Source organism: Camelina sativa, chromosome 8, assembly GCF_030686135.1.
Source record: "Camelina sativa cultivar CO46 ecotype springtype chromosome 8, ASM3068613v1".
NCBI classification, from domain to species: domain Eukaryota; kingdom Viridiplantae; phylum Streptophyta; class Magnoliopsida; order Brassicales; family Brassicaceae; genus Camelina; species Camelina sativa.
Window position 1 is genome coordinate 12093087 of NC_141887.1, and position 70862 is coordinate 12163948.

The 70862-nt window shown below is 35.1% G+C and overlaps 8 protein-coding genes, 1 long non-coding RNA gene and 1 other non-coding gene across 11 annotated transcripts; 6 read left to right on the forward strand and 4 right to left on the reverse strand.

Annotated features, from left to right (window-relative positions):
* The first annotated feature begins 1601 nt into the window (after nt 1-1601).
* On the forward strand, nt 1602-3047 carry LOC147939984 (uncharacterized). The gene has a single exon (XM_087460961.1). The coding sequence runs from the start codon at nt 1602-1604 to the stop codon at nt 3045-3047; it is 1446 nt and encodes a 481-aa protein (XP_087317087.1).
* A 1661-nt stretch (nt 3048-4708) lies between these two features.
* Nucleotides 4709-7271, forward strand: LOC147939985 (uncharacterized). The gene is made up of 5 exons (XM_087461102.1): nt 4709-5428; nt 6146-6389; nt 6570-6738; nt 6845-7132; nt 7238-7271. The coding sequence occupies exons 1-5, from the start codon at nt 4709-4711 to the stop codon at nt 7269-7271; spliced, it is 1455 nt and encodes a 484-aa protein (XP_087317228.1).
* A 2404-nt stretch (nt 7272-9675) lies between these two features.
* Nucleotides 9676-14260, reverse strand: LOC104707109 (membrane-associated protein VIPP1, chloroplastic). Its single transcript, XM_010423389.3, has 11 exons — nt 13984-14260; nt 13465-13574; nt 13232-13342; nt 13040-13104; nt 12877-12958; nt 11982-12056; nt 11505-11575; nt 11329-11411; nt 10652-10716; nt 10313-10387; nt 9676-9940 (listed from the first exon to the last, which is right to left on the reverse strand). The coding sequence occupies exons 1-11, from the start codon at nt 14108-14110 to the stop codon at nt 9824-9826; spliced, it is 981 nt and encodes a 326-aa protein (XP_010421691.1). The 5' UTR covers nt 14111-14260; the 3' UTR covers nt 9676-9823.
* A 919-nt stretch (nt 14261-15179) lies between these two features.
* Nucleotides 15180-16762, forward strand: LOC104707110 (rubisco accumulation factor 1.1, chloroplastic). Its single transcript, XM_010423390.3, has one exon. The coding sequence runs from the start codon at nt 15337-15339 to the stop codon at nt 16642-16644; it is 1308 nt and encodes a 435-aa protein (XP_010421692.1). The 5' UTR covers nt 15180-15336; the 3' UTR covers nt 16645-16762.
* Nucleotides 16763-21461: 4699 nt separating this feature from the next.
* Nucleotides 21462-24047, reverse strand: LOC104707112 (putative protein FAR1-RELATED SEQUENCE 10). Its single transcript, XM_087463243.1, is given in 4 exon segments — nt 21462-21684; nt 21686-22246; nt 22335-22778; nt 22859-24047. Coding segments are annotated over 4 exon segments (2082 nt in total). The 5' UTR covers nt 23912-24047; the 3' UTR covers nt 21462-21660.
* Nucleotides 24048-27831: 3784 nt separating this feature from the next.
* On the forward strand, nt 27832-30889 carry LOC104709501 (AT-hook motif nuclear-localized protein 14). 2 transcript variants are annotated; one of them, XM_087462711.1, is made up of 6 exons: nt 27832-28432; nt 28824-28876; nt 29047-29175; nt 29465-29617; nt 30049-30337; nt 30511-30889. In XM_087462711.1, the coding sequence occupies exons 1-6, from the start codon at nt 28000-28002 to the stop codon at nt 30552-30554; spliced, it is 1101 nt and encodes a 366-aa protein (XP_087318837.1). In that variant the 5' UTR covers nt 27832-27999; the 3' UTR covers nt 30555-30889. The 2 variants fall into 2 exon arrangements, 1 of the variants encoding a protein (XP_087318837.1); XR_015564310.1 differs by having other exon boundaries at nt 27890-28432; nt 29445-29617.
* A 3672-nt stretch (nt 30890-34561) lies between these two features.
* Nucleotides 34562-35208, forward strand: LOC104707113 (uncharacterized). The gene has a single exon (XM_010423396.3). The coding sequence runs from the start codon at nt 34652-34654 to the stop codon at nt 35078-35080; it is 429 nt and encodes a 142-aa protein (XP_010421698.2). The 5' UTR covers nt 34562-34651; the 3' UTR covers nt 35081-35208.
* A 2679-nt stretch (nt 35209-37887) lies between these two features.
* LOC147939986 (small nucleolar RNA R71) lies at nt 37888-37994 on the reverse strand. The gene has a single exon (XR_015564906.1). It is a non-coding gene; the product is annotated as a small nucleolar RNA R71 (small nucleolar RNA).
* Nucleotides 37995-43613: 5619 nt separating this feature from the next.
* Nucleotides 43614-44482, forward strand: LOC104707114 (uncharacterized). The gene is made up of 5 exons (XR_754554.2): nt 43614-43722; nt 43833-43902; nt 43989-44079; nt 44253-44304; nt 44400-44482. It is a non-coding gene; the product is annotated as an uncharacterized LOC104707114 (long non-coding RNA).
* A 3698-nt stretch (nt 44483-48180) lies between these two features.
* Nucleotides 48181-50739, reverse strand: LOC104707115 (GRF1-interacting factor 1). The gene is made up of 4 exons (XM_010423397.3): nt 50218-50739; nt 49040-49116; nt 48860-48944; nt 48181-48778 (listed from the first exon to the last, which is right to left on the reverse strand). Exons 1-4 carry the CDS (start codon nt 50296-50298, stop codon nt 48398-48400), a joined length of 624 nt encoding a protein of 207 aa, XP_010421699.1. The 5' UTR covers nt 50299-50739; the 3' UTR covers nt 48181-48397.
* Between the last annotated feature and the right edge of the window lie 20123 nt (nt 50740-70862).

The window sequence follows — 70862 nt, forward strand, 5'->3', positions numbered from 1 at the left end:
TTTAAATTTATTTGATATGGTTAGATAAGTGAATTTAAATATAATACATATATTTATAGTTTATTGTGAATTTTTAAGTTTGTAAATGTGTCTTGAAAATCCCTCTTTCAAGAGAATTTGTTAAAAATATCTTTTTGGATACCCCTTTTCAAAAATACCCTCTTTTTGAACATTTTCATTTTTACCCTCTTTTACATAATTTCAATGTGTTAAATTAATTTAAAATTTTTTTTTTTTAGGTTTGGGTTCTCATTCTACATTTAAGATATAGTTTTGAGGGATTAGGGTTTAGTATTTGGAGTTTAGGGTTTAGAATTTAGTGATTTTATTCATAGAAAAGGGGTGTTTTTGAAAATGACTAACATGAAAGGGTATTTTTAAAAAATGACATAGGAAAAGGGATAGTTTTAAAAATCCTCCTTTTTTAATTATTAAATTATATATATCATATAATATAAGTAATTAAGTGTAATTATAAACCAATAAAAGCAACACTTTCAAAAATTTGGGTTCATTTTTTATTTCAAAATTTAAAATATGTTAAACGGAAGATATACTTTCATACTGTCAAATTAGTATATATAATTTCTGTAACATTTTTATAATAGAAATTTATTATTATTAAATATATGTGTTTGTGCCCCATACAAAGTAGTCTTCTGCATCCGCCACTGCACACACATGCGTGTATGGACATGTATTTTTGGCTTTTGAGAACTCCATAGGAACGTAATACGGGGAACAGAGTTCCAGCATTTGGAAACTAAAGCCCTATCATACTACCATGGATCTATAGGGTTAAGCTTTTAAGACCTTTAATATTTTTGATTACACCAAGACTAATTATTCTTTAATATCATCTAAATGTGTAGGTTTTGTAGTGTTCCCTTTTGTAGCAAAATACAATTGTTCCATATATGGCAAAAGAGTGTAGACTCTTCACATGTCGTTATGATTCCCTTTCTCCCTTCTTGTGTGTCTCTCAGGGTGCATTCATTTAATTATTATTTATTTCTTACATGGAGAATAATATAACTATAATTAATTAGCTCATAGTATTTTTTATGTTTGATTAAAAACATGTAGTTACATTTTCCCAGCCAAAACAAAAGTTCTGGTACAACACAAACGTACACATGTATGCGTAGCGTACCCCTAATAAATGAGAATTATTATTATTATTATTATTATTATTATTATTATTATTATTATTTTGAATGATACCAAATTATAGATATGATAAGTTTTGAATACCTTATCAAGACAAGTTTTTTTTGGAAAGAAAGACAGAAAAAGGGAAAAGGTTGATTTTCTAGATTCTCTTTTTTGGGTTCAAAACCTTCTATCTCTACTAGTGTCTTTCACTAGGTTTAGATTAGAACATTAGACCAGAAAACTCTTTCTCTGAAGTTAATTTCAACTGCTTTACTCTCCGTCGAGGTACTTTTAGATCAAATCCACAAAAGCTTTTAGGGTTTGTGCATCGTGTTCATAGTGATAAACTTGTAGGCTGGTTTTCTCTAGTTATCGATTCATTTTTACGGTGGTTTATCCTCTAAAGCGTAAGGTTCAGTGAGTCTTTCTCTTAGTATCACAAAAGCATGTCGTCAGCCATGGATAAAGCTCTTATGGCGATGTCTTTGGAAGAGGAAGAAGAGGATATCCCTTTCCAGATGCCCGATCTACCCGAATACATGTCGATGGAAAGAAATGCTCTGAGTTTAGTTGGGAGAATGCTTAATCCAGTTTGTCAACCAATGAAGAATCTAATCCGAGATATGCCTCGGAAGTGGCAAAAACAGGGAAGGGTGAGTGGGGTCGCTCTCTCCAATGAGAAATTCCAATTTATCTTTGATTCTGAACATGATCTTCTGGAAGTTCTAGCTAAGGGATCACACACATACAATGATTGGTCGCTTGCCGTTGACAGGTGGTATGCGGATCCTCCGATATTGGTTCAGATTTGGAACTTACCGATCAACAACTATACTGCAAAAGCTATCACAGCTCTCGGTGAGCACATGGGTGAAGTCAAAGAAGTAGCTTTTGATCCAGATAAAGCGCAGATTCAAGCTTTTGTCAGAGTCAAAGTGCTTTTTGATGTGGCAAGACCAATACGAAGATCAAAAGTCATCAATCTACGTAATGGAGAAACCACAACGATAAGGTTCCAATATGAAAAGATCCAGAAAACGTGCTATGAGTGTCAGAGACTCACACATGAAAACACCATCTGTCTGGTGTTGTTAAAGAAACAGGATGCAGTGGTTGAGGCAAAAAGAACAGAAGGTCCCAATCCTAAACCGTGTAAAGTGTCGTTTCTCAAAGAAAGTGATCCTTTGTTCGGAGTTCCGAGAGAGGATCAGGTGGGTATTGATCCAAACACGGGTCGACAAAAGATTGCTCAAGATGTGCTTGAAGGAATGCGCCAATACCTGGTGGTAAACAATAATGAAGACTGGCAAGTTAAAACAGAAAGGATCAAGAAATCAGTCAGTGAAGTGCAGAAAGATCCGACAACAAGCAAGTCAATCCTAAGGTTGGAAGAAGCTCCGATTGTGCATCAGAACGTTAACAAAGATAAAGGTCTGGTATTTGACTACTCCAAGGAAATGTCACCAGTGGTTGTGAGGTCTACAGAGAATCCAGATCCAAAACTGATGGCTTCAGCAATAAAGGCACACCCAAACAGAAATTGGTTGGAGAATGATTATCAGAGTATCTCCTTTGAAGAATCGGGGTCTTTCCTGGCTTTGTCCCAACCTTTCCAAGACAGTGCAACGAGATACAGAACTGGCTTCTATGAGGCTGGTTCTTCTGGCACTAGTTCAAAAAGGGGCAAACAGAGGAATCGACCTCCAAAGAGTCGGAGAAAACCAAAACCAAAATATATAGGACCTAATGTTGAGGGACAAGATATGCAAATGGTTTCGGTAAAGGGGAACAAAGAGAAGAGAAAAGCAGAGTATGGGGTTAACAGTGCTGCAAAGTCTACTAAACTGAACCCTAAAGAGGTGGTCCCAAAGGAGGGACCGCCCAATGGTTAATGAGCATATTCAGCTGGAATTGCCAAGGCTTGGGACGGTCTCAAGACTTGGCAATTCAACGTCTCAAAGAGCTACGTAAAAAACAGTTCCCTGAGATAGTGTTCTTAATGGAAACCATGCAGAATAGAGATAGTTTGTTTGATGTACAGTGTTTATTAGGCTATGATCGAATGTTCACGGTGGACCCGATCGGTAAATGTGGAGGTCTAGCTCTCTTTTGGAAGAATAGTGTCCAGCTGGACATCCAGTTTTTTGACAAAAACCTGATAGATATTCAGGTGCAGTTTGGAGTAGAAAACTTCTTTCTTTCTTGTGTCTATGGTGATCCAGAAACTACTAAAAGGGGAGCCGTATGGGAAAGATTAAGTCGTATTGGGGTGAACAGAAGTGAAAGATGGTGTATGTTAGGGGACTTTAATGATATCCTTCACAACAGTGAAAAGATTGGAGGTCCTAGAAGAGCTGTCAACGTCTTTTAACCTTTTCTTATATGCTCGACTCTTGTGGAATGGTTGAATTACCTAGTACGGGTAATAAGTAATAAGTTTACATGGGCGGGGAGAAGAGGAGACCACTGGATTCAGAGCCGCCTTGATCGAGCTTTTGGGAATAAAGCTTGGTTGGATCAATTTCCAGCTGCAAATCAAGGTTTTTTGGATATGAGGGGTTCGGATCATAGACCTATTCTATTAAGTCTTATAGCTTCTCAAGACTCCTATAAAGGTCATTTTATCTTTGATAGAAGATTTCTACATAAGCCTGAGGTCAAGAAAGTCATTGCAAAAGCTAGGAAATCGGGTAATAGAAGTTTGGGTTTAAGAGTTTCTCAAAGACTCCGAGACTGCAGAAAATCTCTTTGTTCCTGGAAAAAAAATAACAGCATGAACTCCTTGGTAAAAATCCATCAGTTGGAGAAAGCTCTAGAGAAAGTGCGATCTGGCCGATGGCCCAACCCTCACCAGGTACACATCTTAAAGGGTGAACTATCTAGAGCTTATAGAGCCGAGGAAGATTTCTGGAGACAAAGAAGCCGGAAAAAATGGTTAAGATCAGGGAACCGAAACTCTAGATTTTTCCATGGTTCTGTGAAAGGAAATAGATCAAGGATTAGGATTGAAAAATTGATTGACAGACTTGGGAATACTCAAAGAGCTGAAGCTGCAAAGGGGGAAGTGGCATCAGAATATTTCTCTACCCTTTTCAAATCATCAAATCCATCTCCTTTTCATGATTGGTTTTCTGATTTCCAACCGAAGGTATCGCAGGCAATGAATGATGATCTAGTTGAAAAGGTTACTGATGATGAAGTTAAGAGAGCAGTTTTTTCTATTAAAGCAGCGAGTGCACCAGGGCTGGATGGAATGTCAGCAAGCTTTTTCCAATAGTACTGGGATACTGTAGGTCCCCAAGTCACAAAAGAGGTGCAACTTTTCTTTGAGAATGGAGTTTTTCCGGTTGACTGGAACTATATACACCAATTTCTCCTACCAAAAACCCATCACCCGACAGAGATGAAAGATATGAGACCGATTAGTCTCTGTAATGTCCTTTACAAGGTAATCTCAAATATTTTGGTCTCAAGATTAAAGCCTCTTCTCCCCCACATTGTGTCTATAAATCAATCCGCCTTTGTTCCGGAAAGGTTGATATCGGACAATATCATGGTGGCTCATGAGACAGTACACAGTCTTAGTGGTCGTCAAGCTACACCGGATAACTTCATGGCAGTAAAGACTGACATGTCCAAGGCTTATGACAGAGTTGAGTGGTGTTATCTAAGATCTCTTCTAGTGGCTATGGGATTCCATCTTCGGTGGATTGAGTGGGTTATGAGATGTGTCAGTTCGGTTACATACTCAGTTCTCATAAACGATCAACCTTTTGATCTTATTACCCCTCAAAGAGGTATCCGACAAGGTGACCCACTATCACCTTTCCTTTTTGATCTTTTCACTGAAGGATTGACTTATCTACTGAATAAAGCTCAAAGGGAGGGTAGATTACAAGGGTTGAAGTTTACTGATCAAGGTCTGGAAATACACCACTTGCTTTTTGCTGATGACAGCCTCTTTATTTGCAAAGCAACAATGGTGCAGAGTCACAACCTTCAACAAATCCTAGTTAGATATGGAAAACTCATTGGTCAGGAGATCAACCTCCACAAATCATCTATTACCTTTGGAATCAATGTGAGTCCAGCTCTTAAAGGAGGAATTCAAAACAAATTGGGAATTTTCAAGGAAGGAGGAGCCGGAACTTACTTGGGTATGCCTAAATGTTTTTCTGGATCAAAAGTTCAACTGCTAAGCTATATCAAGGATGGAGTAAAAGAAAAACTATTTGGTTGGTATAACAAGTCATTGTCACAAGGAGGTAAAGAGGTAATGTTAAAGTCGGTAGCATTGGCAATGCCCGTTTTTGTTATGTTCTGTTTCAAGCTACCCAAAACTACTTGTTCAAATCTATCAAGTGTGATGGCCGACTTCTGGTAGAATAATGTAGAACACTCGAACAAAATCCATTGGCAAAGTTGGGAGAAGCTATGCTTACCAAAAGATCAAGGTGGAATGGGTTTTAGAGACATTGCAACTTTCAACCAAGCTTTGCTCTCTAAACAGGCTTGGAGATTACTGCAATTCCCAGATTGTCTCTTCGCACAAGTAATGAAGAGTAAATATTTCCCTTCTTCTGATTTTCTAAATGCTAAACTAGGACCTCGCCCATCTTTTGCGTGGAGAAGCATTCTATTTGGAAGGGAACTCTTGCTGAAAGGACTAAAAAAAGTATTGGCAATGGCAAAACCATCAGAGTATGGATGGATAATTGGATTGAGATGGTGAGTGGAGACCCCCTTGGAGGAAAAACAATTTTTTCAACCCAAATCTCAGAGTCTCGGATCTAATCGACAGAAGAAGAAGAACGTGGGATCCTCACAAACTAGAAGAACATTTCCTACTTGGGGACATTCGGAGAATTCTCAAACTTAAGCCTGTCATTGATCAAGAAGATTTCTATATATGGAGATATAACAAAAGCGGTGACTTCTCGGTTAAATCGGCTTATTGGCTAGCCTCTCAATCTACTAATGTACTGATCAGAGCCCAAGCAACCCAATTGCCATCTACAAATCCACTCAAGGAAAAATTTGGCAGGTTCCAAATGATCCCAAACTCAAGGTTTTCCTATGGAAAGTCCTGTCCGGAGTCATTCCAGTGGCCACAACTCTAAACGGGAGGGGTCTAAATGTTGATGAAAGATGTCTTATTTGTGGTTTTGAAGGAGAATCCATTACTCATGTTCTTTTTGCTTGTCCTGTGGCTAGACAAACGTGGGCTGTTGCAGGTATCCCCTCTCCGGAGTTTGGTTTTCACAATGGGTCGATCTTCTCGAATATGTGGTACCTGCTCACGAACCAGAGCAACAAAGATTAGTCAGAAGAAATACGACACTCTTTTCCGTGGGTGATGTGGAGGTTGTGGAAAAACAAGAACCATATTGCTTTTGAAGGGCTTTGTTTTTCAGTTATTGATTCGGCCCAAAAAGCGAAGGATGACTGGTTTGAGTGGGTCGAAGCTCAAAGAGTCGAAGAGGTCAGTATAACTGAACCAGTGGAACCTAGGGACCCAGGTGAAGGGACCCCGACGAATGGAGGTAACCAAACAGACAAGCTATGGCTACCTCCCCCCGACAGGTTGGCTTAAATGCAACATAGGTAACTCGTGGTCCAAAAGAAACAAGTTAGCTGGTGGAGCTTGGGTATTGAGAGATCATGAAGGTGTTGTCTTACTTCATAGTAGACGTGCATTCTCAAGAGTATCTGACCAAAGAGAAGCTCAGTTTGTATCTCTCATGTGGGCTATAGTCAATATGAGAAGTCACAAAATCGATAAGGTGATCTTTGCAATGCAGGAAAAGTTTCTCTTCAATGCGATATCAAGACCTGCTGCTTGGCCATCTTTCAAATACCAAGCGGCGGAAGCTAACGAATCACTTCGACATTTCAAAAGTTGGAATTTTTCTTTGGAAAATTCAATCTCAAACAGGGGTGTTATCTTAATAGCAGAAAGCGTCACTAATGATTGCAGGTTACAGTCGTACGTAGCTGCAAATCACCCCTTTTGGCTTCATCATGTTTTTTTAGAGGAAAGAACTCCTCAACCTGTTTGATTTTGACTTTTTGGCCTATGTAGGTATTCTTTTTGTATAGGCCCTCAGAAGCGATAAAGGGTGTAATTTAGAAAAAGAAGCTGGGTAGAGTTCTATTGCATAAATTTCCTTTCTTATGACTGAACATTTTCAACCTGTAACAAACTACTCTAATGAAATATAACTTTAGTTGACCAAAAAAAAGATAAGTTTCGAATACAATACATTTTGAGCCTCATTATTGAGCTTTCTTTTTGAGGGTCAGAATTGTAGAGAAGTGATACCAACACTTAGTACTTGAAAATTAACCAGGCTGGAACTGGAAGTTTGCGAACCAATGGTAGAGATAGGTATCTTGATATGATCCTGAGGAAGCTGATGAAGAATGAGAATTTTTAGTATGAAAATATATAATTTTTACTCGTTGTAGTACATTATGAAAAATTTAAGGTATATTTTTACACATGTAAGTATATGTGAACAAAGCAACAAACAACATGTGAGATATACCCAAATACACAGAACCGGCCCAGAGGGGAAGCTACCCAAGCGGTCGCTTCCCGTCCCAATTTTTTTTTTTTAAGTTTTGTTTAAGAATAATTGATGTAGAAATGTAAAAAAAAAAGCCTAATTTGGTAAGAAATACATAAATTTTGTCTCAAAAATTAGATTTTGGTATGAATTTGAGTCAATTTTATTAAACTTCTAGTGTAAATCTACTAAGAAAAGGCCTATAACTTTTTTCTATAATGTAAAGATAAATATTTTTATTACTCTAAGGCCTTTTAGTCGGACTGTGCGTAGGGCATCCAATAATACTGGACCGGCACTGCAAATACACGACCTATACGCTCGACAAATAGATGTTTAGTGCTGTGTGAAACGACCAGCATTAAGAAAGAAGTGCTAGTGATCTACGGGATAACACAAAATTTAATATCAGCTAAACGAAAGTGCTCATAGGGCTTTGTATATAATATTCGCTTCGATCTACCCATCTTGACTTAATATGATTCAAACTCTGGATAACAAAAAATCTACATAAGAGATTTAAGATCAGCTAAAGACTACTAGTTATTAAAACTTTTATAATCTCGGGTATACTCTCCATTCTATAAAAATTGAAATATACATCTGTAATTATACAAAACTAAATATATGTTGCGTACATATTTGAAAAAAATACGTATTGATATTTAAAACACTACGAAGTAAAAAACCAATATATGAATTTTGAAATGATATTGTAATTTTATAAATTCTTGTAAATCTGATTTAGGAAGATTTAAAAAAAAAAGAGAGATACATGATTGACTCTCAAGCGGATAAATAAGAAATGTAGATTGTATATATCATGGATCAATTTTTGTTGGACATATTTTTTCTTAGTCAACTTGATTGCTCGTTTGATTTCGAATTCGATTTCATATAACGTGGAAGATCACTTGTAACTATTAACGCAATTTTTAGTAAAACCTATAAATATATTTGGATGCATAAGTTGGTTCTCCCGTTTAAGACCAAACAAAAAAAGAAGGTAATATAACTTTTGCTATTTTGGACTGTGGCTGAGCGAGTGATGTGATGTTGCGGATGAAAAGTTATAAGTATAACATTTTGGGTAAACTAAAATTATAAGTGATTAATCTTCGAAGAAATGAATTATATGTAATTACCCAACAGATAAGCATGCCAAGTGTATCGATCGGTTTTAATGCTTGGCATAGTGGAAGTTTTCCTAGACTTCTTGAAAAACCAATTGCATCCAATTTTGGGATGCATGACTAAACAAGTTTAGCACGATCTATATGCCTAACTAATATGACCCTAAACATACATCCAACCTCGATAGAATAACCACATGCCACACATTTCTAGCAACCAAGCGAATCACACAACCTAGGATTCAAGTTTATAGCAATCAATCTCACACACATGACTCACTAACTCTTCCTCTTCATGTTTGCACCACCCACTTCTCAACTATGGCCCCAAGTCCATCGCTAGTCAACCAGCCTACTGCTGGATGGCCTATCGACCATGTCAGAACCCTCACGCCCGCTTTGCCATGCACTCACATGCGACAGCAATTTAAGGGAGGTGAAGAGCAGATGAAGGAGAAGTGAAGACAAATTTTTTATCGCTACCGTTGTCGCTGCGACCCTCTCCCGAGCAGAGCCTTGGGCCTTAATCATTCCAAGTTGAGATTCAATAATTAATACAAAAGTAATACTCCTCCGTTTCAAAATATAAGATGTTTTAGAGAAGTTTTTTGTTTTATAATATAAGATGTTTTCAAGTTTCTATGCAACTTTTAGATTAGTTTATTATTTTATATTATGCAGTATTGTTTCTGATTGGTTAAACTTGTTAAAAGTAAAGACTTCTTAATCTGCATGCTTTAGTTAAAACATCCTATATTTTAAAATGGAGGGAGTATATGAGTGGTGTAAAAGAAAAAATAGCGTTCAAAACCGATGGATTTTGATGAAAATACCAACTTAACCAAACTATAAATGGGGCTTAGATTGCTGGATATTTACCGACACATGCTTTTGTTGTCTTCTACAAGACACAAGATAGTTTACAGACAGAACGTCACCCAATAACAACCGGGAAACAGCCGATGCCTAAAAGTCGTTAGCTTTCCTTCGTAGTTCGTTCAACTCATTCTCGATCTCCGAGTCCTTGAAAGGGTATCTTGTGCTAGCTGAGACGGTGCTTCTCCCTGCAGGGAGCTCTCCTTTCTGCATCATATCATATAAACAGATGATAACTATGAGACTTATGTATTTACAAACTCTTAACTTAAATGAAGTAGAACGTTAGTAACAACGTAGAATATAGTCAAATATGAAATAAAAGAGTATGGTAAACATGGAAGTAATTAGGGGAGTCAGAGTTGTTGTTTTCTCTTTTCAGTTTACTCGACGAGAAACCAAATCTCTCTTTTCAGTTTTCAGTATCATAGTTCACTGGAACACTGGAACCATCCAAACTTGCCGACTCCGTCTTTCCATATAGTAATTTGGATTGTGATAGCTTGCGAACCCGATTTTTGAGGGAGTCATGGAATTATATATCCTAACGAACAAATAAGACATCAACGTGTTACAAACCTTTGAGCTTCCGGACAACTCTTTCTTCAAGTTTGCGAGATCATCATCCACAGATGAAGTCTCAAGCATTTGAAACTGCAAGTCACAAAGAAGAACAAGTTAACGTCAAGTTGGTTGTATATATTGAAGTTTGTCTGCTACCACGAAAAGCTTAGCTCAAATAAAACAAATCAAACATTAAGTACATGAGATTGGGCTATCCTGTGATAAAAAAAATATTACATAAAGCAGTAAACTTAACCTAGTCAATGCAAGATTTTAACTCTGAAACCAGTATAAAAGAGAGAGATTCTCCTCCTTATAGAAATACTAAGACAAGAGAGATAGAAAACTACCAACCTTCCCCTCGAGTTCATCAGTTCCAATCTGAGTAAGTGCATCTGCTTCAGACTCCATAGCCATCACTGTCAAGCACTTTCTAAATTTTAGCCTCTACCGGAATAGCCATACATCAAAAAGAATATGTGAAGTGAAGAATTCTAACTGAAGAATTCTGATACCAGTAACTTAGAAATTTACCGAAAAAGAATAAAGGGAATATTCCTGCAGGACTAACATAAATCAACCCCATTTTGAAAAAGATAAAAGTTCATGGTCACCAGAACTTAACCAAATTGCTAGAAATAGCAAAAACAAAACTTATCCAATGTCACATAAACAAGAAAGGATTCCACTAAACGTCGCATTGCCCACATTATATTAGTGCTCCACTGTTTTGCATCAGCTAACTACAACACTAATTCCAGACCCACATTTCCCAGAATCTGAAGCACTAAACATCCCCTAGGTATCATCAAGTAATCTAATCTAGCTCACAGAGAGAAAGTAACACGTCTTTGGCAGAAGTAAACTTTCTAGTGTACTTACTTTCAAAGATTGAACGGGTACATTTATATTATCCTCCTAACTCTAGTCAAAATTTCAAAATCAGAAAAGAATAATGGGCTAATTGCTGTCAGTGATGCATAGACATGTTCCCTAAGTTTTGCTCAATTTGGAGGATTACAAGATTGTACCTTTCTCCTCCATTTTTTCAAAAGCTGAAAGAGCACCGCTTGTATTTACGGTCCCTATCATCTCTTGCACTTTCGTTGCAGTCCTAGCAGTAATATAGAAAACAAAAGAGTTGGGACAATATATAAATTAAGAAGAACAAGCTTCCCATTAAGGATAATAAGGAACCGATACAAACTTGGCAGTTCGAGCACGTGCAAGGAGCGTATCTTTCTTTGCTTTTGCCTCTTGTATCTTGCTCTCTAAGAGCTGCAATAAAAAAGGGACAACAACAAAGATTTTTACAGAACTCAGTTTTCTAAGAATTAAACTTCGTCCTAAGCAATGTCAGCTACGGAGAAGGAGGCATTCTGAAAATGAATATAAGAATCTGAATCATCTTCTACATAATGTACATACAGAAGTTTCTTAGTCACTCTATAAAGGTGAAGAGAGATACTTATCATATGAACTTTAGACGGAGGTATCATAAGTCAACTATCGTCCCTATATCTAAGCCATTCTAACGTAATTGTTGTATGAAGAAAATCATGTATATATGATTGTTTGTTTTGTTGAGTAATGCATTGACGAGAAATTCATTTAGTTATAGCCCTAAAGAATCCTACAGTTTACAGTTAGTATAAGTATATGGATAAAAATGGTGATAACTAACCCTTGTATTCGAAACAAGATTGTCGACAACACCTTTCTGTTGATCTAGTTGAGTTTTCAGAGCACTAGCGTTGTCCTGTTAAGAACAAAAAGTGAACAAATAAATAACTTCAAAACCAAAATTTCTAAGACAATATATCTTTTTGTAATGCATTTTCAAAAATTAGAAAATACATGTTTCAAGGGACTTCAATAGTTGTTGAAAAGGTATTAGCAGTCAAAAGTTAGAGATAATGTTCTGTATTGCCTTCAGGTCTTAAGCCATTTGCAAAGTTCATACAACCAGAAACAGTAAAACGAAAAGAAAAAAAAGCCACACAGTCCATTGTTCAAACAAATGCACATAAAAGATGATAGCCAACATTCTGATAAATAGAAAACACAGAAGGATCGTTTTTGGTAATTTCCGTAGTGCTACACATGTCCATATTCTTATTTGGTCAGACACTGAGACCATAGTCAACATCCTAATACGTAGAACACAGAAGGATCATTTTCGGCTGCATCCGCAAGTGTTAAATATGTCCAAATTCATATTTGTTCTGACACTAGAACCACCTTAACAAACTCAACAAACAAGATCGTTACAGAATTCAAGTAATTATAAATACTGCCAAGCTCTGTTGCATCTAAAATGATTAACACATGGTCAGCATTTGGGACTATCTGAAATTACTTAAGGAACATGAGAAGAATTACTTTATACCTAGATATCTAAATTTTTACTTTTTACTTTCATCACCTCCTTACTAAACATTTCAGAAAACCTAGAGATTAGCCTCAAAGGGCTCGAAGCGTCAAACTGTTAGGTCCCAGGATTCTCTTTCATTTATTATAGTAAGCACACTTAAGAAACTGAGAAACGGAAAACAAAAGAATGGATTGATATAACCTACAGCAAAAGACTTTCGACGTTTAAGTGCTTCACGTGCAAGATCCTCATCTCCTTTTGCAAGAGCAAGTTGTGCCCTTTTGTACCTATTTAAGCATGTAACATGTAAGAATAATCAGCTAAATCAGGAAGTAAGAGAGCAAGGCTCCATGCTAAAACAAACATACCAATCATCAGAAGATTGCTGTGCAGCTTTATATTTGTTCTGCAACTGCTTTTGTGATGCTAAAACCTTAAGACATGTTGATGATACACAAGTTAGCAAATCTCCAAAATTATGAGCTCTCAGAAACTGAAGAATAAAAAAACATCACAAGGGGACATGTATAAAGGTTGTTCAAGAGTAAGAAGAAATGTACCTGTGCAGTGGCTTGACGCATCTTTGTCAAATCACTATTCATTTCAATGACAGTTTGCTCCAGGATTTTCTCCGGGTCTTCGAAGGAGCTAATGAGTGCATTTGCATATGACTTCGCTTATTTAAATGAAAAGAGACAAGAAATCTGATTAATGAACTTCAATGCATTAAAAATATATAGAAAAGAAGCACACTCGACAGTCAGATATAGAATCTCAGCAAGGTTATAAGTACCTTGACAACTCTAGAAAATCGTTCAAAAAGATTCATCGTAGCACCATGACTGTTGCACTTGAGTCTATCTGCACAAGCTAATCTCAGCTCGTTCGCTCTCAGCCCTCCACCTTGTATATAAAAGCAGTAATCCTTTTTGAGTTTAAACAATAAGAATTTCAGTCCAACAACATAACTACAAACCAAGTGAACTAAATGTTAAACAAGTGAAACACTCCAAGCATTAGATACTGACCAAGAACGAGACCGTATCCTGTATTTCAAACACTCCAAGCACACTAAATTTATCTCTTTTTTTTTTTTTTTTTTTTCCTATTCCTAGTTACTAAATCAAGAAACACAGAATCATACACCAAAAAGCACTATCAATACCCAATTTCACTTGGGTTCAGTGTTTTTTTTAATTCTTTTAGAAAGCTGCAAAATTATCATTCCAGCAATTCAAACAATGGGCAAGCCTAATCAAAGGACGATAAAGCAAAACCCTGTAGCGAATTAGAGAAGACGCTTTGGAGTTACCGAAGAAGGATGGTCTGAGGGGTAAAACCCTGAGGGAACAAGGGCGATTAGAAGTCGAAGGGGAAGAAGAAGCAGTAGGACGGAGAGGAGGGAATAATCCGGCAACTGGTGAAGCTTTGAGAGCCATTTCAATTGCGATTTCGTCTCTTCTCCTTCTCTCTCGGCTTCGCTTTTTGGGCTGATTTGGAGGATGTCCCGTTTGTGGTCTCGGATGTGTTCTCGTTTTTCTTCTTTGATCGATCCTCGTCGTTTTGGTAAAAGGAGGGTCTTTTGCTATGCCTTTTTTTTTCCCTCGCCAACTGAATTTTATTGATAAAATTTTACAAGTCCAACAAGCCAGCCCAATTACAAGCTTACACAGAAGCCCAAGCAGGCAAGCAGCCAAATTTTGAGTTTTTTTTTTTTTTTTTTTTTTCAACATTTTGAGTTTATTATTATTATTATGTTTTTGTGAAAATCAGTTTATATTATAAAAGTGAGTCTACATTCTTAATTTTTGAGTCTATACTTTAGATATTGAGGAGTTATCCCCTAGTATTATATAGAATACATATTTTCTAATTTCATAGATAAAATATTATCCATCTGAAATGACAACAAAAATCTAAGCGTTCTTTGTTTATTATATTGGAGATATCCATTATTGGTTGGTTTAAATATTTGTGGTGGTATCTATCCTTGAATCTCTTCCATTTGCGTTTGCAGGTATCATCACATCGACTCGTATTTAGTCTTGTGACTTATGTTCTCTTCCGACTTCTCCGATGATTTTGAGATTTTTTTTTTTTGGCTTTAGTGTTCTACTTTATGTTTTCTGTGTATCATAATTAAGCTTTCGGGAAATATCTTTGTTTTCTGCTAGCTTTAGAATTATAAAAACGTATTACACCTTTGTTTTATATAATGAAAATGTTTCAGTGAAAATAAAATGACAACAAAAATAACATATTTGTGAGATGATAAGTAATTATCATGTATTTTTTTTAATCATTTTTTGCGAATTGTTATTAACTTTTTAAAAAAGAAAATGGTTAAATCTAATACAAAAAGTAGTATAAAAATAGTTTATATTTGATATTCCATTATTGCATAGATGAGCAAATGTTTTAGATACATATTTGTCTATCTATTTCAGTTTCTAAAAAAAAAGAAAAATGAAGAAGTAATGCTGGCGGGAAAATCATGCATATCGAGAGAGATGCGAGAGACGAAGAAGAATATGCGTTAAACCAAACCGGTTTAAATCCGGTTCAAAAAACTTTAATTTGTCCGAGTCTCTTTATCTTTTATATCGACGAAGATGATAAGGTACCATCCAATCCATCATCCTCGTCTCCACCCACTCTCATCACCATGCTTTCTCTAACTGCAACAACTCTCAAGTCCTCACTCTTCACCATATCCAAAACCCATGGATTCTCCAATACTCGACCCGTTTACCCGAAACCTTTCACCACCATCAACGCCGCCTTAATCCCCGCTTCAAACCGTCAAGCTCCAGCAAAACAACAGCTCTATCAACCGTTCCGCCCACCTCCATCACCGATTCCTCCAAAATTCCGATCACTCGACACCGCCGGAAAAATCGAAGTCCTCGCCGATCGTCTCGGTCTCTGGTTCGAATACGCTCCACTCATCTCGTCCCTCTACACCGAAGGCTTCACTCCTCCATCAATCGAAGAACTCACCGGACTCTCCGGCGTCGAACAGAATCGTCTCATCGTCGGTGCGCAAGTCCGCGACTCTTTAGTTCAATCCGGTGCCAAACCTGAGCTAATCGCTGCGTTCGACACCGGCGGAGCCGAGCTTCTCTACGAGATTCGTCTGCTAAACAACACTCAACGTGTAGCTTCTGCTGAGTACATTGTTCATCACGACTTCGATTCCAAAGGAGCTCAAGATCTCGCCAGAGCGATTAAAGATTACCCTCATCGCCGTGGAGATGTTGGGTTTAAAGATTTTGATTATAATTTGCCCGGAGATTGTTTGTCTTTTATGCTTTATAGGAAAAGTAGAGAGCATCGGAGTCCATCGGAGATTCGAACCGCATTGCTCGAACAAGCTCTTGAAACCGCGGTGACAGAGAAAGCGAAAAAGGCGGTGGCGAGGGAGTTACATGGAGAGAGTGAAGAAGAGAGAGCTAAGGAAGAGGAAATCAAGATTATTCGTGTTCCTGTGGTGAGATTGAGGTTTGGAGAAGTAGCAGGAGCGAGTTCTGTTGTTGTTTTACCGGTTTGTAAAGCAGAGGAAGGAGAAGAGAAGCTTCTTGAAGCTCCAATGGAGTTTGAAAGTGGAGGAGAGTTTGGCGTGGTGGAAGCTGAGAAAGATTGGAGTAGATGGGTGGTTTTACCTGGTTGGGATCCTGTGGTGGCGGTTACGAAAGGAGGAGTTGCTGTTTCGTTTAAAGATGATAGGAAAGTTTTGCCGTGGAACGGGAAAAAAGAGGCGGTAATGGTTGTGATCGACAGGGAGAAGAAGACGGTGGAAGCTGAAAATGGAAACTACTATCTTGTTGTGGCTGAAGGTGAGATGAAGTTGGATAGAGGATCGGTGTGGAAGGAGAAAGGAGTGAATGAGAGTTTAGGGATGGTTGTTTTGGTCGTTAGGCCGCCGAGAGATGATGATGATGATTGGCAGATAAATGATGAGGATTGGGATTAGAATTCGATTAGAGAATAATAGAGTTTAGTAACTTTTTCATAAACAGTTACTCGTATGCTTTTGGCAAATTGATATGTAATTCTTTGTTTGATTGTTTATCACATTAATGTTTCTTTCATTGTTGTGTTAAAGAGTCTTAGCTAACATCAACTGTGTTTTGTGCAGCCTCTTTCTAAATACGAAATTTCATCAAGATTCTAATCTTCGTTACGAAAACGTCAGGCAAACAAAAAATGGCATAAGCTAACAAAAGTTAGGGAATAAAAATTACATATTTACAACTTGTAGAAAAATGAACTGCACTTGTTTCTACAAAATTTTGTTTAACATAATCTTAATGAACTTATAATGGCCTTGTTAAAAATAGTAAACAAATTACTGATATTTTATTTTTCTAGTAACATCGATTCAAATTTGTCCCGTCACACAACCCGTTATACAATATAACATCATCCATGTTATTTTAATTTTTTAATATGTTTAAATATTCATAATTTTAAACTTATTGTTAAGTTTAAATATATCAATTATAATAATATTAAAAATTTCTTCAACTTCAATCATTTCTCTGATGGCAGCATCAGTGAAGTTCTCACCCCAAAGTCCTTTGCACATGTTATCACCACAAAGGCTATGACAAATGCTATGACAAAGGATATGACATACACAATTTAACAAGTTTAGTACAAAAGAATGGTGAACAATGAACTAAAAGTCCAAAAAATATCAAGATATCACATCCTGAAAGTAGAAAACTTTGCTAATATATATTCAAGTCTTAACTTATTTTCGTGCCACTAATTTATTTTTCCAGTTACAAATCTATTATGTACATTATCACTAAAAAATGTATTTTTATACTGAAATATATTTTACTATTAAAATATACTGAAATATATTTTACTATTAAAATATATTATTTATCCCATTAAGCCAACTTACATATGTCTTTTTATGACTCACCAATAAAGATTGAGAAATTAAAAGACAATAAATGGGAGATAATTTAAAAATTAATAGAAATTATAAGCATGATGATATATGAGTTTTAAATAATTCAATAATGAAAATAGCAATTAAAATAAACAATCTAAAAATAAAATTAATTTGACATAGTTAAAGAAATAATAGAAAATTATATGCACGATGATATATGAGTCTTAGATAATATAAATATCAAAATAGAACTTAAATTAAATGTATCTTAAAACCTACAATATATTTAAAATTATTAAAAAAATGAAGCATATATTAATTTTACATATGAAAAAGGAGAAAATAGGAGAAAATTATGGTTTAGAAATAAGAAAAAATTACCTTCTAATAAAGTACGAGAAAATTCATTCGTATGAGCTCTTTGTTTTTTGAAAAAAAATTATCGTTTCTCATTTTCTTGTAAGATGTACTTTTGGACTTGTGTGCTCATGTTTTTTTTATGATAACTATTCTATAAGTTAAAAGTAAAAACAAAAATTAATTAGTGGTAAATTTAATAATCTTTAAAAACTAAAAAAAAAAGAGATATATGCATAATCAATAAACGTATGTGTTATGAGTTACATAATCATATGATTATGTAATATAAAATCTTGGCCTGATAACGAAATTATGAAAATATGAAAAAAATAAAATATGAGAGTGTATATAATTGTCCTGTAGCTTTACTTTATAAGAATGAGACAATCTCATAAGAAATTATAACAAAAACAAATTTTAACCAATAGAACAAAGCAAAACTTTTATTTTTGAATAAATTATTTTGTTTGGGGAAATAAAATATTTATATAGAGAAAAGGTAAAAAATTTGTTTTACACATCGTAAAATCTTTAATTGATAAAAGTTACATGTGTCGCTATCACGTGAGTTAGCAACTCTGAAAACCAAGCTATATGTAATAAGATAGTTTTCTTTGCATGTTAATCAAATGCCCAACTAATAATTTTCTTAACATAACCAATTTTTTTTTGTATATATATAGTATCATAAAATTTAACTTCAAGAAAAACAAATTACCAAAAAATGATTTCAAAAAATAGAAAATGAATTGTTCATAAAATTACTGTTGTATTTTTCACTAGATTTTCGTCAAAACATATACTTCTATTAGATATTAGCGTTTTTGCAAGATTGAACAAAGTATGTCACAGCTTCACTATCACATGATCTTTTTCTTAAGGAAGCCTTTCCTTTATCAGGAATCTCAGTCTCTATCAACATCCGGTCTGTACTCTGCTCTCATTTTAAACCTTTATCTTATGTGTGAGTTACTTGTTTCTCAAGCTTCATATATTTTTGTATTCTTTAGAAAGCAAATAATGTCTTTGACCAGTTTGTATACATCTTGGAGAATTTACCACCATGGACCCCGTACTTTTAAGTGTACGAAATGACGACAAAGAATTGCAATAGATGCGAGATGGAAATGGGGCACCCAGTTAAACGTTCTTATGGTGTGATCATCACTGCTAATTCACTCTTAGAAACCAAGGCAAGTCACTTTTATTTGTCCTCAAATCTTTTAAGGAAATGTGAAACCTATCTTTCTTGAAAGTGAGGCTAGAAACGATTTTGGTTATCGCATGCATTATTCGAGAATATTACATTCGAGAAGATTCTTCAGATCATCAGAACAGACATTAAGATGCCTTGTGACTTAGTGATGTATGTTGCTTTTCCAGGTTATTGGAGACTGGGATGGTGTTCTCAGTAAATCCTAAAACTTCATTTTCGATCTGAGATTCTATTTTTTGAAAATGTAAGCTCCTGTGAGTGAATACTTGCTTCTGTTTTTCTTTTCTTACTTGAATTGCAGGATACGCAGCAGAACCAGATTTTGTCCGGGCAGAAATTTGAAGGCTAAGAGAAGCTTTTTCAAGAGTGTAGGAAAGTGCATCTTCTGGTTTAGTTAGACATGATGATATGATGTGTTTATCTTGTGCAAGAGTGTGAATCCTGCAAACAAACTTTGAATCTATCAATATTTACTGGGTATTGTGTTTCAGGTTGCCGCCAGTGGTATTGTTGCTTGTGCAGGTATTGGAGACGGGAGAGTGTTGTTAGCATTCTTGAAACAGAAAAAGATCTGACCCCAAATTAGTAGATGCACAAACTTCTTTTGATTTGGAACATGCCTCTGTCACTTGTTAGGCCAGCGGTCAAGCAGTTTCATAAAACAGAATCTCTAGCCGAACCTTCTTTCCTACACAGTCTGACCACAGTGTTCAACTTACCAACAACCTATAGCATCACCATCACCAGCTCAAGAAAGACTCACCAACCGGTTCCTCAACAATGTTCCAGTGCTAGGTTAGTAATTTGAGTGGGATCTTCACTCCATTTAAACTTGAGTAACACACTGTACGATTAATCTTGATATGGAGTTTGCTGCTCAGATGTTCCTTCATTGTTCAACTTCCGATATCATCATCTTCTTCTTGGTTTTATTTCAAAGGCTAAAATGGTTTCTTAACTTTGGTCAACGATTTGATACTTGAATCTATTTTCAAATGTTGGGAAATAAGAATTTAATACTTTTGCTTTGCTTACTACTGTCTAAGACCTGTGTGTTCTGTTGGATATGGGCTGCGCCCAATATGCCACTCGGCCCAACAAGACTTGTTAATTGTGATTTCGGCCCGACAAAATTGAGAGAAAGTCCATTTACACTCCGCAGAGGACAATCTCGGGATTTCGCGCAGAAACCCTAGAGTGCCCTAACTCTACACTCAGCTATAAATAGTTCATGACATTTATTGGAAAGATCATCCTGACCCGCGGACAATACCTACAGAGCAATACTTTGCATCAAAAACTGTTATTGTCTTTCGTATAATTCATTCCTATTTTCAGTTCGTCACTTTAAGCTTGCTAGTTCGCTTGTGAACTAACAAGCTCTATCCCGACTTGTTTTAAGTGACGATCTCACGTTTTCCCTGATTAATAAAAGAACTTGCTTGCTCTTTCCCACAAAATCTTTATTTGTTTAAGTTGTGTCATCCCCGGTACAAACATGTTCCTTGCAACTTTACTTTAAGTTGGCCAACATCTCTATAATTTGCATTTTGTTCGGAGAATGAAGAAACAAAATCTCTCAGTGCCAGCGGCATTATGTCGAACACCATAGCTGGAGATCACAAATAAGAATTTGCAGCAAAAAAAAACAAAAATTTCGGTTCGCTTTACATGGTTTTTACAATTGATTCCGGTTCGATTTAAATTGGAATTTTATTATGAAAAAAGTAACTCCCGGTTCAAGAGGACTAGACATGCTCGTCGAAGTTCTCTGCTACACCATGAAGACCAATCAATCCTTCTTACAACTGAGCAACCAAAATGTCAGCAAACCAATTAGAGAATTTAGAATTGTAAAGACCTTGTTGCTTTTATTTTTCTTCTTCTCTGACTGCAATTTCGTCTCTTCTTCCATTTTTTTTTCTCGAATAAAAGATCTGATTCGGTTGCGGCTGCCATGGTTTTGGATTCCATATCTAAAATTCTATCCTAGACGATGAGACATCAAATATTATATAATTAAGGAACAAGTGATTTGAAGGGAAGATGAAAGCTCTCCGTATACAACTCAAGTTTCAAACCAACCAGCAAGAGTTCTTTCAGCGGTCAAACAATGTAAGAGCGGTAAGTCGAAAGCAGAAAGTCTGGTGAGGTCGTTCAACAAATTAATCCTTGAATTTTCGATAAACAAAATCTTTGAATCAATCAGAGGAACCTGCAAACCAATTCACAATTTTCAAACTTGTTACTGTTAATCAAAATTCGAAATGAACCTTGTTGTTAACCACTAATTTCAGATGGTCTATGAACCTCAACACTAATTTAGTATTATTGATTACCTGACTGTTACACTTGAGAGGTAGGGTTTTTCAGACCAGTCTTGTTGATAGTTTTGTACCAACTTTTGCAATAAGGATGTATATCATACAAACTAAACCCAAAAGAAAGACAGAAAAGACATACCGGCCCTCTTTAAAACAATTATTCATTTGCTAGATTGGAACTTAGCAGTCATGGTTGATACAAGCAATTAGCTGGTGCCACATTTCTCACACGATCTATAAGTAGAGAAAGTTCTTGGTTAGCGTAATCAAGACGATCCTTGCAGATCATAGACTCTGTGAGGAGAGTTTCTGTGAGCGAATGAAACGTTTGAGCACAGTCATCGCCAATGCCCTGGCCATTTTGATTCTCTGCAGCAACGTGAGGACTTTCCTGTCTCCATCGTAATAGAAAGTACTGCTCAGGTATAAGGAAGCAGTTCTTTACCGTCAGTACACGAAGAGTGTGCCTGCACAAGATTCCGGAGTGCTCAAATTCCTTGCATGAACACTGGATCTCCTCATTTTCCGGGTTCCAGATCACACAACATTCCCCTTCCATTTTCTTAAAGTGATGTACGATGTATGGACCATTGGCCATCTCAGACACAGCATACTGGACAGACAAAACCAGTTCGTTTTGTAATACGCTAAAGGCATAAGGCGTCAAAATCCCCCTCGCTTGATCTTCCATAGGCATACAGGTTTTCAAGCTCGGATAAGTAAATCGTGGCGGGATTTGCTTGGCTAGACTTGCAGCCGCACTGACCTGCAACGTTTTCTCGAATAATGAATCAAAGCAGCAATGAAATAACATTTGAAATTGCAAAACTGTATGTCTCATTTGATTCACAAACCTCTTCAAGTAAGAGTTGCATGCATGTTGGCCCAGCAACAATTCTTTTTAAGAAAGAATCTATAGATAAATTAAACTCAGGGGTCATAGTTTGAGCTACAAAATGTTCTCTGATGTAACAAGGTGACCAGGATGCTCGGCACGAATAAAGCAAATCCGCATGCCTATCTGGAACAAGACCAAACCGAGTGACAAGGAGATTCCACTGCTGTTCAAATTCATCTATATTCCCTGCCCGACAAAACATCTCAAACCCAGCTCTAAATTCATCATAGTGCGACCCAAGAGTCTGAGAAAACCAGCTTGCTAGTTTGGAGACTATGTGCCACATAAATACCACATGGTGAGTATTTGGCATTTCCCTCGCAATAGCATCTTTAAGTCCTGTATCCATATCAGTCAGAATTGTCTGAGGATGCCGTCCTCTCATGAAACGAACAAAAGTCTGTCCAAAAATAAGACAAAATAATGAGAGCATGACCACAAACATAAACGTACAATTACAACAAATATGGCTGCACAAACCTGTAAAGCCCATGTGAAAGAAAGGCAGGTCTCATCTTGCAGCAAAACACATCCCAAAAGAATCGCCTTGCCATGGTTGTCTATCCCAAAAAACACCCCAAGAAGCAAACCATAAGGGATTGACCGATAAGTAGTGTCGAAAACAACCACATCCCCAAACAAAGAGTAGGCACCAATAGAGTCACCAAAAGCCCACGCAAGGTTTTCAACTTTCTGGTTCTCATCAGAGGTACAGTCATAAGCAAAATCCATATCCCTCTCAGCCAAAGCTTTACAAGACTCGAGAAGCTCAAGGGTATCACTCTCACGTTTCTCGCTAAGGAAAGCATCATTCTCTTGAACACTCTTCTTACACGCTCTAACAAAGTTCCTAACATCTTTCTCTATAAAAGGCAACTGGCCAGGCTGAACACCCTTCTCCAACTCCAACAACTTAACAATCCGATTCACAGGGAAACCAGCTTTAGACAACAAAAGAATCCTGTCCTGATCAGACTGCCGAATCTTCCTATAAGCAGGAAGCAACCTAACTTGATCATCTTCCAAAAGCTCATGGTTATGGACATTACTAAACTGAGAAACAAACCAATGAGTCACACCATCAACAACTTCTTTAGTCAAATACAACTTAGCATCACACCCACATCTAACAGACTTACGCTCCCGTGGATGCTCTACATTAGCTTTCTTCCTAGGCTGGTTAAAACCAGAACGATAACAAACGAAATCTCTCCTATACACACCAAAGTTCTGACTCTCCGTAGACCGCGCTTTCCGAATCGAAAAGCCACTCTTCCTAGCGAATGCACTGTAGTACTCAAAGGCCTCGTCGTCTGTTCTAAAGATTTGGCCAACGTAAGGCATAAACACAGTGTTATTATCATATAGTGATGATCCTGTACCTGTTGCTGTTGTGGTTGTTGTTGTTGTTGATGAGTCTAGCTCGCTCTTAGTTACTAGGCAGCTTGATTCATCTCCTTCGAATCTGATGTAGCATTTCCAATCGCCACAAGGACATTGCTGACGACGAATCCAGATGTTATTCAACGACATCGGTTAGGGGGTTTCAGAAGAAGATTTGATATCCAATTTCTTCTAGTCTAAAACCAATTCAGAAACCCTAGAACTAGAAGAGGAACCAACAATCGGGAAATTTGCGGAGGAGAATTGAGAAAGAAAACAAAAGCTCACTTACGGAATTTGGATCGTCTTCTATTACGCTTTTTATAGTTGTGGGTGATACAACACTCTCTGCCTTGTGGTTTCCAACTTGAGTTTTACAAAAGCCATTGTTCAACTCTTTTCTTTTTTCTCTCTCTTTTGGGGGAAAAATGGGTACACATAACTAATTTTTTTTTTTTTTTCAACTGGAATTTTTTTATTAATACAAAGCTAAACCCGATAGACGATATTAATGTTCCTAGAGTCATTAAACCGGCGGACGACGTTTATGTTTCCAGAATCTGAAAATAGAATTACTAAACAGAAATTCTACAACCAAAAACGAAGGATTTGTCTGATATGTACGTCTAAAGTTTTGTAAATAAAATTAAATTTAGGAAAAATATATTGTATATAATTTTTTTTACTATAATACACTGATTTATATTACTATACAAATCTTTTATGTATGTTATGATTAAAATTGTATTTTTTATACCTAGGTATACTGTATGTTACAAATATATTATTTACCACCATCTAGGAAATGTCAATATCAAGCCAACTATTGTATGTTTCTTTACTTTCACTTTTGCATAGTTTCTTTAATCACTAAAATTGTTGGCTCAAAAAATATTTTGAATAAAAAATAAATTACATCACAATAGTAAATGACTATATTTTGATGAAATTTCGGTTATGCCCTCATTCCTTATAGAAAGAACCTTGCGTTCAACTTCCTCTACCATGGAGAGAACTTTCGCTCCGCCTTCATCTCTTGGGAAGATAACCTTGTATCCAACCTCTCCTAATGAAACTAAAGACCCTTTTCCAACGTCACCAAATTTTTTGATAGTAACTAATATTAAATTTTTTAATGTATTCATGAAAGTTTCTTTGACACACCATGATGTAGTCTCTATCTCCAAGTTCCTATAGATCTATCAACAATGATTTATGTTTTTCCAATCTATCTATGTTTATTGTAGCTTTATGTTTGATTAGCCTATTTTATCCAACCATTAGGTTGATGATGACCTTCTTCTATTTATCTTCTTTTGAGATTTAATAAATGGTAAAAATTATGTTTGCACAAAAAAAAAAGGTCTATGACCAACCAATCAAGGTTGAAAAATTAGAAGAAAATTAGTTTGACATAATTAATGAAATAATAGAAACTTATAAGCACAATAATATATGAATCTCAAATAATTCAAAGATGAATATATCAATTTGATAAAACAATCTAAAACTACTACAATAAATTTTAAAATACATTATTAGAAAAAAAGATGCATATATTAATCTTCCATGTTTTTTTTTGGGTCAACATATTAATCTTACCTATTCCAAACTGAAAAAGTAGAAAATAGGAGTATATTTTGGTTTTTAAAAATAAGGAAAATTTGTCTTCCCATTTAAAAAAGTTTGACCAATAGAACAGAATTGAAAGCAATATTTTTGAATAAATTGTTTTGTTAGATGAATAATATGAGACGATCTATGTTTATATAGAAGTGAGTATTTATATTTTTTAGAATTAATAATTTTCTGTATATTTTTCTTAATCTTTTTTCTATTTCATGAGAAAATTTATTTCAATGAGCTCATTGTTTTTTTTTAGCTCATTGTTTTTTTTTCTAAAAATTTTTGCTTCCCACTTTCTTGTAAGACGTACTATCATTCGACGATAAGGACGCTTTCTGTTTAGTTGATCTAGTGTTATATAATCTTTGTTGTTATCTTGCATTTGTGTATTCATCTTTTCTATGCTACTCGTCTTGCAAATTAATAGATATAATAATAACACCGTGAAAAATTTGTTAATTCCAAAAACCTTAGTCTTTATGCATAAGAAACTTTGTTAACACTTCAAAGTCAAAGATTGCGTAATGCATTATGAAATTGAGAAACGAAACATAATTTAAAGAAACGACGATGAAAAGACGTGGTAATATCTAGGAATCTTTTATATAGTTGCTTCGATTAGACAACAAAAAAATTGCCTTCTAGACTTGTTCAAGAACAATGCTGTGTCAAACAAAAGGTTAATAAAAAACAAATTTTACCAAGAAAAACAAAGCTACTCGAAATTATTTTGTTTAGTGAAAAATATGTCATCATCTATTTTCTTATATAGAGGGGTGTATTTACAATTATTTTCCTTTTAGGATTAACAAAGTTTTTTTTAGTATAATAAGATTACAAATCTTATGCATCGTTTTACCAAGTTTGAAAACTATGATTTCTGATCGTTAAAATTTACATGTGTCACGATCTGATGAGTTACTAACTTGGATATTTAATCGTTAAAACTAACACGTGTCACGATCTGGTGAGTTACTAATTTTGAAAACCAAGCTTTATATAATAAGATGAGAATGTAATAGTACATTTTGCTATTTTGCAAAATATGTCTAATTGTTTACTTTAGAAAAAATCATATTTTATAATTAATTTATTATATGTCATTTTAAGATTATGCAATGTTACCAGTGATTTTATCATAATGTTCAACTAGATTAAAACCCGTGCTAGAGCACAAGTTGAAATTCATTTTATTTATATTATAATTTTTATATAAAATATAATTTATGTGATTATTTTTAAAAGTTTGTTTGGATAAAAAATTATGCAATAAAATCATATGTTAAATACGATGGCTTGAAAAAAGACACCTATTTTGTAAGTTTTATATTGTTAATGATTCTAGATAATTACTCTTGCTATAACACTAGTTAAATTTTATTTTATACCAAATTTTGTATATTTTATATTTTAATAAAATTTTATATGTGAAGTTATTTCAACAATGTATATTCTACATCATGACTTGAATGTCATTATAAGACATAATTTTGTAAATTTGAATTTAAATATTCAAATTTTGACCCGTTACTCAGTGAATTTTTTGATTCAATAGATATTATATTTAAAGAATAATATTACTAAAGCTTGAATATTTTATAGATTGAACAAATTATATTTGTTTTTAAAAATTCAACTTATGGTTTATCCGGAAATAAAACTATTTTTTAATTATAATAAATAATATGATAATTTATTTGTTTCACAAAATAAACTCATATATATAAATGAAAGGTGAAGTATAATGATAGTTAACAAATTAATTTGTTAAGTTAGATTTCAAAAGATTTTATTTGATGAATAATTTAATAAAGGAAATTAATATGGTAAGTTAGATGATATGATTGTTTAGAATATTCTTTTTAAGATTTTTGGTATGACCTATTTGTAACCCTTCCTTTTCCAAATTTTGTTACGAATACGCTTTTTCGAGATAGAAGTAACCAATTAATATATCATTAATGTATAACCTATTTGTAACCAACTTATTAAAATTATATAGTCTACAAAACAATGTTATGTACTTCTATTTTATTATATAGGGGATATTTTCAGTTGAACAAATTAGATAGAAAAAAATAGAGATTATAATAGAAAAAAGATTAGATATTCTAAAGAAAATAAATAATTATAAACTCTCATCTTATGTAAATTACCCTACAATCTTTGTAAGATTTCCCAATCTTTTGTTAAGTTATATTTTTTATATATATATATATATATATACCACCAAAATGACCAAACCAGAAACAACTTACATGTATTTGCCACAAACACACCACACATATCTTTTTTACAATATACTAATCTAATTAACTTTTTAACAAAATATCACCCAAGAAAAAAAAACTAAAAGCATCATCAGAGCCTAAAGTCAAGATACTGAAGTCAAAAGATTTTAATCCAACGGCTAAAAACACATTCATATCTCAGACGACGACAACACGATAGACTCGATAACCATCTTCTTTTAGTTTTATCACCCAAAAAAAAAAATGAAAATAAATCCATAAAAACCCTAAAAGAAAAAAAAAAGAAAAATTAAGAAAAGAAAAAAAAAACATTTTTATTTTTGTTGCTCTCTTTCTATCTTAAAAAAAAAAAAAAAAAAAATGGAACCTAACGAAAGGCACCACCACCACCACCACCACCACCAAGACCAACAACAACATCTCACTTCTTCTTACTACAATCCTTTCAATCACAATCCCACCACCGTCTCCGCCACAACTTCCGCCGGAAACTCGATTCCTTCCTCCAACAATGGGAATTTGCAAATACCTAATGACGTGTCTTCTTCTTCTTCTCTCTTCTCGGTTCCTTCTTCGGCTGTGAATGTTTCGATTGATCCGGTTAAGAGGAAGAGAGGGAGACCTAGGAAGTATGAGACTCCAGCTCAAGCTTTAGCCGCTAAGAAATTGGCTTCTTCTGCGAGTAATTCTTCTGCTAGAGAAAGGAGAGAGCAAGCCGCCGTTGCTGCTGCCGCCGGTGTTTCGCCGCCGGTTTCTAAATCCGGTTCAAGGAAATCACTTTTGGGTTCTGTCGGTGCGTTACTCAAAAACCCTTTGCGTCTCTTCTCTTCTCTTCTCATTGTTGTAAAGATTTGATCTTTGATTCGTTACTTCTCCAAATTTGTTGTCTTTTCATTGATATCTCTTGTTGTTCTGTTTCCTGTTCAAGTTTCAATTTTTTTAGGGATGGAACTGAAATTTCTTAGTTTTGGTAATATATATATATATATGTAATTTCATATAAGTTGATGGCTTTTGTTTCCATTATAACCAATTCAATCTTTTTTGGATTCTTTGGTTTTGCATTGGCTGTTGTTGAGTTCATGCTCAAGAGTCAAATTAGTTTATATGATAAAATGATCACCAGTATACCTTATTGTGTGTATTGAAGTCGTCTTGCTCATATAATTTTTGTCTTGATGTAGGGAAAACTGGGCAAAGCTTTATTCCGCACATTGTTAATATAACTCCTGGTGAGGTAAGTATTGTTTTTGGTCAATGATACTTCTTTAAAGGGTTTCGTTTGAACGCTTCTTAGATCAGTTGTATAATCAGGTTTGCTAGACCTCTTCTGTAAGGTTTTCTGTTGTTTCATTTATGCGAATACAAATTTGGATTGATCAAGCTGTTCTCTTATGTGTTTGATAGGATGTGGCAGAGAAAATTGTCCTTTTCGCTCAGCAAACCAAGCATGAGTTATGCGTTCTTTCTGCGTCTGGCTCCATCTCTAATGCATCCTTGTCTCACCTGGCATCAGGAACCAGTGTATCTTATGAGGTGATTCTCTTGTTGCTATCTAGTACCTTTCAAGTAGTTCTTGCGTATAAAAATATTTAACTCTTTGAAATTTGGAAAAGGATATCTTCTTTACTCTGGATGACATATTAATGTCAACCTTATTTCTTATCGTATTCTGTGAGTTCACTACATTTTTAGAGCCTATGAAATTGATTTCTTCTTGGGACCTGTTTGTTACAGCTAAAGAATCTTTATTCATTTCTGACATACATGTTTGAGAATTACATATGATCATCAACTTGCTTCAGAATTACAAACTTCTATTCAGGGTCAGTATGAAATTCTCTCACTGAGTGGATCTTATATCCGGGGCGAGCACGGTGGTAAAACTGGTGGCCTTAGTGTTTGTTTATCTAGTTCAGATGGTCAGATCTTCGGTGGAGGAGTTGGGGGACACCTAAAGGCTGCTGGTCCAGTTGAGGTATATTTCCTCTCTTCTTATAATATAACTTTACCTGGGTGCCAACTATTATACAGATGTAAAATCAGTTTGGCCCGTTGCTTCCTCCTATGCCGATATCACCTGAATTTAGAAATGGGATTCCTTGATACGTGACAAGGGTTTTGGTGTTTTCTAATTAGTTTTTTGGTGATTTTCCTTTTCAAACGAAGTGTAAGAGTTTATCGTTTTTAGATTAGGATTATAATTTGAAATATCTCTTGGCGTATATAACAAAAACTGAATTTCCAAGAACTAACCTTAATCTCCAAGAGGGTTAAGAAGAAGCTTAGCTTAAATCCTTTTCTTATTTTCACATTACGAACAATTTCGGTAATGAGATCAAAGAAAAAAATCTTTGGCTTGTATCAATAGGATAACCTCTGACTTTGTGGCTTTGGTTTCCCCTACAGGTGATTCTTGGCACGTTTCAGCTAGAAAAAAAGAAGGATGGAAGAAATGGTGTGAAAGGAGATGATGCTTCAGGAAGTGGAAACATGTTACCTTCTCCTGGCGTAGAATCTTTGCTTGGCTACCATCCTGGTATGGAATCTTCTGGAAGAAATCCAAACGATGAGCATCATACTATTACTAGTAGTGCATTGGGCGGTGGAGCTCATTTCATGATGCAACCACCTCAGGGCATGCACATGGCACATGCCCGAGCTTCCGAGTGGGGAGGTACTGGGTATGATTTGTCAGGTAAAAATTGCTAATCACTTATTTGTTTGTATGTATTGGGTCGTCATCAATAGGTAGCTTACTGTGTTCTCGACCATTTAGTGAGACTGAGTCTTTCACAAGCCTAATAACAATACTGATTTTGTTTGTGGTTTGGACTGTTATGGTGGCCTTATGAATGTTATGTTGTGCAGGACTGAGAGGAAATGGGTCATCAGAAAATGAAGATTATGAGTAAATTGGCAGATTAGTAAGGATTCAAGTTTCCAGAGAAAAGTGTGTAGGGTTTTAGATCGAAACCAACGTTGAGCATGAATTAAAGTGAGAGTGGACTTAAGTCTGATGGAATTTTTCATTGCAAAGGCAGTTAGAGAGAGAGAGAGAGAGCAAGAGAGAAAGAAACACAGGGAAGACAATGATGCTTTTGCTCTTAGTTCAGTGTAAGATTATAATAACTTCACTTCTGGATTCTGTTTCATTTCACCTTTTTTTTCTCAAAGAAATTGCAAATTTCAGGAATATAGACAATAAAACTTCTACAAATTAATAATATAAGGTCTAATATTTTATTAATGTATAGAGATATTAATTTGTTGAAAAACTTCTATTTAGAGATTTTTTTTTTAATTTTGTATTTCTGAAAAATATTTATTCCGTCCATCTCTAGGATGTGAAAATCAGTTGGAACTATGTAGTCTTTTACGACTAGTAACAAATCTCGAACTAATCCATTAGGAGCCTTTTGTGATGAGTCTCCAAAAACTATATAGGTTCAGGACTTCTCCGGATAAAAAGCAAAATTGAAGTGATGTTGTTTTGGTTTAATGAAGGAACGTCAAAGTATGTGCATGAGTGCATGACCATGGAAATAGTGCCTGGAGGCACAGGAAATGTAAGCTTGGCCACAGATGAACAAGTGTTTGGCCGCGGCTTGCTCTTCTTCGAGCTTTTACTACCGTTACAATTTTTATATGCTAAATTAAGTTACAACACTCATATTGTATGATTGTATCATTAATAAGGGAAAATATTAAACGTCTATGCTTTTCTGGTCAATTGCCTTAAAGGCCTCCAGAATTCTATACTATACACAGTTTGACTATCAACCCACAAAAAAAAGTTTGTAATGCATATCAAAGTCCAAGTGGATGAAGGTCGTTATTAGATTTAATGGCAATTCAATGATTATGCTCGCTGACAAAGTCTCTTTTTTCATTTTATATTACCACCTCGTTCAGTTTATATGTCCAACTATTTCCAAGTCAATCAATAATATTATGGAAAGTGATTTTTACTTTACTGGTTTAATAGTTTTTAAAATATCTGAGGATGTATTATTTGTAAGAAATATTATTCTTAAAAAATTATATAATGTATTACGTAATGTGAAAATTAAAAGTGTCAAATCTAATTGTGCTTGCGCATTCGTAAACTTCTTGTTCTGGTCTCTTACTCGTCATGAAATTAATTGAGGCTTTGGGTTTGGAACAATGTAACAGGTAAATAAAACCGGCTCTAAATCTAACTTGTCCTAAAAAGAAAAAAATTCTACCGTCTACCCAGACCCATCTCAATCTATGGTGGTGACTTTGGCGAAACAATAGAAAAAAATGTAAAACCTCTTAGTAAAGACCTTAAAACATACGAGATACTGTGAAAAGAATTTGGCCCTTTAACCTTAAAAAATTTGGACCCTTTTGGCATATCCATATTCTATCTCCGCCTAAGACAACCCTGCGCCTACCACATTCACAGACCCTCGTATAAAGAGGTTAAAAAGAATAGTCGAAGTCCATGGCCCTGGAGAAACCTTGTCGGAGGACTCTTGGTTCGACCTCCTAATGAGAATTGAGGTCTTTACGGTCTTTCGGTAGTTATAACTACATGCATGTGAGCAGGAATTTCAACCTTGCCAAAACATTAATAGATATTCCTTTGACCATATCTTGTTAGAAAATCTAGTCTGTTGAGTCTAGTTAAGTCATTGTAGCACTACCGCCAGATTTTTGACTTTTTCTTTAGCCTCCTGTATTTTTTTTTGTTTTTCAGTTCTTCAAAAACTATAAATAATAAGGTCTCAGAATAAAAATTCTTGGAGCCTTGAAATTTTCATAGCCGCCCTCGAGTAATTAAAAGAATGTTTGTAAAAACTAAAACGCCAGTTGTTTTACTTAAAACACCACTTGTTTTCCTAAATACAAACAGCGATTCAATTCATGCATGTAACAATGTTTTTAACCAAAAAGCACTTGTTAATGTTATAATCTATTTTATTCGGTCAATTTTGGATGAAATTAAAGTCAAAGTCTTGGTGCCAAAATGGGAAAGTAAAATCATTGGGTATTTGTGTTTATGATAAAACGGAAGTACACAGCATTGTTTTGTAGACTATATAATTCTAATAAGTTGGTTACAAATAAGTTATACATTAATTGATAGATTAATTAGTTACAAATAGGTTATACCAAAAATCTTAAAGAGAATATTCTAAAGAATCATATTATCTAACTTACCATATTAATTTCTTTTATTAAATTATTCATCAAATAAAATCTTTTGATATCTAACTTAACATATTAATTTGTTAATTATCATTATACTTCATCTCTTATTTTTATATATGAGTCTATTTTATGAAACAAATAAATTATCATATTATTAAAAAATAGTTTTATTTTTGGATATACCATAAGTTGAATTTATAAAAACAAATATAAATTGTTCAATCTATAAAATATTCAATCAGTGTTATAGCACGGGTACTTATCTAGAATCACTAACAATATAAAACTTACAAAATATGTGTCTTTTTTCAAGTCATCATATTTAGCATATGATTTTATTGCATAATGTTTTATCCAAAAAACTTTTAAAAACAATCACATACATTATATTTTATCTAAAAATTACAATATAAATAAAATGAATTTCAATCCGTGCTCTAGCACGGGTCTTAATTTAGTATAATTAATATAAGCAGCAAGTGGTGGATCATGGATCGTGTATATAATTGTTAAGAAAATTAAAAGTTGTTAGCGAGTAATACTTTACTAATTGCATAAGACTGGTATTGATTACAAAGAAAAAAAACATAAAAGTTGTTAGCGAGTAATACTTTACTAATTGTATTTCTCTTGTCTTTGATATTGCTTATGATCATAATTTGCAATATTAGTTTCTAAAAAAAAAAAAAAAAATTTACTCCCAATTTGAGGTTAACGAATCGTAATATTTAAAAATCCATTTGGGTTACAATTATATAAAAAAAAATGGTTCGGTTCATTGCGATTTAAATCTTCGTATTGTAATACCACTTGTTTGGTTAGTGTTATCATTTTTCAGTGTAATTATGTAATATTTTTCATCTTATTGGTTCTATAAGGTACATGAATAAAAATTTCCTCAATCTAATATTATTTTTTGAGAAACTTTATGTCAATGTGTTGGAGAAGATGAAATAAAACTGTTTTTAGATGAGATAGGCCATAATAATTTATTTTTAACATTTAGTTGATTGGAATGTACTCATGGTTTCGCAGATTTTAAATCAAAGATGATATCATTAAAGATAAAAATCTAATAATGTTGTTTTTTCTTTTGAAATAAATCATGAAATAAACCAAAAGATTAACTGAAACTAATAACCGTAAAATTGAGAAAACCAAACTGTGACTAAATCGAATTACATACGATTTTAATATGGTTTTAGACATTTAATTTTAATAAACCAGTAAACTATACAACCAAAAAGATTAAACCAAATCTAAATCGGGAAACCGTACACCTACACCTATTATTACCCGAATGGGCACATTGATCCGGGGACCATTTTTTGTAAGACCTATTTAAGAGACAAAAAATTCTAATTAGTTGAGTCTAGCCCAAGATATGATTTTCATTGCCATCTTTCCCAGTTTAGTTTTTCAAAATATTAATTAAAGGTCTCAAACAAATTAGCTAGGAGCCTTCGATCTTTCACTTTTTATTGCCACCTTAGAGTAAAAATAATATTTAAGAGAAAAATTAAATAAAAAACTAAAACACCATTTGGTTTACTTAAAGAGTACTTAAAATACTAGCCAGTTCAACTCATTTGGAAACAACTAGCACTAGTTAATTTTGTGATCTGCTTTGCCCGGTCAAGGTTGGATGAAGTCAAAGTGTTGGTACCCAAATGAGCGAGTAGAATGATTGAGAGCACATTATTTAATTATATAATTGATTAGTATAAGATGCAAGTGGTGGTTCATAGACCTTGTATATAGGTGTGCGTAATAAAAACAGAAAGAGATCAAACACAATCTCGGAGAAACCAAAAAAAAAAAGTGAAAGAGGATGGAGAAACAGTTACATGAATCCGTGGAGGCTGCTCACATTGAACAAGCCATAAGAACACAAGAGATTTCGCCGAAAAAGGCAAAGGAAAAAACCCATAAGCATAGAGGAATATTTCACCTTCACCACCACTCAAAAGATGAGAAAGAAGACAAGAAGAAGAAAGAAGGATCAAAGAGAGAGAAGATAGCTGCAGCAATGGTTGGTCTCGGTGCCACCCTCAAGAAGATTAAGCATCCGCGACACCACGGGGACGGCGCAAAAGAGGAACAAGAAGGAGGAGGAGGAGGAGAAGGAGAAGAGGAGGAAAGAGAAGAAGATGAGTCTTCGGAAGAGGAAGAAGAAGAAGGAGATGACGGTGGAGATGAAGAAGAGGGAGGCAAGTTTAGTGGTTTCATCACAATGATCGCTGAAGCGTTTCAAGAATGAAAATTTAATTTGTGATCACTTTGTTATCATTTTTTTCAAATTTGCTATTAAATTCATTCGTAAATGCTTCTCTTCTTTCCAAAATTTGAAATGGGACGTTGAATTATATTAAAAATGGAGTTCTAGTCCTGTCTTCTTATTTTTTTTTTTTTTTTTGTGTGGGAATATTGGAAATATAGTATAAATAAACGACTGATTCCCCATCTCCTTAGCCAACCTTTAGAAAAAATATTGTAAGCTCTTAGTTTTTAGTTTTTAATGCTATTTCATATCCCCTGACTTCTCAATTATAGAGTTGATCAGTTGGCACAGAGAGAGAAATAGAGGGTGTAAAAGTCTACCTTTATAGGCCTCTAGCTCGTTACCACCTTGTTTGTAACTCAAGTTTCTAATCAAAAATATTGGTTGACATTAGGAAAACCTTTTAAGTCTGGTTATTCGATCATATAAACATGTAATTATTACATAATTGATCAACTCTTGTTGACATTTTTAGTCTACATATCATATTTTTGCTTTTCTGAACAATGATATATGGTGCATGTGAAAAGATTTTACAAAACTTGATTTAGTTACTTATATCGTCAAGGTTCACTTGTCTTTCTATTATATCAAATTTTGAGATAACTCTACGTTTGATTATGCTTGAGTAATTGAGTTATAGTGATTTAAGGTGGTCCATGTGAAATGATATATCATTGTTTTTGTGGTTTTTAACCATGATATTAAGAGTCTTTTAGAGTTTTTTTAATTTGTTTTGTAGGATGTTTTAGAGTCTTAACAGGTTTTCTAGGATTATGGCATGAAAGGAGCAAAATGGAGCAATTAGAAGGGATTTTGGAGCAATTCAGCTAAGGAAGAGAACTTGGAACCGAAGAAGGATGAGAGTGTCGATCGACACTGCCTTAGCATCGATCGACACCATGTTTAGCCGAGAGAGAAGCAAGTTTTGCAAAATTTAACAAATCTGTCCCAAAGTTTTCCATATTTGTATCATTAGTCCCTGACGTGTTTTTGGACATATAAATAGTATTTTTAGGTTTTAGAAACCCTTAAGTTATTTTCTAGCAAGTTTTATTTTTCTGCAACCATGTGAGATTTTCAGAGCTTTTGGGAGAGAGAGATCTGAACTGCTTTGAGAGAAGAATTCTTGAACTCCCTCTTTACTCTTTTAATTTCAATTGCTTATTATTCAGAATTATGTTTTGTTCTTCATTGAATATGTCTGAGTAGTTTGCTTGTTAGGTTCAGAGTTTTTTCACAGAGATTTTATGATTTATTATACCTGTTATTTTTAGGATTCATTATCTTTCTAGATCTTCATCACAGGTTGTTCTTCATATTAATTCTTGATTAGCCATATAGAATTAATAACCTACGAAAATAAATTGATATGAGAGTATAATTAATTTTCCTGATAAAACCTTTTCATGAGCAAAATTACTTCTTGCAAAGAGATTTGATTTAATAATTTTGTGAACAATCTAAACCTGTTTTCAAAGCTGATTTTTAACCTAGAATTTTACAAAGATATTTGGATTTTCTGGTTTTAAATTTAGAAAATATTTGCAGTGTGAACTGATTTATTTTACAGAAGAGTTTAGAGTTCTAGATCTGATTTTAAATGCTTGAATCCTAATTAATTTATTGATTTGATATTTCATAATTTCCTGAGAAATTTCCTAGGCCTAGCTCTTTGATCATCTGCATTTACACGGCTTTTATTTAATATTTTGCATTGCTTTTCTTAATTTTAATACAACTTAACTTGTTTAGCGTAATTATAAAACTCTACAATTTATTGTGTAATCTAGAGTCCTTGTGGAATTCCACCCCTAAATACTGCAGTGACCTCTTAATTTGAGAGAGTAGCTCTAGGGTTTAATTTGAGCATATCAAATTTTGGCGCCGTTGCCGAGTAGTCTTTGATCTACCATTAGATTTGAGTTTTTAATTTCGTCGAAATTTTTATTTTTTATTTTCTACTTACACGTTTTTATTTTTCTTCTCTTTGGTGTTTCAGGTGTATGCCTCCTAGACCTCACACAAGGAGCAACAAGACTAGTCCTACTTTGAAGCTTTCAAACCAAGAGTTGGGAAAACTTGAGCGTGAGAATAGAAAAGCAGCCAAATCCTTGAAGATGGTTAACACAGTCATGTTGATTCGTGATGAGGATGGTGCTTTGAGGGATCAAGAGGGTCACTTGCGCAATGAGCAGGGCCAAAATCTTGATGCAGACGACAATGTGATTGTTGAAGCTGTTGTCGTCAATGAACAAGCTGTTGTTGACCGGCAAAACGATGGTGTCGACCGACACCAACAGGGTGTCGATCGACACCTTGTTGGCGTCGGTCGACACCCACCTGCAGTAGACGGACGTGGAGCTGCCAACCACGCTAACAACCCGGTTCAAAGACATGATCAACCCCAGGACTTGATTAGGACCATTGTAGACTTCAATAGAGCTGGCCTGGTTTATCAGAACCGATCTGCAATTGTTCCTCCTCCATTCAAAAGGAATGACTTTGAGCTGAAGCTTGCTTACTTCCAGCTAGTTGGACAAAGACCCTTCTCTAATCTGCCAAATGAGAAGCCTCTGGATCATATTGAACACTTTGAGGACCTCGTGACTAGCATCAAAGCCAATGGTGTGACTGAAGATTACATCTACTGCAAGCTCTTTCCATATTCACTTACAGGAGAAGCATCTCAATGGTTGAAGCAGTTGCCACCCGGTTCTTTGACATCTTGGCAACAAATTAAAGTGGCTTTCCTGAATTATTTCTATGATGATGCAATGTCTGATGAGCTGAGAGTCAAGCTGTCCTCTTTCAAGCAAAGACCAGATGAAGCTTTCAAGGCAGCTTGGGTGAGATTCAAAGCTTATCAAAGGGACTGTCCACACCATGGTTTCTCAAGAGTTCAATTGCTGAGTATTTTCTTCAAAGGGTGTGATTGGGAGTATCAGTTAGCTTTGAATGTTGCAAGTCATGGGAATTTCAAAACAAGATCTCCAGAAGATGCTGAAGCTTTGATTGAGAATTTGGCCTCCAGCAATAGTACTAAGAGAGCTGATGCTGAAAGGAAGAGATTCCATGGAGGATTTGATTCAAACCAGCTAGCTTTAGTCAATGCTAAGTTAGATTCAGTGCATAATCTACTTGTGGGTAAGAAGTCAGTCCAATTTGCTGCTAAGGTTGAGACATTTGAGCCAGAGCCAGAAAATACAGAGGAGAATGTCAACTATGTGTATGGAGCTGGGTATCAGGGACAGAGATTTGGTAATCAGCAAAACAACATGCGTTACAGTGGAAACTTTTCAGGCTAGACTTCCAAGCCAGAGTATCAGTAGCAACAACAGGACATTGGGTACACAAGGAATTATGGCAATAACTCATATCAGTCCCTTCCTCCGAAAACAGCAGAAAGTAGTAAGATGGAAGCTATGCTTGAGCAGCTTTTGCAAGGTCAGGAGCAGATGACAGTGACTTTCAATGGGAAGCTTGACAATGTATACACTGAACTTAATGAGAAATTTGAAGCTTTGAACATTCATGTAAAGAAGCTGGAAAGTCAGGTTGCACAAACAGCTGGATCCGTCAAAAGGCAAGAGGGATTTCTCCCTGGGAGAACTGAGTCAAATCCCAAACATTCTTGTAATGCCATATCAGTGAGAGGTGAAGATGAAGGTGAAATTGCTTCTGGAGAAAAGGGAGAGAAATCGACAAATTTCTCAGCTTCAGATAATGGTGTCGATCGACACCCCTCTCAGACAGAACCTGAAGTTGCAAAATCTCAGGTTCCAGCTGCTGAAAGGGTGTACTAACCAAAGATTCCTTTTCCTAAGCCAAGAAGAACCAATCAGGAGATGGAAGAAGCTAGATGCATGGCTATGATGGATAAGGTGATGATTGAGATGCCTTTGATTGATGCAGTAAAGCTTTCACCACCACTTAAGCGCTATGTGAAGAGAATGGTATCAAATGGTTTGAGCCTTGAAGAAGGAGCACTACTTACAAAAGATGTCAGTGCAATTCTTTTGAACCAGCCTCCACAGAGGAAGAAGGAGAAGAAGAAAGAGGTAGTTGTCTCTGAGAAAGTGAGTGCTATGATCCAGAGTAGGATTGCAAAGAAGTTACCAGATCCTGGAAGTTTTGTGTTAGATTGCTCTATCTCCATAGGAAGGTTTGCTCACTCACTTTGTGATCTTGGCTCTAGTATCAACTTGATGCCACATTCTGTTGTTGTGAGACTTGGGATGACAGAATTCAAGCCAACTGTGATTTCTCTTAACTTAGCTGATCGATCCCGAAGAGTTCCTGAAGGTGTTTTAGAGGATATTCCAATTAAGGTTGGAAACTTCATGACTCCCACTGACTTTTTGGTGCTGAAGTATGATAAAGAGCCTAAAGACCCTCTAATTTTAGGAAGATATTTCTTGGCAACAGCTGGTGCCATCATAGATGTGAAGAAGGGAAACATAGCACTGAATGTGAAAGGTTTGAGTATGAACTTTGAGATAGATAAGCTGAGGAGAGCTCCTACCATTGATGGACATACATTTTCTGTTGAGAAGATTGCTGAGATAAGCTGCAAAGAAGCAAATACACGAGCAACAGGTTCAGTATCGACCGACACCCTATCAACATCGGTCGACACCCCTCCACATCCGAGACAGATCTTGTCCAAAACTTATGCTCCAAATCATAAAGCTGTTCCCAAACAGAAAGCCCCCCACTCCACACTCCAGAGTCCTCAGGTAAGGCAAAGGTATGCATCTTCTTTACCCAAACCCCCTCCTATCATCAAGAAGAATTTCAAAGATACAAAAACTGTTTTGCAGTTGACCAAGCCACGAGATTATCATAGAGCACTTGTTTCTTCTGTTGATGATTTTGCAGGACATAAGAGAAGCAAACCCATCCCTAAATCCCGCCCTGGTCCTGTTCCTCACATCCTTGGCAGACCTCATGCACCTAAAGCTTATACACCACCTTGGATGATGAGACATTCTTCTCAGAAGCATTCAATGCCACGTTCTAATCCACCGGATGCCTGAGCTTCAGAACAGTCAAGCTAATGACTGAAAACAAGCGCTTAGTGGGAGGCAACCCACTTCTAGGTTTTTCTTTTCCTTTTGAGTCATTTTTCTTTTTGCATTGAGTCAGTTTTTGTTTGAATTTTATTTGAAATTATGAACTATCTATCTATCATATTGCTTTTAACCTGTGTTTGTGTTTGAGTGTTTCTTCACAGCATAATCATCAAATGATTGATCCAACAACACATGAACACAACTAACTGCAACTAACAAGGAGTTACGGCCAAAAACCACCATTCATGATGAGTGTCGATCGACGCTGAAATGGTGTCGGTCGACACTGTTGGGTAACCCGAGAATCAATTCATCTTTTCATTACAATTTCCATATATTTTTGTTTCTTTTAGCTTTCTTCTTACTTGACAACACTACAGACAGTGTTGTTTCAGTCTGGAGGAGGTTGTCTACTAACTACGTTTTTTGTTTTTGAGTTTCAGTTGTGTCAGTCAAAGCCATAAAGTTTAAGTCAAATTTTTCTTTTTGACTTTGGGAATTATGATCTTGATTAATGATTTCTCTTATTTGGCTAACACTCTAATGATTATTTGTTTATGCTTAATCTCAGAACTGAAGCTTAGAAAGACTATGAGCTGTATCAACAATCCCGAAATCCCTTATTCAAAGGATATATGGTTAAACTAACATTGTCTTAACTTTTATCAGGATTTTAACCGGACTTAATCTCTTACTTTGGGGTTGTAAATCAGTGGACTAGACTTCTTCTTCGGGTCATACAAGACAGTGCAAATTTTTCAAAGTGTGTCTCCCCTCTCTCTTCCCTTTAGTGCTTAAAAAAATGAGAGAAAGATTAGGAAAAAAAAGATGAGATGATTTTGATCAGTTTAGAGAGGTAGGTAAATTACATGTGACCTCATTATTCTACTCTTGAGTCAAATGATCACACAAAGCTTGGAAGCGAGGGGTAGGTAAATTACCAATGACCCTGGTATTCGCTTACACCTTTGAAAAAAAAAATGGAAGTGAGAAAAGGGAGAGGAAAGGAGATGTATGAAGAATGTCTTGGTCTGTAAAGAGTCCATATGCCACTGATCTATACACCAAGGTGAGAACTCACTTGTACTTGCTTTAATTTATGTAATGAGATGACAATGGTGAGAATAGAGATTCCAGAGAATTGTGGGATTTGAGTAAGGAATGTTGATGCTTATCATGGTTAAGTATAAGAAGTAAGTTCTTGAGTCAGGTAAATGAAGAGTGCGAATAAGAATCATCATGCAGTTGAGTGAGTTCCCTGTTTTCAAACCTCTTTCACAGGTCTAAGCTTATGTTTTGCTTGAGGGCAAGCAAATGCTAAGTCTGAGGGAGTTGATATATCATGGTTTTTGTGTTTTTTAACCATGATATTAGGAGTCTTTTAGAGTCTTTTGATTTGTTTTGTAGGATGTTTTAGAGTCTTAACAGGTTTTCTAGGATTTTGGCATGAAAGGAGCAAAATGGAGCAATTAGAAGGGATTTTGGAGCAATTCAGCTAAAGAAGAGAACTTGGAGCCGAGGAAGGATGAGAGTGTCGATCAACACTGCCTTAGCATCGATCGACACCATGTTTAGCCGAGAGAGAAGCAAGTTTTGGAAATTTTACAAATCTGCCCCAAAGTTTTCCATATTTGCATCATTAGTCCCTGACATGTTTTTGGACATATAAATAGTATTTTTAGGTTTTAGAAACCCTTAAGTTATTTTCTAGCAAGTTTTATTTTTCTGCAACCCTGTGAGATTTTGAGAGCTTTTGGGAGAGAGAGATCTGAACTGCTTTGAGATAAAAATTCTTGAACTCCCTCTTTACTCTTTTAATTTCAATTGCTTATTATTCAGAATTATGTTTTGTTCTTCACTTAATATGTCTGAGTAGTTTGCTTATTAGGTTCAGGGTTTTTCACAGAGATTTTTTGATTTATTAGATCTGTTATTTTTAGGATTTATTATCTTTCTAGATCTTCATCATAGGTTGTTCTTCATATTAATCCTTGATTGGCCATCTAGAATTAATAACCTAGGAAAATAAATTGATATGAGAATATAATTGATTTTCCTGATAAAACCTTTTGATGAGCAAAATTATTTCTTGCAAAGAGATTTGATTTAGTAATTTTGTGAACAATCTAAACCTGTTTTCAAAGCTGATTTTTAACCCAAAAATTTACAAAGAGATTTGGATTTTCTGGTTTTAAATTGAGAAAATATTTGCAGTGAGAATTGATTTATTTTACAGAAGAGTTTAGAGTTCTAGATCTGATTTTAAATGCTTAAATCCTAATTAATTTATTGATTTGATATTTCATAATTTCTTGAGAAATTCCCTAGGCCTAGCTCTTTGATCATCTGAATTTACGCAGCTTTTATTTAATATTTTCCATTACTTTTCTTAATTTTAATACAACTTAATTTGTTTAGCGTAATTATAAAACTCTATAATTTATTGTGTAATTTAGAGTCTTTGTGGAATTTGACCCCTAAGTACTACAGTGACCTCTTAATTTGAGAGAGTAGCTCTAGGATTTAATTTGAGCATATCATGAAGTGGTTTCCAATACCATATGAGTGAAGTAAACACACAAGAAATGATCTTGTAGTGATATTTGGGAGACAATGGAGAAGGTTTCCACTACTCCGGAATAGCTCATCAATCCTTTGATGAGGTGGACATAACAAGTGATATCAAAGTTTAACTTATACGAGTTTGAAGTGATATGGGCTCATACTATCGAAGGTAAAGGTTTGATTTGCAGCAAAGACGTCATGCTCCAGTTTATGAAAAATGGCGGTGCATGTCGAAAGGAGTAATATAATTAGTTTGAGGCACTAATATAATCAAAATGTTATTTTTTTTTTGGGTTTTAATGTTAAGATTTATCTATATATATAAAGTGCATTTTCCTCACTTTTGGTGTTGCCATGTCAGCTTCTCATTCTGCTAATATCCTTTTTATTTTAATTCTGCTAATATCTTTTTTATTTTATTTTTGGGCCTAATTTTTTAAAGGCCCAATTTATTTTGTTTGTCCTGGAAGTCTAACCTCTCACTACGAACCTCCATTCTTCAATTTGCGACCTCAACAGTCTCTCCCCTTCTAAATTAAGTTTAGCATAGATTTGAAATTAATGGTCATCATCCCTCCACACCCTTTCACTGCCTCTCCTATCTTTCATCTCCATAGTAACGGTTTTGTGTAAAATTAATTTGAATTGATTAATTTTAATTACTTTTGCCACCCTTAGTCATGGCTGCTTCCCTACCTTCTAATCTTTTCTTCTGCCCTGAGAAAATATCTTTCCTCTGTTAATTGGTTGATTTCTTACTCAAAGTATTCAACGCGATGCTTTCATATTCTCAGTTTAAACATGTCTTGGTTTACTATCTCGAATTATTTATCTTGTATATAAAGAGTTGCTTTTTTCGTCTTCTTCTTCAGGCATTGGAATCTTTCTATAAGAAGTTCGATCCAGATTTCATCAACATCAGGACAAAGGCCAAAGACGTATTATTTTCAGAGGGAAGACGATCTTAATGAAATTGTCCAGGTAAGTGTCACTTATCCTTGTATAAATATCAATGTCGTGACTGATGACCTCTTGTCTCTGCTTTTTTTTTATTTGATTTGTTCCCCTGAGTAAGTTTCTTCATTTTGCAGGGTGTTTTTGGAAGCTTATTATTTATGATCTGATCATCCCCGCTTCTGAATTTTCACTACTCCTCCTACGGTTTGATTTTTACAAATTTTATTTTTTACTTGTGAGCTTCTGTTTTTGTATAATTGTATTCTTATTTGTTCTTCTATTGTTTGTAGATTCTGGTGGATGGTGTTATGATCGCTGATTTACTTCTTTTTTGGAATGTCTCTTAGGATCTGCTAAGTTTGGGCTCCTCTGATGCATAAGGTATATGTCTTGCTTCTTTCTCTTCTTTTAGTTTGATCCTAAATGTGGAAGGTGACTGTGATGTTGGTAGATTTTTAAGTGATATGCTTCTGTATTAGGATTGATTGCTTCACTAGATTTGTTAAGGCATTAATTGTATACTAAAATCCTCTTTTTGATCTTTGATTATGTAGACAACCGTAGCATCTCCATCTTCAGCTACAATTTCCTGATATCAACAAATGGGTGTGTGTTTTTTTTGTCATTGTACTCTTAAGGCTTCTTGAAATATTTTTTTTTACAATTCAAACAGACTAACTGATTTTTCTGTAATGATTCAGGTGGGAAACAAAGTATAGACTAAAAATTTAAATGAGGTAAAAAAATGTTTATAACAATCTAGAAAAATAATTCAACCACACTTCTTATATATCATAGATATAAATAACAAATTGTATTCCATGTAGGACATATGTATTCCCATTGTAATTTTCTTTAAAAAGTTCCAAATGTCCATAATTTTAAAACGTAGGAAAATATAAAAGAATAAAAAATTAAAATCAAACCCACTAAACCAAATAACTCATACAATGAAGTCCTAAATTAATGATTAAGAAGGTAACTAGCAGAACTCATAATAACGTCAATATCAAAGGTCCAATTAAACTAAATAGTGGCACCTCGACATTAATATTTTTAACACACACAAACGTAACTGCAACAAAGGGAGACTCTATAAAGGACAGAAGAAAAAATACTAGAAAAATATATTCTCCAACTTCCCAAAAATGCAACGAGAGCTGCTCAGGATTTCACGAAAAACGGTCAGGCATATTATGCTAGCATATATCATTATACCTTGTAAAGACAGCCCAAGATCATCGAGTTTACAAGAATATCAACTTAAGGCCACTAGCAATGCATCCACTAGCAGCAATAAACAAGTACCAAGATCTAATGGTAAAATGCATTGCAAGTTGAAATGTGGAGGCACACTACATCAAAGGAATCCATGAGTATTTTCACAACAACAACACAAAAGAAAAGTTGGAATACTTTAAAAAGGCAGCAGAAGGTAATTATGAAAACGGTATTTACCTTTAATTTGGCACCTGTTGACACATCTATCACCAAACTAAAAAAAAAGGTAAAAGATGCAGACACTAGCAAAACACAAAAGAGACGCTAAAAAAAGATTAGTAAATGAAATCGAGCCAAAACCAAAGCTCCCGAAAACTAGCAAAACAGCATAACTAGTAGTATTTCAGAATCAATACATACGCAAACAAAAATCAACAAAAAGACGAAAAATTTCAAATAGAGCAAATCAGAAAACAGCGTAAATCCAGCCAAATACTGAGATGGTCCTAACGAAACTAAATTACAACAACCTTCTTAAAAGAGTCGATTAATTAATTAGAGAATGAAAGGTATACATGGGAGAACCAATTAACACATACAGTCAACGAACTAACTAGGGGAGAACCAATTATCCACCAGCGATGCGAAGCGAAGACAAAACCTTCCCAAAGGCGCCAATAAAATTAAAGTATTCTGTATCGACACAATGAATGCTTCAAAACGAAGAACGCCTATCAAAATAAGATCTACAAGCCTACTTATATCCTTTAGATCGAAATATCGATACACACCATTCCGTTCAAACACCGGTATACGGTAAAGAAGAAAACACACAACTACAAGACACACGCTATTTTCCAAAAGGACAAATACATCACCAAATTAAAAAAAACTCAATCTAGACCCAAAACACCTCTACCTTTAAAGGCCTAAACAGATATTTGGGCCCAATCAATGTAACACAAATATATATATATATATATATATATATATATATATATAAACACCCAAATGTAAGTAAATTAAAAAATTTATAAAAAATTACTAACTTACAAACTTTGTAACACAATCAAAAAAAATTTGACAAACATTCTCACACATTTCTTAATACGTATTCTAAAAAAACAAACAAGTACAACCACATATAGAAAAATACAAAAACCAAGCAATCAAACAGATAACAGGTAAAAAAACAATTACATCCAGAAATTAACTTATATATCACAATCTACAAATATGCAGTTTAAATAATTGAAAAACTAAACCAAATTTTAAAATAAACATAACTAATATAAAACAAAACTGTCAAACTAAACAGTAGATTGTACTTAATGCAAAAAAACAATAAAGAAAGCCAAAATCACCATTTTCTATAAAAATAAAACCAAAAAAATTTGCAACCAAGATATAAAGAGAAAATAACAAAATACATTAAAAATATCCACCAAAAAACACATATCACACCCTAATCAAACTCCTGCGCGAAGCACATGCCAAATACTACACAATGACAAAATGACAAATAATAATAAATTAATCACAACTAACAACTACAGTAAAACAACAACTTTAAGTATACAATGTTAATTTCTCATCAATTATTTAAAAAACATTTAAAAAACACAAAAGATTATCTCAAATTTTGAAAAGTAAACAGCACCCTAAATTATACTTAGTGCAAAGTCTATTTTTTTAAAAAATTATCCAACAAACAACATAATCATCCAAAATCAAATACAAAAACAGACATAAAGATGAATTTACATGACCAAAAATTAATATATTAAAAAAAACCCCGAAATACACCTCAATCTAACCCCCGCACTAGTCGCGGGTCAATTGCTAGTACCAAATAAAGAAAGGTTTATATTTTACAATGAAAACACAAAAACACACCTAGCTCTTACATACATCAATGGGGCTATTGATACAACCAAAGTAGAAACCAAAATGCATTTACGTTTTCTTCAACACATTATTAGAGAATTTCACTATAAAACATATTTGAGATAACGATTCATGATGGGTTGCATACTAGGAAGTGATTCCTAGTGTCATGTGTGAGTGTGAACAAAACACACACAACATAATTTGTTGGTAATCTGCAGAGTTAGTGGACAATTTTTTCTAAGTTTTCTGATATAACGCACTAGCTGTCGGTGAAAAATGGGTCTGAGTAGTAGAGCATGCATGAGGCCAACGGGTCATGATTAATATTTTTTCAAGGTAGAATGATCGAATTACTTGACTTTGTGACTGAACCGAGAAAGGCAGGGGCTGAGCTTGACTTCCAAGGCAAAACCACGCGCTAGAAGGACGATGCTCAATGGAACTCTCAGCCAAGGGGAATCCATGCCCAATACTTGAAGACTTAGACGAAGCAAAAGGACACAAATACACATCTTTTTGCTAGAAACTTGTGAGTTTATTTCAAAATTCATTTATGAATTACAAATGAAAACGGAGTGAGATTATAACGAGCTCGTACAAACGTTCATGTGCCAAAAAGAAGGAAACTAAGATTTTTGACAATTGAAAAGGGAGATTATAACCGTTGGCCATATGAACGAAAATCAAAGCGCAAAAAGGAAAACTTGATCAAGGGAGATAGGCGTGCGATCGTTAGTCTTGTGTCTCTTCCTTTTTGAAATAATATCTCTCTTTGGTTGGCTTTAGCCGTTGAAAGAGATGCGGCTGCTGCCAAAGGTTGATCCCATCTTCCGCTGGAACACTCTGGCTTGATCAAGAGGTTAAACCCTCATCCTCGTCACGAGAGTTTGAGAACGTGATGGCACCCACGCTTGATTGGTCGGATGGGGTAGTTTTTCTTAAATGGACCCGAATATGTTCGTTGGTTTGATGCAGCTTCGGGGGTGGCTATATGGATCGGTCTAGGGTCAGATCTTCAGCATTTTGGGCCCTTGAGAGGACCACTATGGCAGGTAACATGAGTCTTGGACGGGACCGTTTGTATTCAAGTATGTTACAACTACACCACAATAATCGTAATCTCAATTGCACCATATTGACTGTCAATAAATAAAAGATTTGGACAATAAGGGATCCGGTTAAATATTGGTTTACAATCAGCTACCCTAACTTTTCCAACTAAACCAAACCAATTTTAAATTCAAACATGGCTACAAAACGGTTTAAAATCCAATTAGGTAAAATCAATGATCTCTAAAACTCAGTTCCTGGTTAAAGCAAAAGAGTCAAACTCAGAGTCAGAGAAATAACATACTAAGATCAAGACACAACTTGGAGCCAGCAGATTAACATGGTACATTACACCACGAAAGAGGTTCATTTTTTAGGGCACAAACATAGAGAGAATAACAAAACTAAAAATAAAGAGTTCTTTGCTTCTTCAAGAAGCAACTAAACCAAAACACATTAACTTCAAGACTCCTACTATTACTACTTATTCTGCTGCTGCTGCTGATTCATCATTAAGATTCCTTGTGCCAGAGTCTTTTTAATTCCCATCATCTGATGATTTCAAGTAAAGGGTTTCTCCACCTTCCCCGGAGCTTCCTCCTCTACCTTCACCACTGCCCATTTCCGGCTTCCCACGGCCAAAATCATGAAACCCACCAGCCTCTCCCTGAAGGATATGGAGACCACTGCTTCCTCCTCCGCTGCTCGAGCTCATTCCAAGCTGGCTATGGTGCAATTGCTGATGCTGAAGCGTTGCGTAAGGCTGTTGCTGCTGCTGCTGATGCTGAGCATACAACATTGAGGAACGAGCCGCCATTAGAGAATGCTGAGTCATCTGTTGCTGTTGAGTCGCTTGTTGCTGCTGCAAATAGTGTGACCCTCCTTCTCCCTGAATCATCCCACCACCAGCAGATCCATACTAATAACCCAACAATACCAATCAGTTTCTCAGTTTCCATACAACAAAACTCGGAATACTTTTTTCTGAATAAACTATTACCTGACTATGCACACTTGGAGGCTGAGGCTGAGAATCTGCAATTGCAGCTAAATACATTAGGTTGCGTTGAAGCCTTGCCTGATTCCTGTGAACACCAAAATATAACTATATTAATCATTTCTTCTTATTATTCAAACAGAACACAAGTGAAATCGTCAAGGACAATATGTTGGCACTTACTCGGCGCAATCGCTGAGCTTTCCAGAGTTTTGAGACTCAACAATCTTCAGAATCAACGATTTGTTCTCGTCCAAGTACTACCATAAACATATACATTTAATTAGTAATGTGTTGTATAAACAAAAAAAAGTTTGCATCTAATTTTTGTTGTTGGAATAGAAGACAGAGTAACACTCAAAGGAGACCCCATTAACTTTAGATTTCGAATTATCAAAAGACAATAATGTTGAAACATCACAGAAGTGTAAGATAGATTTTCTTCGAAAAGATTTGAGGACCACACAAAGAAAAAGAAAAAAAAAACTGAGATAAGGACCAGATGTTGTTTCGGACCACAAAAGTATATCTGGTCATGTAAGCAATAAAAGGAACACTTGGACTAGAAAATATATACACATAGATCTAATGATAACAAATCTAAACAAGGACCACCATATTCACATAAATGGCTTTGTGGTTTTTGCCATCAATGAAACTTCCAGAACCCGAGAACCAAGACAAGAAGAAAAAACGAGATATGTGAAACCAATCTTCAGTTCCCAAGATTTTGTCTGTTTTGAACAACACATTATTTTTCATTACATGTTTCAAGAACTCAAAACAGCTGGACCCTCAAATCAATTTTTTCATAGAAAAGAAAGAATCTTTCTTAAGCTTGTTCCGGTTTTAGGCAATTCATTGGCAAAAAAAAAGAGTTCATTTTTAACACGATATATAACGAAATGATACAACAAATCTTTGTGGACAAGAAAAAAAAAGTTGAAAGAATCATACAGTGACATGATAAAAGAAATTGAAGCTGATGCACAAAACAAAAGACCAAAGGCATCTCTAGCAACCGATTTATCAGACATAACACAAATGTATTAAACCTAAAAACTAATTCATCTATCAACATGGAAACAAGAACAAAAAGAACCAAATAACCAGAAAAATAAAAATATCATTTCAGTTACACCCATGAAAAAAACCCATCATTCATATTTGTTCTGAGAACAAAAGAAAAGAGTCTCAGGTACTATTTTTATATATAAAGAAAAGGGTATCAGGTACTTTGCAAGATAGTTTTCATATCTTTTCTTTTTGAATTCAAAGAAACATATAATAAAGAAAAAGAAAGAGATAATATAATAGAAGAAGAAGAAGAAGGCGAAGAAGGAGAAGAAGAAGAAGAGAACCTGCTGGATATGATCAGAGGTAACATTGCTGGGGTAGTAACCAGCCATCATGGGCTGCATCTGCATCAGGTGCTGTTGCATTTCTTTTGCTATTTTATATAAAACCTGATAATTCTTCTTATTTATTTATATTTTTAAATATATAAGATTTATAGAGACAACCCCCACCACAAAACTCAGAGGAAAAAGAGAAGTCACCAAGTGAGAGAAGGAGAGATATTAACTTTTGTATCTGTCTCTCTCTCTCCCTTTACTTGCTTCTGTATATAGAAAACTCTTAACTATTGAAGATGTGTATCTCTGTGTCTGTGTGTGTTATCTCGCTTTCTCTCCTCCACAAAAGTTGTTTTGCGTTAAAAGACTGAGAGAGACAGTGAAGTCTCTTAAATAGAGAGAGAGAGAGAGAGAGAGAGAGAGTTTTTTTCTCTTTTTTTCTTGGGTTTTGGGGTTTGGTTTTGTTGGTTTCTTTCTGTCTCATCCTATCTCTGTCCCTGCGAAGAAGAGGAGGTCACGTGACGAGTCATGCTTATTATAGAGACGTGAGACCTTTACAAACACCACATTTATATATCATTAATTGTTTATTACTTTGAAGTTTGAACCCTTTAGCCAGCTTCTTTATTTTATAGACGCTTTTACTCCTTCGTATTTTTATGCACATACGGTGTATTTACGTGTACAAAGATATCTTACATTTTTTTATAACATTTACTATTTCCTTTTGGGTGTTCATTGGCTTTTTTTTTTTTTTTTCATCGGGTGTTCATAGGTTTATAAATGTTTTGATTGTGTTGTGCGAAAGTAAGTGTCCTCTCTCTTAAGTTAGGCGATTTTTTTGTTAAAGATGATTCTTATATTTTGTAAGTACCCGTTACAATTACAACTAAAAAAAAAAACAAAAGTTAGCATAAAAATTGTAGGACTTATTTCTTACTAGAGCTAATCTTCAATTACCAGTTTTTTGTTTTTTTCTTTTTTTTGTTAAAGACTTCAATTACCAGTTATGTGGTCAACTGATCGAACATATAACAATATTTCCCAAGAGTCATATGTGAGATAGGTTTGCCGCGACCAACTCCCCATTAAACATTGTCAAAGTAAGCGTGCGTAGTTAGTTGACGTATTGATACTTCATATTTAATTTGTCTCAAGTGTATAGTGCATGAATCGTCCCAGCTTTTTATTGTACAAGATGGCGAGATGCAGTTCTTAGCAAACCATTAGTGGCAAGAAGTCTATGTGTCAAGTCATAATTGGCTGATGTTTAAATTTTAATTGATAAAAAGTTCTATTTTCAAAGAGTTTTTCTCCTTTCTCTCTTGTTCGGCTTCTGGATGCTAAAAATGCAAGTTTGGATGGGATAACGTATCAGATTCTTGTGAAGTGACCTTAATGTAATAGCAGTAGGTAAATCCATTTGTAGAAGACACCATCACACCAGGAATCGAGTTTCGCTTTTTACTAATGTAGAAATTTGGCTAATGGGCCAGTCAGTTGTGGCCCAATGGTTGACTTATGAAGCTTTTTTTCTAAAATGTAATGTAAGTATTGAAGTCGGTTTAGTGTAGTTAGGCATGTTCCAGAGGAATATGATTTGAATATTTAATATTGATGACGCTTGACCGAAGTATATATCTCTCAAGTTTTTGAAATGCTTTCTTTGGTAAGAAAAGTTATACAATTAGTTGGAGTAATTTGATAAGTCCCTCGCATTACCTTTTGTTCGAATTCTTGAAGTACGTTTCGATGGTCGGTAAAATATATATACATAAAAAAGATTTAACAGCTATATCATCTTTGCGTGGTAGTATTAAAATCCACGTTAAACCCTCTAGTAGATGTAGTTAAATATTAATTAACATCTTATTCGTTGATACCAAAAATGGATCCGAGATATTCCTTCTGCATATATGAACCACGGTGGCTCAACTTTTAATGTTTGTTTGTTTAATTATTAGTACCACAAGTATAGTATTATGAATGAACATTAAACTAATCTGTAAGGATAAATGAATTGTTTTCTTTTCCCGATTAATCATGACTTCGGAGACAATCAATTCTGTTTCTATACCACCATATATAAAAGTAAACCAAAAACAAAACAAGCAAATACTAGACCATTCAAACTAATAATCTAAAATTACTAAATATAATACACGATATATTTTTATAAAATATATTTTCTTAAATTTCACTGTTACTATTCTATATCAATTCAAATTTTTTAAAAAATTTCGTGATATAATGTTATTCGTTTACTTATTTTTTGAAATTTAAAATTTTATGTTTATTGTAATAATTCTCTATATGTATTATCTATCTTTGATGGAGAAAACCATCTTATTTTCATATAACAGTTATAAAATTTTAGAATTAATTTGAGGTTAATGTAGAATCTTCTTCCATGGAAAAGGTGTTGCAACTTGTAACTTATTTATACCACATATTTGACCGATTAATATGAACATCCAGACCACCCATAAATAATGAAACTTGTAGTTATTGAGCTGAGATATTTTATGGATATTATCAGCTCTCACTCGTAAGTTTTCTTAGTAACAGTAAATGAAAGGTTATTACGTATAAAGTGGAATCACGTTGAAGAAGAATATGTGCGTCGATCTTTTAAAGACCGCTTCTGTCCAAATAATACTTCTTGTCAGTTATGCAGATGTATGACATCATTTTGAGATTCTAACTTTCCCCACGCGCTCTTTCCACTCGCTCTGTTATTATATTTCAATACATATTAATCATTCTGAGTTTCCCTTTTTTCCACTATAAAAGTGAGCAATAGCTTTCTGTTTTTCAAAAATACAGTGGAAGATATTTTTTTCTTTTTTTTTTTTCAGTGGAAAATAATTAACGTGGTTATACCAAAAATGTGTTGTATCATATACAATTTTACTTGACAAAAATAGGTCCTGGTATATAGTTCCAAGAGAACTGTGAATAAAGTAAAATAAAATTAATCATTTGATTATAATTATAGTGTTATAGTGTAAAAGTGAGCACGAAAATTAAATGAGAAGGACACATTTTACATGCAAGCGACTATACAACATAACTCCGATGTGTCAAACATGTGATGTCCACGTATTTTTGATGTCTTTTCTTGCCTAAAATTTGGCAAGTTTTGTTAATTGTCGATTTATAAATAATAACTAATGGGAAATGCTAAATGGCAAGTGACAGTACTATTGAGTTTCAGTTTCTAATAGAAACAAGAACAAACCCACCTAATTCTTTTTCTTTTCTTTTCATATGTGTAAGTGTATTATAGTATTTAGATATGTCTTTACCAAATGTTAGATTCTACATCTGACAAGAAATATATGCAAACGTGCTCTATATTATCTCAAACAAGTATACTGATATTTCTCTTTTGGTTTTTCACCTACCAATAACATTTTTAACCAATAGTTTCTCCGTCTATATATATGGTAACAAACTACAATATGAAAATTAGGAAAAATAATAAAAAATTACTGTATGTAAGTTTAACAAGTATAATTCAGTATGCAGACTGCGGTTGAATTCATCATATCAATCTCAATATGTTACATTATTTTAATAAGTTTCAACTAAAGATATATATATATATATAATAGAATATTAGAATTTATAACAAAATATATTTCAAAGAAAGTAATTGATAAGTTAGCTTGATAATGAAATAATGATAATATAAGCACAGTATGCTATACATAATAAAAACACTGCGAGAGAAGAAAATAAATAGATAAATAATAATAATAAGATAATACTAGCCAAGAACCAATGTTAGTGAAGATGTGTTTTCCGTTAACAGTTTGTTGAAGGACTCTTTTTTCTGTTTTGTAAATATTATATATATATATATATATTTATATTATATTGCTTTAACCTCCATATTTATGTTTGGTTTAGGGATTTTTTGGTCTAAATATATATGATATTGGTTTGGTATTTAGTTTAAATTTTATTATCTTAGTTAAACTAACACATATTAAAGTATCAAAACTTTGACGTGATGGAGTGGCCACATCACAAAGTTAAGTTTGTAAAGGTCATAGGTTCGATTCATGGAATATAATCGGATAACCGAATGGATATCGGTTCGGTTTGGTTAATAATCGATGAATAATTAAAACACTATTCAATCGGTTATTTATTGCTCACTAACCGAATCCAAACCGGAACCCGAAATTTCGGTTTGATTTTAATTCGATCTATTTGGTTCGGTTTATTTTTCCAAGACTAATTGGTAGCAATATATTGTAGCAACTGCAATATCTTATAGCCATGAGCTGCCTATAATACATTGATTGCAGCAGCAGCAACAAAACCTTCGTTCTTTTGGCTCTAATCTTCACATTGTCCACTGTTGATACATAATTTCTAGTATATGCATTATTCATATATGCATTATCTATTTAAGCACTATAATTTATTTATTATTTTAGAATACATATATATATATATATATAATTATTTTGTTATTTAACCGTTTGGTACTTAGCTTGTATAATTATTGTCAATCAACCAGCTTTAAACAAACAAATTTATTTTTTGTTTCTCAAATACACCAATTCATTTTATTAATTTTTATATTGGGCTATAATTGTATTGGTATTTTTGGATCTGATTAACCGTATAAAATCATATAAATTTTGAATAGATATAAATAGTATTTTATAATACTTCAATTAAATCAAAAATATCGTCTTTCTCGGCGCGATTCTGAGTGCGACAGAGATACTCTGTCATACCGGTTCGTTTCTCCAATTGTGTTCACGATCAGGAGTCCCATTCCGACCACAAAGATCTCATTTACCAGTTTTTTGCTCTTTGTTGGTGGTTTTATTCCGTCTGGTATAATTGACGGTTTTCTGTCTCTTCAATTTCCGGGGAGTAACTGTCAACCAAAACCGCCATGGAACGACTATAAATCCTTCTTCTTCCCTCGCTATTCTTCTACTTCTCATCCAATTTCCCTCCTTCTCTTCACGATAGTACTAACAATGAGTGATTACTTAAGAAAATCAATCCAAGATCTTGATCTGGGTATTGATGACATCCCTGTGGTTCTTCCTCCGGAGTTCACTTCCCAGGCGGCTGCTATCAATTGCTATTCTATTGTTGTCACGCCGGTTAACCCACAAAAGCAGAATCTCTGTGCTCTCATTCGACAGATGCCCCGGTGTGGGGTTTAGCGGACGAATGTGTGGGTCGCTTAATTGATGGAGGGCGTGTCCAATTCCGATTTCAATCTGAAGAATCAATGAACTTGGTGCTTCGCCGAGGCCCTTGGTCATTCAATGATTGGATGTTATCCACCCATAGATGGTACCCTAATATCAGCGAAGAGACGATGCGGATCATCCCATTTTGGGTTCAAATCCAAGGTATTCCTATCCTCTATCTGACAAATGCTATGGCTAGGTGGGTAGGAAACCGATTAGCGTTTGTGACGGAAGTAAACTATGATGAAAATGTCAATCAGGTAGGGGCTGTCCGTGTAAGGGTAGATTGAAATCTAGAAAATCCTCTTATGTTTCAGAAGAACATCCAATTTATTGGGAGAGAACACAATTGTTAAGTTCCGATTTGAAAAATTACGCAATTTCTATAAAAAATGTGGATCCTTGAAACATGATGCAAAGGAGGGTCCATTGTTCTTTGATGCGAATGATGACTCTGATCCTGAGGATTCAGATGATGATCATGGAGGAAATGATCATTTTGTTGACGGTAATGACATGTCTGCAACTCCAACTCTCCAGACGGTTGATCCGACGACTCTCATTCCTGGACTTCAAATGAATCCTCCTTCTATGCCATTTCCACCATCCACAGGAGTCCACTATATTTCATCTTCCACTTTACCAAGTCTGTTTGAAGACCCTAACTTAACTGCGGAACGACTACGTTATCTCTATGCTAAACACAAGGGGAAAGCTGTTCAGGGAATGAGTATACTTGATGCAAATAGTGACAACGCTCAACCAAAATTTGTTTTCATGAAGCATAAGAGAGTGAGGTTTGAGGGTGAATTCAACAAAGCCGAAGCTGCAGAGGAAATGGCGGTCCTGAGCCAAATCCGCAAGAAAGGCAAACCATCAGTTTCGGTGGGATCCTGTTCAACTGCCAATGGATTCGATGGAGGTGCGGGGGCCCAATACACCCAGATCCAATATGAGAGCCCTCTCCTGGAACTGTCAGGGCATTGGACCGCCGCTGACTAAATCTTGACTAAGTAGACTATGTATAACTACTAAGTGTGATATTCTTTTTCTTTCTGAAACTTTAAACCAGTGTAATGTATTATCTAAACTTAAGTGTGATTTAGGATTCTCAAACTTAATTACTGTACCCCCTCAAGGGAGGAGTGGTGGTTTGGCTTTGTTGTGGAAAGCTCATGTATCTCTCTCCTTGATTTCTAAGGATGAGAGACTAATTGACACCACTGTAACCCTTAATAATAACTCTTTCTACTTGTCTTGTGTGTATGGGCATCCGGTTAAAAGTCAAAGACATAATCTGTGAGAAAGACTCAAAGCTCTGTCACCATCTAGAATAAATTCTTGGATTCTTATTGGTGATTTCAATGAGATAATTTCAAACCATGAAAAACTAGGAGGACTGGTCTGGGATGAATGGACTTTCAGGGAGTTTAGAGAAATGATTTCTACATGTGATCTTTTAGATGTTCGATCCAGAGGTAATAGATTCTCTTGGGTGGGAGAGCGCCATTCACATACAGTTCATTGTTGTCTAGACCGCGCGATGATCAATTCATTAGGTCGAGCAAACTTTCCCAATGCAGAACTGGAGTTCTTGGAGTATGCTGGATCCGATCATAAGCCTTTGCTTCTCCATTTTCATAATAGCCAAAGCCAGCGAAGACGAACATTCTAGTTTGATAAGAGAATATGTGACATTCCCACATTCAAATCTGTAGTTGAACAAGGTTGGACTATAGGAAATGACAACTTCAATATTCCTATTGGCCAAAGAATATCAAGCTCTAGACAGGCCATGGTAAAACTTAGGCGCCAATCAAACCTAAATGCTGAACACAAAATAAAGTCAATCCAACAACAGTTAAACATGGCAATGGAAAGTCCTCATAGATCTATAAGAAAACAAATCCCTCAGCTACATGATGCTCTTGCAAAAGCTTATTCTGATGAGGAAAAACGCTGGCAACAAAAAAGTCATAACCAATGGATGGTAGAGGGAGACCGCAACACCAATTTTTTCCATGCTTCTGCTAAAACAAGATATGCACACAATAAAATCATTTCTATAATGGATAGCCAAGGAAATCTATTTCGCGGGGATAAAGAAATTGGAGAGCATGCACAAGTCTTTTTTACCAGTGTGTACACCACAAACGAACATTTTGTTTCTCCAACAGAATTCTCAGACTTTAAGGTGACAATTACAAAGGACATCAATACTAGCTTAACAAGGGAGTTCACTGATAAATAAATTTACGAAGCAGTTTGTCTAATTGACGATGATAGGTCACCAGGACCGGATGGACTTATAGCTCGATTCTATAAGCAATGCTGGGACACCGTGGGAAAGCATGTAACTGAGGAAGTCAAATCTTTCTTCTAAACATCGATTATGAAACCAAGTATCAACCATACAAATATTTGTATGATCCCAAAGATTGATAATCCCACCACACTCTCTGATTATCGACCCATAGCCCTTTGCAATGTTCTATATAAGATAATGTCTAAATGTTTAGTCCAACGACTGAAACCACATCTTAATGGAATCGTTTCTGAGGCGCAGGCTGCTTTCATCCCAGGTCATATCATTCAAGACAATGTAATGATTGCTTAAGTGATGCACTCCCTAAAAGTTCGTAAACGTGTTTCACAGACATATATGGCAGTAAAAACCGATGTTAGTAAAACATATGATAGAGTTGAGTGGAATTTTTTGGAAACTACTCTTAAGGTGTTTGGTTTTTTCGAATAGTGGATAAGCTGGATCATGGCAGCAGTTAAGTCGGTTAACTACTCTGTTTTAATCAATGGTGTACCTCATGGCAATATAATACCGGAGAGAGGGATACGTCAGGGGGATCCTCTTTCTCCATATCTATTCATACTCTGTTCTGACATTTTAAGCCACCTTCTAACTTCAAGGGTAACTGATGGAGATATTAGAGGAATAAAAATAGGGAATGGTGTTCCATGTATCACACATCTACAGTTTGCTGATGACTCCATTTTCTTTTGTCAAGCGAATAAACGAAACTGCCAAGCTCTAAAAAACGTCTTTGATATCTACGAATATTACTCCGGTCAGCAAATCAATAAATCAAAGTCAATCATAACATTTGGCTCTCGTGTCTATGGATCAACGCAAGACAGATTAAAGCTATTCCTCAATATACCAAACCATGGGGGAGGCGGTAAGTATTTAGGGCTTCCGGAACAATTCGGTAGAAAGAAGAAAGAAATGCTCACATACATTATTGACCGAGTAAAGAAACGAACCTGTCATTGGAGTTCAAGAACTCTTTCACCAGCCGGAAAGGAAATAATGCTTAAATCAATTGCTGTCTCGATGCCTGTTTACGCTATGTCGTGTTTTAAGTTGCCAAAGGGCGTCACATCAGATATTGAGTCTTTATTAATGAACTTCTGGTGGGAACGAAATTCAAATCAGCGAGGTATACTGTGGATCTCATGGAACAAACTCAAACCTTCAAAAAAGGAGGGTGGATTAGGTTTCAGGGATTTAGAAAAGTTCAATGATGTCCTACTTGCCAAACAAGCATGGAGATTGCTTAAATATCCAAATTCTCTGTTTGCAAAAGTCATGAAAGCTCGCTATTATAAGGATGATAATCTGTTAGATGCAAAGGAACGTAAAAACCAATCTTATGGATGGTCTTCTCTATTATATGGAATTGATCTGATCAAAAAAGGATAATGAGTTGTTGGCTAAGATTCCTGCAGATCTTCAGCCCAAAATGACTTTGGAGGCAAGACCGGTGAGGGTTCTTGATAGGAGAGTCAAGGAACCTCGGCGAAAGAAGGTTCCTCTGATGCGAGTCATGTGGGACTGTAACGGTGTTGAGGAGTAGACTTGGGAGCCAAAAGCGAGGATGAAGGAAATGTTCAAGATGTGGTTTGAGAAACAGATATGGGCTTGAACTTGTCTATCCATGGGGTGGGCATTTAAACCGAACCGAACCAAACCAAACCAAACCAACCGAACTCAAACCGACCCAAACCAAACCCAATCCTACACTCCAACCATGGTTTTCAGTTTGTTTTTTTTAGATTTGTGAGGTTGTATCTTACTTTCATTATGTTTTCGTTTGGAGTTGTAACGATTATGACATTCAATGAGTAATCAGAAGAGTACTTCTTTGTTTTGAATTGCGTTAGCATGAGAAAGAAAATACTGTTGCGGTTTCTAAAAATGGAAAGTTTCCATAAACAAAAAGTTTCTAATACTGAAAAGTTTTATGTGAGTTAGATTTTGTCCATTTTTAGTATTTGTGTAGCTTTCTTGGCGGACTTTTGAGTCATTGTGTGGCCTTGCGGTGGTATTTTGAGACATTTTTTATTGTGGCTTTTGTGGCAGGATCTTTAGCCAATTATGTGGTCTTTGTAGCGGGATGTTTAGCCAATATTGTCTTTTGAAGCTGGATGTGCGGCCTGTTTAGGCGGTTCTTCGGGATGTGTAGCCTGTTTAGGCTGTCCTTCGGGATGTTTGGCCTTTGTTGCGGTCTTTCATGATGTGTGGCCTGTTTAGGTGGTCTTTCGGAATGTATAGACTGTTTAGACGGTCTTTCAGAATGTTTGCCCTTTGTGACAGTCCTTCAGGATGTGTGGCATGTTTAGGCGGTTCTTCATAATGTGTGGTCTTTGTGATGATTTTTGGCATATGTGACAATATTGAAAATACAATATTATATTTGGCATGTGTGATAATATAGCTAACAATCTTTGTTTTTATTATTTACTCTTTTTAATATGCATTGGATGTATAGATTGGAGGTACTTAATTAAGTTGTTACGAAAATAACATAGTCGAAGATTCCATTTAAGTTATGCAAGAATATTAACTTAAATTATATATATACTACTTGGGTGACTTGGTTTTACTAACTTATACAAAACTATATATATACAAAACTATATGTATTCTGAATCATGAATACATTCATTACAAGAAAACAATTTATTAGTGACGGATTACGACCGTTGCAAAGTAGTGATGTAATCGCGTCGACTTAGTGACGATGACACAATTCGGCACAAATATGTCGCTATATTATGACGAACGCAGTCGTCACTAAATTATGGTAAGATTGAGTCAATATTGTGACGAACTGCCGTCAAATCTTACAGTTGTCGCTAGATAGATACTATTTGCGACATACTTGCGATGAATAATATTAGCGGGAAAGTGGTTAAATACGTTTATGTTGTAGTATACACGGCGTCACAAAACCATCACAACAGGTTGTCGCTAGTTCGTCACAATGGTTTGTAGTGTACTTGGTGTCGCAGAATCGTCACAATGGTTTGTCGCAGAATCGTCACAATGGTTTGTCGCTGATTCGTCACTAATGTGGAACAACCTTTCTCAGATCCACTTCTCTTAAGAGCCATATAAACGAAACAAAGTCGTACATATTGATATTGGCGATTACTCAGAAAATGAAGAAGAAAATTAGATACTAGTATAAATTGTTGTTATTTGTTTACGAAACTTCGCTACAAGCAGTAACTATATGTTTATAAAAACTTAGTTTAGATAAAATTTATATTTTTCTCATCATCTTATCTAAACCAAGTCAAAAACAAAGATACATAATTTATTCTGTAGTCAAATTTTGTTAGCCATACGATAGCAACTCTATTGTGACGAGTCATCACTAATTTGTCACAAAACTTTGACAGCTGTTTATTGTGACCCACAAATAAGCCTTTCGCGGGGATCGCAATCTTGGTCCGTTGAAAGACAATACATCGAACGACCACCAATTATTCTTTGGGTATGTGCCTCTCATTAATAAATAAAATGACTCAATCCTCATTTCTCGTTTTCAATAGGTTTCATATAAGTTTTTGAATCTTTCGATCAAATCATGGGGTAGGTTGTCTTCATGTTATCTTCTTAATTCCAATATGGGCTTTTGCCATTTTTGTGGAATTGAGATTTCAATTGTTCGATTGTCATTTTGGGTTGACTGAATCTGGAAATATATATATCTAGGGTTTCTCTCTGTTCTTACTCGTTTTTTTTTTTTTTTTTACTCGTTTTTTGTTCTTCTGGTTCACATATCTTTTGGAATTTGAGATGTCGTGAAGAGGAAATGGAGGGAAGGGGCTGGGAAAAAGAGGAGCCAAGAGCGGCAAACGGATTCAGTTCAAGACGAACGGAGTTCGATCGTGCTGCGGCTGAAATAGCAAACGCGGATCTCCAGAATATTATTTTATTTATTTATTTTTTTGTCAATACTCCAGAATAATAACTTAGAGATTAGTTTCTTTGTTTTATTTTGTAATATTAACAAAAAAATATATAAACATTGTTTTTTAATATTTATTTATTTTAATCTTTAAATCAGTTATTATCTTATTAAAATTCAGCGAATTAAATATAAATATGTTAGTATTATTGCAAACTAAAATTTATTTGGCAACGTTTATGATAAATTTGTGACCATTGATGAATTACTACAGAATTAGTATCAAATATATTGTTATCTTTGACGATAAATTAGTGGCTTGTTAGTGTCTTCTTCTTTGAGACACTTTTGTGACGGTTACATTGCGAGTATTTTAGTGACAGTTTCGTGTCTTCCATTTACGTCAATATATCTGATACTAATTCATCGCAAACATAATGATGAATTAGCAACGTCTCTATTGCGTCTATTTAGTGACGATTTTGGGAAGTCACAATAGTTGTGACGATATTGTGACGAATCTTCATTTATGTCGAGCTAGTAGCAACGATTTATCAATCGTTACAAAAACGTTGTTGTAGCTTAGTTGCAACGATTCAGTGACATATACTGCTGTCACTAAAAACTTGTTTTCTTGTAGTGATTTTTGTTTTAATCACTGTAATCGCTTTGTGTTTTGGATTGAACAATGCAAAACGTTTTCCAAAAAACAAAGTAATTTTCAGGAATTCTCTCAACAGTAATGATGATATTCTAAAGATTCATTGTATCTCTGATGAAGTCGATCTTGGTATTCACTTAGGTTGTCGTCCATACTTATATTTTTTTAAGTTTGGGAATACATTTTTCGGTGGGACTAAGTTTGACTGCAAACTGTAGTGGGTTTTTAATCTTCTGTTACTTTTACTGCTTACAAAGAAGATCCTCATTTTTACATTATATTTGGTCATGTAACATTTTGGGATGCTAGAAAGGAAAAGATCTGTAACGCCCCGACCGCCACCTCTTAGTAGGCCCCATGTCCAATTCCAGTCCATGAGCCCACTTTCCTTAATGCGCCACACGTCCTCTCACTAGGCCCGTGAGCCAATCTATATCCGACGGTCGGTTTGCTACGTCTGGGAGGCCATAAAGACTTGTTACCGTCCCTACAAATCACCACACGATCTTTCTCTGTATTTTGTCCTCACTTGCACAGTTCCGACAGTCACTTCCCGGAAAGTCATCTATCCTGAGACTACTCCAGCATAAGCACGCTTAACTGTGGAGTTCTCTCAGGACCCTTGACCGAAAAGATAAGTGCACTTTGGTGACATAGGTGGCCAGTTATATTCTTTTAAACTTCTCCGCAAGTCTCTGAAACCGGGGTGCCACAATTCACCCCCACTAACAGATCGCAACGTCCTCGTTGCGCACCAAGACCATCACCCCCGTCGGTGTGAGCCCACTTGACTCCACACTCGTCTGGGTTCGGCTTTGATACCACTTGTAACGCGCCGACCGCCACCTCTTAGTGGCCCCATGTCCAATCCCAATCTATGGGCCCACTTCCTTTAATGGGCCTCACGTCCTCTCATTAGGTCTGTGAGCCCATCCATATCCGACGGCCGGTTTGCTACGTCTGGGAGGCTTTAAAGACTTGTTACCGTCTCTACAAATCACCACACGATCTTTCCCTGTGTTTTGTCCATAGTCGCACAGTTCCGATAGTGGCTTCCCGGAAGGTCACCCATCATGAGACTACTCTAGCATAAGCACGCTTAACTGTTGAGTTCTCTCAGGACCCATGAACGAAAAGATAAGTGCACTTTGGTGACATAGGTGGCCAAATCAATTCTTTTTAACCTCTCCGCAAGTCTCTGAAACCGGGGTGTCACAAGATCTGTCTCTCAAATGAGTACTATCCTGAAAAGTTTATGTATGGTTGGTAAAATCTTTGTCTTCAAGCCATATTTTGTTTCCATTTGATGTTAATGAATTTCATGATATGGTGAAATCATACTTAATATATTGGATTTTCAAAATTATATGCAAAAGCAAAAGCCTAAAACTATCGGTTTGTAATTTACGCCATATGAAAAATCCTAATTTACAATATACACCATATAAGGAATATAATTATTTGATTACATGTTGAATTGCTTTTAAATGGGATTTTTATAATTAAAGTAAAATGAATTATATCCAACTAAACAAAATGATATGTTTAAAACTGATAGGTCCAAATTGGTCTAGTAATTTGTATCCAATCAGAATGCAAAAAAAAAAATGATACTGCAAGCATATGAATTAAAAAAATCTTTTTGATTTATTAATATTCAAATGAACTATAGAATCCAAGCATCAATATCAAAATTTTGACAAAACTGGTTACAATTCTCCAAAATCAATGTTTGTAAACTACTTTTGTAGCAACAATTCTCTATAAAAGTAATTACTAGTCCTGGGAGTTCGGTGAAAATGGGTTGATCGGGTCGGGTTATTCGGTTTTGATGAAATTCAGTTTTTGATAAATCTTGCTAAATTAAACTGAAGGTCGGTTGGTATCTGGTTTATTCAGGTCGGTTAATGGACTTAAAATAACTTCCGAATTAAAACCGATTTTTTTCTAGTTCGGTTAATTTAAACCGAATTACAAATAATATGGGTATTGGGGCTTTAAAAAAACCCAAACTCATTACATATTTAAAACAATCATAACAAATTTACAAACCCAATTAATCTATTTACAAGGCTCAACCCATTAACAACTAGGGTCTTCAACTGTTGAAGACGGTGACAAATAGGCAGTGACGGCGACGACATCGATGTTGGTGATGTCCGACTGTTCAATCTCTCTGTCCGGTAAAATTTGAAAATCTGATGAAGATGGGTCAGATCTAGAGATATACTAGTTAGTCCAGTGGTAAGTTTGGTGATGAAGAAGAGCTTAGCGAGCAATCAACATAGAATCCAACGAACAAACGGTTAAGAAGAAAGAAGAGCGTATCCCTAATAAGAAACTCACGGTTACGGCCTTAGGGGTATACAAAAAAGATCTTACAACGATTGTGATTTGAGAAAATGAAAGAAGATGATGAATTGAGGACCAAATTGCATTAACCAGACAATTACACAATGAGGAGTGATATGCTCAAATTATAACCCTAGAACTACTCTCTTAAATTAAGAGATCACTGTAGTACTTAGGGGCTGAATTCCACAAGAACTCTAAACTACACAATAAATTATAGAGTTTTATGATTACGCTAAACAAATTAATTTGAAATTAAGAAAAACAATACAAAATATTAAATAAAAGCTGTGAAAATTCAAGGAATTAAAAAACTAGGTTTAGGGAATTTTTCTGGATATTATGGAATATCAAATCAATAAATAAATTAGGATTCAAACAATTAAAAATAAGATCTAGAACTCTAAACTGTTTTGTAAAATAAATCAGTTCTCACTACAAATATTATCTAAGTTTAAAACCCGAAAATCTAAATCTCTTTGCAAAATCCAAGTTAAAAACCAGCAATAAAATCAATTTTAGATAAGTTCACAAAATTACTAAATCAAATCTCTTTGTAAAATGTAATTTTGCTCACCAAAAGTTTTTGTCAGGAAAATCAACTATATTCTCATATCAAATAATATTCCTAAGATCTAAATCAAAATGACTAATCAAAGATCCAACATTAAGAACAACATATGGTGAAGAACAAGAAAGATAATGAATCCAAACAATCAATCAATCTAAAAATCCATGAAATCCCAAATGAGAAACCTCAAACCTAACAAGCAGATCTACTCAGACATAACCAATGAAGAACACATTATAGACTGAATAAATTGCATTAAGAAATTAAAAGAAGAAGTAAAAGAGTTCTGAATCTTCTCTGAAGGAGTCTTGATTCTTCTCTCCAAAAGCTCTCTAAAAATCTCTCTGGGTTCTCTCTCAAAAGTGGCAGGAAAAATAAAGATTAGGTCTTAACAATAACCTAGAAAAACTATTTATATTCCTAAAACACGTCCATGGACTAATGATGCAAATATGTAAATCTTCCAAAACTTGGGTCTTGAGTCGGCTAAAAGGGGTGTCGACCGACACCAAGGGTGGTGTCGATCGACACCATCACCCTTGATTGTCTCCAAGTTCTCTTCCTTAGCTGAATTGCTCCAAAATCCCTCTAATTGCTCCATTTTGCTCATATACATGCCAAATCCTATAAAACCTATTAAGACTGACAAAAAACCTAAAAACAAATCAAAATACTCTAAAAAGACTCCTTATATTTTTCCCTAATTTTCTAGGGTGTCATTTTTTTTATCAACCCCTTGCTTTTTTTTTTTTTTTTTGAGAATAATAAGGTTTCCATGAGTTTTCGAAGTATGCACGGGTTTACACGACATCACTCGGCTCACTTATATCCTCCTTCTTCTTTTTCTGTTTCTCTATTTTTTTTCTGATCTTTCTATTTTTTTAGAGTACTGAAGGGAAGAGAGAGAGGAGACATAATTTGAAAAATTGCATTATCTTGTATGGCTCGAAAGTCTAGTCCACTAATTTCCAACTCCCTAGGCAAGAGAATCTAGTCCAATTAAAATCTTGATAAAAATTGAGATAACGTTAGATCAGTCAGATATCCATTGAATAATAGCTTTTAGGATTGTTGACAAAGCTCATAGTCTTTCTAAGCTTCAGTTCTGAGATCAAGCATAAACAAATAATCATTAGAGTGTTAGCCAAACAAGAAAACCCATTAGTCAAGATCATAATTCCCAAGGACAAAAAAGAAAAATTTGAAAAATTTGACTCAAACTTTATGGTTTTGACTGACACAACTGAAACTCAAAAACAAATACGTAGTTAGTAGAAACCTCCCCTAGACTTAAACAACACTGTCCCCAGTGTTATCAAGTAAGAGACTGGCAAAAGAAAAATAAACAAAATGAATGAGTATTGAATGTATGAAGCAAAATCGGATTAACTCATCTGTGATGGTGGTGTCGAACGACACCAATAGTGGTTTCGATTGTCGCCCTCTGCGTCTGTAGAGTGTTCGACCAAAATCTCAAAGTTAGTTGCTGTTAAATTGTGTTCCTTTCATTTCTTGGATATTAACAATGCTAAGAATCACTCAAACACAAGATTAAATGCAACATGATAGATATAAGTTCATAATTCAACACTAATTCAAAATGAATCAAAGCAAGAATAAAAATTTGATATCAAGATGGAAAAGAAAAACCTATGAGTGGGTTTCCTCCCACTAAACGCTTGTTTGCAGTCATTAGCTTGACTGTGTCAGAGCTTAGACATCCGGTAGATCGGAAAGTGGCAATGTATGCATCAAAGAGAATGTCCTCTTCATCCAAGGTGGTGTATAAGCAGTAGATGAATGAGGTCTACCAAGGACATGAGGAACAAGACCAGGGCGGGACTTAGGTATGGGTGGGCTTCCTGCAAAATCATCAACAGAAGAAATAAGTGCTCTACGATAATCTCGTGGCTTGGTTAAATGCAAACCAGTTTTTGTACCTTTGAAATTCTTATTAATGAATGGAGAAGGGTTGGGTGAAGAAGATGCGTACCTTTGCTTTACCTGAGAAATCTGGAGTATAGAATGCGAAGGTTTCTGGTTTGCAACAGATTTCTTACTTGGAGCATAGAGAACATTCTACAAGCCATCAGTTTTGGACAAGTTCGGACTCCGTCATGGAGGACTGTCAACTGACACTGTAGAGGCGTTGATCGACACTGAGCCTGATGCTCGTGTCTTTGCTTTTTTGCTTCCATTACAAAAACATCATCCTCCAATAGCCTGTCTTCAATCAGAATCTCATCATGGTCTCTAGTACTGATTAGATGATCGCCACTCCAATCCTCATGATTAATAGCTTGCTTGTTCACCTTCACAACAACCATAAACTCTTTGACATACCCAGCAGTAATATACAAATGAGTTTGGTTTCCAGGCTCAACTCCTAAGTACTCATTCTGAAAAGACTGACCCATTATTTTTAAACATAATAAATAGTAAATAATAAATAAATAATAAATCATAAATCATAAATGTATAAATAAATAACCTAAAATATTTGTTTAATTATCCATAAACTCGAATCATAAAAATAAGCAGGGGAAAATACCAATAACAATAAACCAACAATTAACCAGAATCATGAATCAAGAGCTAGCAACTTAAGTCATAGTTCTAACATCAACATTCCAATTCTAGCAATCTAGCTGAAACCAAGACATAACAACTAAATCCTTAACATCCTCATCTTCATAACCATGATCTCATAGTCACACTTTACCTTTACTTGCACCACAAATACAATTGAGACGCATGAGTATTATCATAAATACTCAGTAAGGCGATCATCGAATGTACGAGCTATACACATAAGCAAATCAAGAGTACAACTGTAACACCCGAATCTTCCTATAACTAAAACGAAACTGGGGCGTCACGTATGACGCCCATAGTTAGTCGATAGAGGTTTCCGGAACACATCCGTTTGCCCAAATCAACCGATCTTGAGTATCTTTACCTCTCGATCATGGCCTAAGGCTTTTCAACCTGTACCACGGTCGCGAGTTGTGTCAGTCCGGATAGAACTAATATATCATTCGAACACTTTCATGTTTTGATAAAACCAATTTTTATTTAGTATAGTATCGTACTTTAAATCCTTACCAAAACAAGTTTAGTTTTCTGAGCCCATATAGAAAACGATACGTGATAAAATTTTCGAGTTTTTAGCAAAAAGCTGTGAATCAACTAATCTGCCCAGCCTATGATCACCACAACAGCTAGGAGAAAACCTAAAGGGAATACCTGCAAAACAAAAGGTAACATCATGAGTAATCTAAGATTCCTCAGTGAGCCCGCCTAACTAACTTGTAAACAATAACCCAACTCGAATTCTAACAACGAACAAGAAACTAATGCAACCAACACATGCATTAAGTAAATCAGAGAATCACGCAATACAACCATGCTTTAAGAAGCTAAAGTACTCGATTAAGGAGTACCTGCACAATGACTCACATTATAACTTGTATGATACTAATAAACTTCACCTTAAGGTCTTTGATCTTCTACGATATGGATTTCCCACCAGGCAATGCTTCCCCGACCCTTAGCCACATAGGCTAGAAGGATCACATCCCTTTCCTAAAACCATGTAGAAGGGACCTCTTATGGTAAATTTACTACTTCGTCAAGTAATGCTTGTTGGTAGGGAACCACTCTGAGCCATTGGGATAATCACATTATCGCCTTACTAAGTCTTAACAAGACTAATGACTCAAACAAAATACAAGTATACTTATGACTAAGAAAACTTGCAACATTAACTAACAATCAATCAAACATTAGCCATGCACGAGCAAGACTAACACAAACAACACACAAAAACTAACATGCTTTCTATCACAATCAAATAACAAATAAGAAGCAACATCAAACAAGGCATCTCAATCTCGTCAATAAATACCAATTATTGACTTGCAATAAACGAGCAGCATAACAGCTATAACGATAGCATAACAAATTATACTAACATCTATACTATTCACAACAAACAAATCACACAATAATAATCACATCAAACAAACCACACAACAATGATCATGAACTATAACGAGATAGAACATGAACCTAACATGCAAAAAATACCGCAAGAAATTACGATAATAAACAAAACAACCAAACAATTCAATCAACTATAAAACTTAACCTCACATGCAACTTCAAGAAAATAAATAAATAAAACCTAAACATGTGCTACTTCACATGTGTTCGGTACTCACAAGGTTTGGCTGGAGCTTGGCATTGTTTCGTGTCTCAGACTAGCTAGACCCACGCAAACTAAAAAGCTTTGGATTTTGCATCATCAAGATTTGCTTAAGTTGAGATCTAAAAGAAAAAGCTAGAAGGAAAACTGAAACTAAGACTAAGTTACTAACCTACCAGCTTGCTAACTTCCTTGGAAACTTCCTTGAGCTGTTTGACACCTCGGTTTCAGAGACTTGCAGAGAAGTTTAAAAGAATTGATTTGACCACTTATGTCACCAAAGTGCACTTATCTTTTCGGTCAAGGGTCTTAAGAGAACTCCAGAGTTAAGCGTGCTTGAACTGGAGTAGTCTTAAGATGGGTGACCTTCCGGGAAGTGATTGTCGGAACTGTGCGAGTGAGGCAAAAACACAGGGAAAGATCATGTGGTGATTTGTAGGGACGGTAACAAGTCTTTAAAGCCTCCCGAACGTAGCAAACTGACCGTCGGATATGGATGGGCTTACGGGCCTAGTGAGAGGACGTGAGACCCATTAAGAAAAGTAGACCCATAGACTGGAAGTAGAAATGAGGCCCATAATAGGTGGCGATCGGGGTGTTACAAGCTGCTCGGAGACTTCCTCTATCTCTCAAAATGAACTAGGACTTTTTAACTAAGTTTTTGGTTTAGATTTGGTGTTCTAAGGCTAATGAACGAAGGCTGGGTATTTATAGTCCCTTAAGGTCAGTATTAGAGCTGCTTAGTCACTTAAACAAATGTCTCACATTCAGTTCTCCACCAATCACAACTTGCTATTCTATTTTTTTTGTACTTATCCACTTCTTAAGCCTACACATGGCATTACAACTCACCAAATTCTCTATCATGTTCTCTTGGCTGAGAATGAGCCACTTGGTCTCCTCTTGACCAATTAAAACTCTCCTCATTGATTCTAAACCTACCTCTCACAAACAATTAACCGTTTCTCATCGGAAATATCCCGTTTTGTCTAGTTTTATGTGCTATTACCCCAAAAATAATTTCACCATGAAAAATCTGATTTTTCAAGATAAATTCTCTATTTTATTTTTCTTTAGCCTCCCTAAAATCCTCAAGCTCAAATAAAATTAACTGTATCACTTTTCGTTTCGGTGATAGGCTAAAAGAGTCTATGACGGCTTGATTTTCTATAAGAAAATTATTTCTGAGCTTCAAATTGGCTTTTACCTTTTTTCAAGTCTCCCTGACTTCCTCAAAGTCCTCTTAATTTATTTCATGCTTGTCCTTAGCACGAAATTCCAATTCTGCTCCTTAGCACTCTTCTGAGTTACTTCTGGCTCAATTCTCTGAAACTCTAAATACTGACTGATTCTTCTTGGCAAAAACCTTTCAAGCTTTTTATCTGATTTAATCATATGCCTTAGCCCATTCCCA

What these genes read in the sequence shown, in the direction of transcription:
- LOC147939984 (XM_087460961.1), top strand. Translation starts at nt 1,602, where the DNA reads ATGTCGTCAGCCATGGATAAAGCTCTTATGGCGATGTCTTTGGAAGAG.
- LOC104707109 (XM_010423389.3), bottom strand. Translation starts at nt 14,110, where the DNA reads ATGGCTCTCAAAGCTTCACCAGTTGCCGGATTATTCCCTCCTCTCCGT. An exon ending in CCTCAGACCATCCTTCTTCG is followed by an intron (nt 13,575 to 13,983) that starts GTAACTCCAAAG and finishes TTTATATACAAG; the next exon opens with GTGGAGGGCTGAGAGCGAAC. An exon ending in AACGTCGAAAGTCTTTTGCT is followed by an intron (nt 12,057 to 12,876) that starts GTAGGTTATATC and finishes TGTTCTTAACAG; the next exon opens with GACAACGCTAGTGCTCTGAA.
- LOC104709501 (XM_087462711.1), top strand. Translation starts at nt 28,000, where the DNA reads ATGGAACCTAACGAAAGGCACCACCACCACCACCACCACCACCAAGAC. An exon ending in ATCACTTTTGGGTTCTGTCG is followed by an intron (nt 28,433 to 28,823) that starts GTGCGTTACTCA and finishes GTCTTGATGTAG; the next exon opens with GGAAAACTGGGCAAAGCTTT. An exon ending in GAACCAGTGTATCTTATGAG is followed by an intron (nt 29,176 to 29,464) that starts GTGATTCTCTTG and finishes ACTTCTATTCAG; the next exon opens with GGTCAGTATGAAATTCTCTC.
- LOC104707115 (XM_010423397.3), bottom strand. Translation starts at nt 50,298, where the DNA reads ATGCAACAGCACCTGATGCAGATGCAGCCCATGATGGCTGGTTACTAC. An exon ending in CCTCTGATCATATCCAGCAG is followed by an intron (nt 49,117 to 50,217) that starts GTTCTCTTCTTC and finishes TGTTTATGGTAG; the next exon opens with TACTTGGACGAGAACAAATC. An exon ending in AAGCTCAGCGATTGCGCCGA is followed by an intron (nt 48,945 to 49,039) that starts GTAAGTGCCAAC and finishes TGGTGTTCACAG; the next exon opens with GAATCAGGCAAGGCTTCAAC.
- LOC104707113 (XM_010423396.3), top strand. Translation starts at nt 34,652, where the DNA reads ATGGAGAAACAGTTACATGAATCCGTGGAGGCTGCTCACATTGAACAA.
- LOC147939985 (XM_087461102.1), top strand. Translation starts at nt 4,709, where the DNA reads ATGGTGGCTCATGAGACAGTACACAGTCTTAGTGGTCGTCAAGCTACA. An exon ending in ACAAACGTGGGCTGTTGCAG is followed by an intron (nt 6,390 to 6,569) that starts GTATCCCCTCTC and finishes TTTGTTTTTCAG; the next exon opens with TTATTGATTCGGCCCAAAAA. An exon ending in AGCGTCACTAATGATTGCAG is followed by an intron (nt 7,133 to 7,237) that starts GTTACAGTCGTA and finishes TGGCCTATGTAG; the next exon opens with GTATTCTTTTTGTATAGGCC.
- LOC104707110 (XM_010423390.3), top strand. Translation starts at nt 15,337, where the DNA reads ATGCTTTCTCTAACTGCAACAACTCTCAAGTCCTCACTCTTCACCATA.